The sequence below is a fragment of the Vigna unguiculata genome, chromosome 7 (assembly GCF_004118075.2).
Source record: "Vigna unguiculata cultivar IT97K-499-35 chromosome 7, ASM411807v1, whole genome shotgun sequence".
In the NCBI taxonomy this organism is placed as follows: Eukaryota; Viridiplantae; Streptophyta; class Magnoliopsida; order Fabales; family Fabaceae; genus Vigna; species Vigna unguiculata.
Genome location: NC_040285.1, coordinates 25,092,561 through 25,146,890, shown reverse-complemented (window position 1 = coordinate 25,146,890; position 54,330 = coordinate 25,092,561). Strand labels below are relative to the sequence as shown.

The 54,330-nt window shown below is 30.7% G+C and overlaps 5 protein-coding genes across 6 annotated transcripts; all 5 read left to right on the top strand.

Annotated features, from left to right (window-relative positions):
- Positions 1-4,430: 4,430 nt before the first annotated feature.
- LOC114189808 (exonuclease mut-7 homolog) lies at positions 4,431-10,374 on the top strand. Of its 2 annotated transcripts, XM_028078506.1 has the most exons (11): positions 4,431-4,547; positions 5,219-5,368; positions 6,027-6,708; positions 6,843-6,927; positions 8,086-8,173; positions 8,491-8,675; positions 8,844-8,976; positions 9,209-9,345; positions 9,490-9,564; positions 9,859-9,954; positions 10,150-10,374. In XM_028078506.1, the coding sequence occupies exons 2-11, from the start codon at positions 5,221-5,223 to the stop codon at positions 10,231-10,233; spliced, it is 1,713 nt and encodes a 570-aa protein (XP_027934307.1). In that variant the 5' UTR covers positions 4,431-4,547; positions 5,219-5,220; the 3' UTR covers positions 10,234-10,374. The 2 variants fall into 2 exon arrangements, with proteins under 2 accessions (XP_027934307.1, XP_027934308.1); XM_028078507.1 differs by lacking the exon at positions 5,219-5,368 and having other exon boundaries at positions 4,439-4,547.
- A 2,458-nt stretch (positions 10,375-12,832) lies between these two features.
- On the top strand, positions 12,833-13,539 carry LOC114189512. Its single transcript, XM_028078096.1, has one exon. The coding sequence runs from the start codon at positions 12,938-12,940 to the stop codon at positions 13,295-13,297; it is 360 nt and encodes a 119-aa protein (XP_027933897.1). The 5' UTR covers positions 12,833-12,937; the 3' UTR covers positions 13,298-13,539.
- Positions 13,540-17,831: 4,292 nt separating this feature from the next.
- Positions 17,832-24,029, top strand: LOC114190758 (ATP-dependent DNA helicase Q-like 1). Its single transcript, XM_028079764.1, has 10 exons — positions 17,832-18,083; positions 18,192-18,514; positions 19,368-19,628; positions 19,924-20,087; positions 20,247-20,343; positions 20,442-20,485; positions 22,050-22,164; positions 22,252-22,605; positions 23,196-23,420; positions 23,672-24,029. The coding sequence occupies exons 1-10, from the start codon at positions 17,951-17,953 to the stop codon at positions 23,780-23,782; spliced, it is 1,827 nt and encodes a 608-aa protein (XP_027935565.1). The 5' UTR covers positions 17,832-17,950; the 3' UTR covers positions 23,783-24,029.
- A 7,721-nt stretch (positions 24,030-31,750) lies between these two features.
- LOC114189970 lies at positions 31,751-35,890 on the top strand. Its single transcript, XM_028078701.1, has 5 exons — positions 31,751-32,220; positions 32,394-32,452; positions 32,569-34,281; positions 34,582-34,660; positions 35,081-35,890. Exons 1-5 carry the CDS (start codon positions 32,118-32,120, stop codon positions 35,758-35,760), a joined length of 2,634 nt encoding a protein of 877 aa, XP_027934502.1. The 5' UTR covers positions 31,751-32,117; the 3' UTR covers positions 35,761-35,890.
- A 14,770-nt stretch (positions 35,891-50,660) lies between these two features.
- Positions 50,661-52,310, top strand: LOC114189799. The gene has a single exon (XM_028078492.1). The coding sequence runs from the start codon at positions 50,769-50,771 to the stop codon at positions 51,954-51,956; it is 1,188 nt and encodes a 395-aa protein (XP_027934293.1). The 5' UTR covers positions 50,661-50,768; the 3' UTR covers positions 51,957-52,310.
- Positions 52,311-54,330: the final 2,020 nt, after the last annotated feature.

Here is a 54,330-nt window from a genome sequence, read left to right as displayed (position 1 = left end):
TCTTTGATATGAAATTTTTATTTACAATTAATTTTAAAAATTGATATTGGATGACTTTAAAGAATTTAGGCTTAAATGTATAATTTGTTATCTATTTTTCTGGTTTTATTTAATTTGGTTTTTATTTTTGTTTTGTCTTCAATTATGTCTTCATTTTTATCAATTTTTGGTCAATTTTAAATAGTAAACGTTTTTTATTATATATGTCACGTGTTAGTTCCTAATTTTTTTAATTATTTTAATTTTTTAAAACTTTTTTAATTTCAAGAAAATTATCCACATGTCACGTTATGATTGTGTCACATGTTAATGCTAATGTAACATGTCAGTTTGTGGTTGTATTATTTTTTTCGTTTAATTTAGTCTCGATATTTGTTATTTTTGTTCAATCCAGTTCCTCGTTATTTTTGTTTAATTTAGTCCCATTTTTTATTAAAATAGAACAATTTAATTTTTAAAATTGACATTATTATTAATTATTTTTAAAATTTAATTATAAATTATTATATTTATTTATAAATTAAATATAATTCTTAGATTCAATTGTTAATTACAATACAATTATTAAAATATTTTCAAAACATAATTATTACAATTTCAAAAATATATATTAACATTTGTAAAATTGACATTTAAATTTAAAATATTTAATATTTTTATTGCATTTTAGATATTAAAATTTACAATATTTTATATTTAAATGTTAATTTTACCAATATTAGTTTACTTTTATAAAATATTTTGAATATTTAAATTTTTTTTAAATATCAATTTTAAAAATATTTTAGAATATAAATATTAGAAAAAAATTTAATAATGATATTTTCGTAATATTTTAAATAATTATATTCTATTTAAAATTAAATATAAGAATTTTATTTAATTTATAATTAAATTTAATAATTTATTATTAAATTTAAAAAATTAATAATAAAAAGGTCAATTTTTGAAAAAATATTAATATGATCTATATAAAAGATATTAAATTTGGTGTCAATTTGAAAGGGACAAAATTGATTTATTTTAACAAAAATTAGACTAAATTAAATAAAAACAACGAATATAGAAACTAAATTGAAAAAAAAAATAACACAAACACAAACTGACACGTGATACTAACATTGACACGTGACACAATTGTAACTTGACATATGGACAATTTTTTTGAAATTAAAAAAATTGGAAAAAAAAATAAAATAAAAAAATCAGAAGCTGACACGTAACATATACAGTTCAAAAACGTTAACTATTCAAACATAATTAGTGAACAAGACTAAATTGACCAAAATTTGACAAAAATAAAAACCTAATTGAACACAACAAAAATTATATTAAATTAAATAAAAACAATGAAAATATTGACCAAATATATATTTAAGCTAACCATTGATTTTTGATATTCCAAAGTAAAATCAAACATGCACTTAATTTACTTCACAAAATTAATTTTGACTCCAATCAACAAGTCATATGTGTTAGTGGATCGCTGGTTGTTTCGTCCAACGTCCAATAAATTCAATGTTGTTAAAGAGAAAATAAATTCATTGTTTAAAAACTTAACAGAATCAAATTTATGAATATGAATAAATTTTAATTTTAGGTTACATTTGGGACCATTTTTAAAATATATTTACAGTTTCTATTTTAGCTTACCTAATTTATTCTTGGAATTAATTTAGAATAATGCTAAATTGGTTTAATTTTTTTAACTAAAACATAAATAATATCATAAGTTTTTCTAAAGAAATAACATGGACCAGCAATAATGTAAACTGATAACTTTTACTTTAAGAAAATAAATTAAAAATAAAAGTATATCAAAATATGGTATAATTTTTTGGTTTGTTTTAAACAAAACGGAACTGATTTTTCATCTAGTGTTTATTTGTGTTAAATATCAAACTAAATTTCATAAAAAAGTTAACATAAAATTAATTTTTATTGAACTTTTTTTGTGTATATGTACGTAGAATGCACCTGTATTTAAATAAACATGGGTTCTGAACTTTAATGTGAAATTTAAATCGGATCATATCTAAAATTTTACCGCATTTTGATTCTCAAACTTTAGAAATTAATTAATATAGTCTTTTTAACTTAAGTTCATTTAATTTTGTTGATGTGTCATACACATCTTTCATCTAACAGTAAAATTGTTAATGCTTTTGACACATAACAAATAACTTAATCTAATTGGGTTAAAAAAATTATTTTTATTCATTTTTAAAGTATGAAAACAAAAGTGTATTAAAGTTTGTGACAATAATGAACTTCAATTTCACATCAAAGTTGAAAGATTAAAAAAATATTTAACCCTTGAGTAAATTTTAACCTATTTTTTATAAAAAAAAATCATTTATTAATTACTTGTGCCAAAGAGACATACCTTGTCATTATTATGGATGGCAAATAAACTCGTTGTCATGGGTATTATCCGACCCATCCTCGTTTTGAAGAAAAATCCTCGCATTAACTGGATATAAGTACGAGTATGTGAAATCTCTGACTTATTGGGTATGGGGCATGGGGATGGGTATGAGAATTCACATACCCGTCTCGTTCCCATCCTCATACTAGCGATAATACCCAGCCCACCCATATCTCCTTCCGCGTTTTAATTATATATATTACTACATATTTTTTATTTTTTATTCATTCTAATTGTTGGTTTTTTCATGAAATTCATTTACATCTTCAATATATTTTTCATCTTATCATAACCTTTATGCAATTATGTTCAATTGATGTATATCAATTAAATATTTTTTATGTATTTGAGTATTTATATATTTTTTTAATATTTTTCTTTATTGTATATTTTTCTTTCACATTAAAATGTTTAACACTGTCAAATTAAGTGTTCAATAGTATAAACATTTCATTTACTATTTAATATAAAAAGTTTGTCTTCTTTACTCTATTATTATTATTATTATTATTTTTTGTTTCATTTGAATAACTCTTTTATTTTGTTAAAATGATTTTCGTTATTTCTCGACCTTTGACTGTGTTTATAGTTGAAAAGTTTTCTTAGATCTCTAAGGTATTTTCATCTTATGTTACCTTTAATTATATAATTATTTTTCTTTGTGCGATTTCATTAAGTAATCTCTCAAATTGTTTATAAGACACACATTTAATAATATTTTAATATTTTAATTTGTTGTTTATTTTTATCGTGTAGAATACTATTTGATATGTTTTATATAATTATTTTTTATTTGTCTAACTCGTTATCATGCTGTAATTTTATCACTATAATTGTATAAATAAATAAATTTTATTTACTGTGATAGAAAACTTTAATGCAACTGTCATGATTTTGTCATCACCATTCAACATATATTAAATTCTAAAGACACAATATCTATCTTAAAATTTTATTATTATTAGTTTAATCTTTGTTGTTTGCGTTATTTTAATGAAACGATGTATTATAACTGACTTTTAGTAGTGTATAAAAAAAAGATTCATTAGAATTTAATATAAATAATTAAATATACATTCAAAATATTCAAAATATATTTTAATTTGAATATTTATTTTCGTTTTATATATTTTTTAAAATATTTTTAAATTTTATCAACTAGGTTTCATTAATGTTTATAAAATTTAATCAATATTTTGGTTCTCATAAGATTTTATTTGATATTGTAATTTGAAATATATTAAATTATAATTTCTTTCTAAATATTTGATATCAAATAAACAACCTTCATCTTAATATTTAATAATATTATTTTTTTTACCGTAATTTTTTATTATTTTATAAAAATTAATTAATTAATATTGAAACATTAAAAAAAATAGAAGTGCATGTATGAATATATATCTGTTATCTAGTGGGATGAAGATAAGAAAAAAAATTTAATAACCGTTAAATTTAGGTACGAGAATAGAGATAAATTTTATCTATAAAAATGAATATGAGATAACAAAATTCATTCCATCACGCCCGTTCGGTTGTCATATTTGGTCATTATATTTTTTAAGAAAATATAACATATATTAGATATTTTAGTCGGATTAAGTATATTTTTAATTTTTAAATTTTTACGCGAAATTGAATTGTATAACTTTTCATTGATGAGAAATAAATTTCTTTATGAATATCGGAATTATTCTTTTAAGATGTTGATAAAGAAATAAGGTGCCGGCCGTTTTTTTTTAAGGTTAATTTACAGTTTGCCTTTTATGGAAAAAATCTCGTGGGTCCAATGAAATCATTTTTTTTTTATATTTTATCCCTTTACATTTTGAACAAAAAAAAGTTTCATGAACCCCAAGTTAAACCGACAAGGTATTACAATTTTTTTTATTATTAGAATCTGTCAAAGATTAATATTTTATTTAAAATAATCACCCCGTCTTCCTTCATTAATCTTTTTGTTCATATCATGATAAATTAATCATATATATGTGTGTGTGGGTATTTATTTATGAATGTATAGACAGAGTCACACATTCTGTGCTGCAGAAGGAATACAGAGCTTCATAACCCTACAGTCTGCAGTTTTTTCTTATCGAATTGGTTTCAATTGCAGTGGGTGAGTTTCTTCTCCTTCTTCTCTTATTCCACTGTTCTGTTTTTTTTTCTTCTTTCATTTATTGTTTCTTCAAAGCTTAGTCTCCTTTGTTTCCGCTGCATGTTCTTTTCCTTGTAATATTTAAAATAAAAGAAAGAAAAGCAACAGTAAAGAACTTTCTTTTTAATTTTTTTTTTTTTTATGTTTCTTCTCTGAACTCGTATCCGAAGACGATGAAACACGATGTGGGTTAAGAGTCTAAGATTTTCTGTAATCAAATCAATTCCGCATAATTATCAGAACCTCTGAATTTCGAAAAATAGAAGTGAACTGAGAGATAATTGGTACTCCTACTTTTTTTTGTTTCTCTTTTATATTTTCATGTTTTAAAGTATTGTAGCAAAAAATGACCTATTTGAGTCAGCCACATGCTATTGTGGAATCAATTGTACAATATCGTTGCATGTGTGTAAATATAGGAAGAATGCTGGTTTCAGTTTGGTTATGTATTCTAGTGTAGTTGTTGCTTAAGTGGAGTAGTCATTCATTTGAAAGCAAACTTTAGATTAGATATATGAGATGCTATATTCTATTTATGATATGGAGTTTAGAGTGTTGAGGTACATACCCTTAAATTTTGTTTTTCGGAGGGTTATCTAAGGCATTGATGCTCTAATTGTACCTTTTACCAGTTATGGGTTTGGAGGAGAACGTAGCAAAGACATGCAACACCAAGGACAATGCTAGTCAAACTTGGACCTTGTGTACACATGCTTTTTATGATTTAACGCATGTCTCTCCCGTGGTATTTATGTTTTTGCTGAAAGAATATTATTATTACGGTATGATTTCTTTTCCTTCCAAGGCTAGTAATTGTTGTCTGAAACGAGATAATAGGATGATGAATGCTAAGTGTTTGTTAAAATGGTTCAGTTAAACCTTTTTAGTAGTTTGTTTTTCTTTAAGTTAGCCTCGTGCCCAGACAGACTGGATATCAATGCTATTGTCAAGGTTTTAAATTACTGTTGTGGTGGTTGCTGTTTTTTGGCAATTTGCGGTGTTGTGAAAAAATTGTTGGCAAATGCAGCTGATGTGGTCACAATTGCAAATGTGGAAACAGCAAAGAGGAGTGCTAGGAAACACATTTTTTTAATAGATTGAAATTTATTAAAAACTTTAAAATCAGGGGAAAATTAATTAAATATGATGTGGAAGTCAAATATCATTGATTTTTCGTAAATTTCAACCAAAAAAAGAGAATGTGTTCAAACGAGTGTGTTATTAGCATTTCTCAACCCCAAAAGCCTTGACATCCCTGTATACCTTATTTATTGTGTTGTAAATGGTTCACCTTTATCTATTTTCATGGTCAGCATGTTTGCCAACACTAATTTTAATATATAATAAATGCTAAATGATCATTGAAGTTTGTGTAGGACTCAGTGTTGGTTTATCCTTCTTGCTATTCATTGTTGTTTCTTTTTAAATGCCATTGCATAGGTACGTGTAAGGCAACTGCAAAATTCAGAGCCCTTCAAAATCAAATACATCTTGTTCTCCATAATGATCCAAAACCTGGACCAGCAACTTTTATTGTTCATTGCATGTATGTGTCTCCATTATTTGAAGATCATAGTCAAGGATTTACTCATATGATTGTATCTGCTCTTCGCCGATTCCTAAAAAGATCAACCACTACAGAAAACTCATTGGAGGTGAAAGACTTGGTAGCCCATCTACTTGTAGATGTTATGAGGGGCCAGATCTTTCAAGATGAAAAGATAGTCATGAAGCTAGTCGAGATTTTTGATATAAAACTAACTAATATTGAGAAAGCAATGTGCCAACTTAAGGAAAAACATGATTTAAGTTGTGGCTCAGGAAAAGAACTGGTTGAAGAGTATATTGTCACTTTGGTAAAATCCCAGTGGTACATGACAGCTGTAACTTTAATAGAGCAATTCTCTATCTACCATTATGGCCAGTCTTTTCTCCTTGATATGATACAGAGTAATCAATTCAAAGCGGCAGAGAGGTGGGCAACATTTATGGGGAAACCAATGTTATCCATACTTGTAAATGAGTTCACCAAGAGGAACATGCTTAAGAATGCATATGAGATTATAAAGACAAATAATCTAAAGCAGGATTTTCCAGACGTATACAAAAGGTCTAAGGAAAGGTAAATGATTTGTACTGGTTTACATGGGGGTGATTTAGTGTTGTTTTTATTTGTACAAAGCATCTTGAATCCAATTTCGCAACCCCTTAAGTTTTTTTAATTTTTATTTAACAAAATAACTTGTTGATTTGCAGCTCACTAAAAAAATTAGCAGAAAAAGGATGTTGGGATGTTGCCGAGGCAAAAGTAAACAATGATATGCACCTTATGGAATATTTGGTTAGTTTTTATTCGCTCTTTGATACCGACCGCCATTCTATATGTACATAGATAGATATATACTTCTAGAACCTGTGTAAAATAGCTAATGTTTAATTTTTAAACTATTGATTAGTTTTGTCATTCTATTCATGCACTTGTGATCTTGAATTACTATTCCTTTGTTATGTTGATTGTGTTTCTTACCGAAGACACTTAGACAATTTGTTTCTTTTTCTGCTTTAGTTGCATGGTGTTTTCTGCAGTCCTTGTTGGACGACCTTTAGGTGTCTTTTTTACCATTAAGTTTTATATCTTCTTATTTGGATTTATTCCTCATGAAACCTTGAACAAGCATTTTATTATTGTGTAATGGGCCATTTAGGCCATGTGAGTTCTCAGTTCTGCAAACATACGTATAAGGATCATGTATATTTCCTAAATTATATATTTGATGACCTATATATTCTTTAAATATATTTTGCAAAGGTAAGATTATTTCTCAGTAGATTTGTGACTTTCTAAACCACTGCTAGCCTGTTGATATTTGAACTATGGAATCCACTAGTTAAGACAAGGGACTTTTCAGGTGGTGCACTCATATTTGTTTGTTACAAACTGATGGGTGGTTAAAGTAACATGACTAGGAGTCACCTCCCAGAATACGTGGTTGTTGTTTTTTTCTCAGCTCTCTAACCTGTTTATCAGATACATAGTGCACAAGCACCCTAAGCATAATTTTAGCTTGATTATTATGTATCATCTGACGCTTTGCTAGTAGAATTGGTTAGGGTGGATATACTAATTACAGGAAGGCTGTGAAGTTGTCAAATTCAAAATAGGGAGGTTTCATGAGCCGATCATGTCCAGTTTTGGGTGGGATTGTACAATCTGAAGTGTCTAGGATGTCTTATTAATACATCAGTTTCTCAATCGGAAATTGTGATAGTTTCATTTTTAAAATGGATACAGAACACAGGTATAGAAACAAAACAGTCATACGCTGGTTCTGCATTATATGGAAAAGATGTAATAAGTACTATAACTCTCTTATTTAACTTTTTTTGAAAAAATGGTACTCATTGAGTGTTAGTTTTTGTTGGCGGTTTTAGCCTTATAGCCCCAGCATAATTTTCAAATATGTATAGCAGTATAATATTTTAATTTTACTTTTTAAAGGTTTATTTGGCAATGGAAGCTGGTTACACAGAGAAAGTTGATGAACTATGTCATCGGTACTCCCTAGAGAGGTTTTTGGACACCGAAGGTAAGCCAAATTGATATGCGCAATGTAAATTAGTAAACGAAGAAAAATATGGCATTCTAAATAATACAAAAAATTCCGTAACCGTTAAGATAGTTGGTTGCTCATTCTTCTTCTGCCTCAATAGTTCCATTTTTAATTTATTCAGTCATTTTAAATTCTTTTTCTTGTATCCCTGAAATCATTTTTTTATAGTCTTTGTTATCAATATCCTTACTTTGATGTTCATACCATTTTACTTCATTAACTTTATTGTTATGAAAAGTGTCTATTTTCTTCTATTTATTCTCAAATGAACACAACTGTTTTATGTGCTCCAGTACCAGAAACAAGTAACCTGCAAGGGCGATATTTATGTCTTGATGAGTTATTGGTTGAAAACATCATTTGGGTTGATGAAGCGGAAACTTTGTTTGATGCAACAAGGCATATTGAGGGGTTTAAAGTTGTAGGTCTTGATTGTGAATGGAAACCAAATTATGTAAAAGGTAGCAAACCAAACAAGGTAAACGATCTTCCTGCTTTGAATGCTTTTCCATCTATCTTTGTTTATTTAAATTCTTTGAAAATTATTATATCTGGGTTTTAGTCTTCAGAGCTGTGACATTTTCTGATCAGAAACCGAACGCATGATTCTCCCCTTTCCTTTTCTTTTTGAATTTCCATGTTTCAGGTTTCTATCTTGCAAATTGCTTCTGAAAAGATGGTTTTTATCTTTGATCTGATAAAGTTACACAAAGAAGTACCTGACATTTTAGATGATTGCCTATCTCGCATTTTGCTGTCACCTAGAATTCTAAAACTTGGTATGAAAATTCTGAACATTAGTCTTTGAACTATTAGCAAATATTTTTGGTGGACAAGATTGATTCTTAACTTTGAATTATTACTACTTTAACCTGATTGAGAGTGCTACTGTTCTTGGGCTTTGATAAGTACTATATTATTTCAATTGTAAAGGAACATTCTCAAGACATTGGTTTTGTTTTGTAAATCTCAACTAGTAACCATTCATGCCCAACGGCTTGTATTTTTCAGGCTATAATTTCCAATGCGATGTAAGGCAACTTGCTCACTCATATGGAGAGTTGAGGTGTTTCAAGAACTATGAAATGTTGCTGGATATCCAGAATATTTTTAAAGAACTCCGGGGTGGTTTGGCTGGGCTTACGGAGGTAGTGTGTGTATGAATGTCTCTTTTAGTGTTTCGTGTCTCCTTTAAAGTACTTCTTATATTTGTAGAGGGATAGTTATAAAAATCCTTGGTTTTCTCCTGTTAGCTTATTTTGACGAAACTAGTGTTGTTAATGGTAAATCAGAAAATACTGGGAGCTAGTTTAAACAAGACAAGACGAAACAGCAATTGGGAGCAACGGCCATTAACTCCAAATCAAGTAATTGCTTCACTTTATTCATTGTTATCCATTAATGATCTCCATATTCTTAAAACTTATCAGAAGATGCATTTGTGACATTGGCTTTGAAAGTTTTTGTATAATTCCTAGTATGCAATCCACCTACATTTATTGAACAAAATTTTGTTTTTCCAATAGTGAATTGAATGATTCAAATTGTACTGTATATATGATTTATGGTTTCAAAAGAAATTTAGAAGTGTAGGATAACAATGAACGACTGCTATACATTTGAAGCCAGTTATTTCAGTTAATGCTGTTCTACATGTGCAGTTGGAATATGCTGCTCTGGACGCTGTTGTTCTTGTTCACATATTCCGCCATCTTCCTGGTCATGGACATGAGAAACCCGAGTGGAAGTCTTTCATCGTATGTTATCATACCTCTTTTCTGCCTATTTTCCTTTATTGCAAACTCTATTTTTGTTCTGTTCTCTCGCCTTTTCTTTGTCTTTAGTAGTTTCACAATTTTGATTTACCCAACTAAGCTTTTAGAACCATGCATAAGAAGAAAAAAAACGCATGCATAATTATTGATTTATACTGTTTTTTAACTGTCAAATAGGTATCCCGCACGGAAAACGGCAAGAAATCCAAGAAACATACACCGAAAGTTGTAGACACTGAAATGGAAGCCAGCAAGCATTAGTTCTGAACTTAGATCCATTGTGTATATATGGGAAACTTTCTGTAGAAAAATAAGAAACTTTCATTATGATCATTAATTTCATTGAATATTATCCTTCTTTTTTTTGTTGTTGTAAATATCAGTTTATAAACTTCATTTTTACCCAAGAAGATTAATCCGATCATTTTTACACTTCTAGATCTACATCTATTTAAAGGAATAGAAAAACCAAATAATAGATGTAATCACAAGTGATAACTGATAATGTAGTTACAATACAATCAAAATTGAAGACAAACCAAACTAATGCTTTATCCTTTGTGAGATTTTTGACTATGTAAATTGTAGAATTGTTATCACCATGGACGACAAAAGATTCAAAAATGTTAGAATGCAAATCTTGACATAAATATTGCAACCACTAAAGGTCACATACAAACGAAGCTAGTGCTCTGTATTTTGCCCAAAAAGAAGATCTAGACACTTGTAAACTGTTTTTTAGACTTCCACAAGATTAAAGAGTTTCGCATGAAGACACATTTACCAACAAATGGATTTTCTTGCATCAACACAAGTTCTCCCATTAGACCAATTAGAATCAGGATAAACTTTGATAATAATTTGATTATCACTCAGAAAGAATAGACAAAGATCGACCTCGAATTTTGATTCTCTAATGTACTTCTAAAATATACTGATAATTATTAATTTAAAAATTTAAAATATATTAAAATTATCTTTAAAATATAAAAATAGAATTTTGATTCTCTAATGTACTTTTAAAATATACTGATGATTATTAATTTTAAAATTTTAAAATATATTAAAATTATCTTTAAAATATAAAAATAGTATGTTTTTAATATCAGCATAGAACATCACAAAATATATTAAAATCATTTTAAAGTATTTGAACATCCATTCAAATATCATAATACATGAAGAGTTATTGTCATGAGGTTCTCGCGGATTGAAACAGAATGACTGGGTTTAATCAATCTTCTATATTCACCAGGATCCGAAAGCGACAACCCTTAATTGTAAGAGAGAAAACAAGATGGTCCCATTGGATAAATAGTAGAAACCACTATCATAAAGGAGATTAAAAAAAAAAAAATCTTTTGTTGATTGAGAACAATAATAGAAGATTAACGACTTATTTCAAAACCAAGAAATATTGAACAATACCAAGATCTTTGATACTAGATGAGTTATGAAGTTTTAACGAGCTCAATTTCTTGAAGATTATTGCCAACCAACATAATGTTATCAACATATATTAATGAAGTTGTGAAAGAATGACCATGCATGCGAACAAATAAATAAGATCAACGATACTTTGAACATGACCAAGTTGAATTACGGTCTGAGTCAGTTTCGAGTTCCATTGTCTACTAGTATGCTTTTAGTCCATGTAAAGATTTCATATCTTTACAAGCTTGTGCTAGATGAGAAAGAATAAGACTAAAAGGAGGATTCATGTAATTTTTTCGTCAAAATCGCCATGAAAAAAAACATTATTCACATCTAATTGATGAAGAATCCATCTCGTAACACGTGTTAAAGAGAAAATAAACCGAATGATAATAATTTTAATAACTGAAGAAAAAGTTTCAAAATACTCGATACTTTCAATTTGTAGTTTGAGAAGTAGCAAGTTTATGGTTCTTTGAGCCATGTTTTTGTTGAAGGATATAAATATTTTTTAACTCTTGTAGACGATGTTTCTCAATTTATATGGATTTACAAAATTTCATCATTATGATTGAAAATCAATTCAATACTCATTTAAAAGTATTAAGAAGTGACAACGACCTTGAGTTCCTTATAACTGATTTATTTAATATAAAAGTGATTGTTCGTCAAACTAATTGTGTGAAAACACCATAGCAAAATAATATTGTTGAACCCATATATCAACATATTTTGAATGTTACATGTGCACTGATTTTTCAATCTCAATTGTCTATTTGCTTTTTATCATATGCTATTAAGCACTCTGGTCATTTAATCAATAGAGCTCGTACTCCACTATTACGTGATAAATCACCATATCAAATATATTATAATGTCATACCACATTTCTCTCATATAAAAGTTTGTTTGTTGCATGGCCTTTCCTGCTTCCAATGGTGTTCAACGGACAAAACTTAAACTTAGTTCTAGAACTACAAAATGTTTTTTTTTTTGTTACAAGGATGAAGTAAAAGGTTCCACTCTTTTTTATATGAATCATAAGAATTTTGTGTCACAAAATGGTATTTTTTATGAAACTGTTTTCCTTTTTATAAAAATAAATTATATATATATATATATATATTATCTAAAATTAAATTATATAAAATTTAAGTTTTCATTTTTTACGGGTTATATTGGCTAAGCACAATTACGGGTTTTAAAGTGATGCCCAAAATAGGCTCGATGAAACCTATATTTTTAGTTTCTTATAAGATAACTTATATGTTGTGGTTGAGATGACGAACTTGGCTAAATTTAGAGTGCGTGGTCTTCCACTGTTATCGGAGCTAGGGATGACTTCCTCCATTCATCTCAATCCTTCTTTACCAAATTCAAATTAATATATACGAATTGCAAATCCCAACATTTCAAGTCTCTTGAATTCTACTATCCTCTCTCTCTCCATTTAACACTTCATGTAGAGAGGGGGAGATAGAGAGGCATAGCAATAGAATTCGGAGACTCACATCGTAGAATCAGATAATAGATGGCACTTATGAAGCACTCAATGGCTTCATCATTGAATGCGGTGAAGACAGATATCGAGCAACATACAAAGGAAGTGAGAAACATACATGAAAACCAAATGAGGATGGAAAGGAGCACAGAGAGAGCATCTCCTCGTGGTTCTCTTCATGGAGAATCTAATGTAAGGAAAGAACGAAAAAGTAGTTGGAGTAGATCACCTCCCCAGAAACCAGAGTGGGATGATCAAGAAGCTAAGAGAAAGCGCAGAGTGGCCAAATACAAGCATTATGAAGTTGAAGGCAAGGTCAAGTCCTCACTCAAGGAGGGATTTCACACCTTTAAGTTCACATGCAAGAAGGTTGTTGCTACTTTGGTCTAATAATGCATTCGTCTTTATCTTGCGTCACCTAGGTAGGTTTAATACTAAGGGACTACTCTTCGTCCTCCTTCCTTGTTGGGTATTGAGCTCCCTTTCTATGTGGAGAAAAGACCCAAATCTTGAAAAGCCCATGTCTCATTTAACCTAGTGGAGAGGGGACTATAAAATAAAGAGAGAGGCAGAACAATAGAGTCAGAACACACTGAAAGCCCTAACACATAGAGGGAGAGGTAGAGGGAAAATTCTGTTCACGTTTTTCACAGAGCTGTCACAGTAGAATCGGCGCTGCGGATTCGTTCACCGTTGGATCGGGCTGAAATTTTTACAGCAGGTTCGGAACTCATTGCTCTTCATTCTGACCGGTCGGATCTTTGATACAATGTCTGAGTTGGGAGATATTAATTTCGCACTGCAGCAGTGATATTATAGGTTTTCCTCTCTTGTTCTTCTCTATTTTGAAAGCTTTGTTGCTTTGTTAGTTGGTTGGGTGTTGGCACTAATTTGTGCTATTGATTGAGACTCTTTTGTACTCTTGTTGATCATAGTGAAGGTATTTCTTTGGTCTGGACGACTCGTGGTTTTTACCCTTGATTTGAGGGGTTTTACACGTTAAAAATCTTGGTGTCTTTATTTGTGCTTTTGGTGATTTATTATTGTTGCTCTTTGATTATTGTTCTTTATAGATTCTTGCAAGTTAGGAGAAATTATATCCGCTGCATTCTCTGATATATTGTTTGTTGTTGTTTTCCCCATCATTCCTATCATGAGAGATGTGTGACAAGTGGATGAGAACGACATCGATGAATCATAACCAAGCACAAATACATTTCTAACACTTATATTTGTTCGAATTAAATGAGAAACAAAACACAATTTGGAAGGGAGTGTGGATATCCATTATTGGGCAATATGAAATCATAGAAATAGGGTCATATTTAGACAGTGATTTGTAGATGCAGAAGAAATTTTCTGTCACATGGAAGAAACATAAATTAATAAATGTAACAATGTTATTCTCTTTCTATTATCTTTATCCAATCCAAAGCTTAAAAGTACCGTGACATGTATCACATAAAACAAGTTAATAAAAAATAATGTCTGCAAAACAATATAACAAAATGAGACAAGTAAGTACACGTGGGCTACTGAAAGTAGGGACATACTGTAATAATATATAAATTCTTTAGAAATAACCAACTAAGCAACGGAGAACATGTACTGGAATATATGTTACCCTAAAAAGAATGCAGAGATAATACTAGTGGAGAAAGTGACCACGACAAGAATAGAAGAATGCAGAAAAACCAAAAGATGAAGGAACTCCAACAACAACCAAAGAACAAAGAGACAAACTAAGACTAAGGGCAACAAACAAACCATTACAAAAGTCTTCAACAAGTCGGAAGGAGAAGAGCAATGAATCAATGATCATTTAGGTTGTTTTTGTCAAAGGTGATGCAAGGGTCAAGGAGTCACATGATAACATCCAAAATTAGGACAATATGTTCCAAAGTGATTAATACATAATAATCTTTGACGCATTTAATACTTATTTGTCCTATACAAAATTATATATAACGATTTGTTATAAGGACAATTATAGTTTCATTTATATACTAAGAGATTTGTAATGTAATATTAGAATTTCCCATTAATTTTTTTCACATATTTTATAATAATAAATACATTAGACTATGTTTTATAATTTAACAAAAAGTAATTTAGGATTATTAACTTTTTTTGGCGTGGTAGTGCACGGAAAACATATTTACAGTAGTTTAGATTTTATATATATGATACTGATCAGAAATCACGATTAGAACGATGCTTTTAAGATATATATTACAAAATTTAACAAATTCACCTTTCAAAGTCCTTTATAATTAAATAACAATACCACTATATTTAAAATAATTAAAATTTTAATATAGAGATGTTTTTTTAATCGACATTTGTAATTTTTCATTATTCAAATATTAATGGTATATCTTTTGTTAATCAACTTATTACGAGGTGAGAGCACTTTAAACAAATTGTTTGGTCTAACAACATTAAAAATATTACTATTGTCATGTTTTTTTTATTGTAAATATATAATTTAATTTAAAGAAAATAATTAAATTTAAATAAATAGTATTTAAAAGAATAAAAGAATAATAAAAAAATTTAATTTAAAAAATAATTATATTTTAATTAACTGTCATGTAAAAGATAAAAATAGAAATATAATTATTTTAATTTAAAATAACAATTATTTAAAAAATAAAATTGAAAAAAAAATGTGTAGACGAAATAGAAATAGATTTTACTAATTTGTTTTAATCTTCTCACAGTACTTTTCAGTTATAAATTCAATTTTTAATTAACATTAGTACAAGGATATAAAAAGTATATTTGTTTTTTATTTTATATTCGTTTTACACATTAATAGTAAAATAAGAGAAATATGTACATTTATATTTTGAAATAAATGAAAGAAGTGATAACGGTAACTATTATACCTTTATGTAAATAATTTGAAGGCTTAAATACCTTTTTGGTCGTCCTCATTTTCTTAGTAAATTATTAACGGAGCATTGTACAGGTGGCACGGTTTGTATTAGGGTGTGTTACATGTACTGTACTGTACAGGTGTGGTAATTAGATAGTTGGGGAATAAATAAGTGAGTTAGGGTTTTGGTAAGGAATGTTTGGACAGTTGGTGAGTTTTGACAATCTTGTTCCTTCATTCCCAATTGGTGTTGCTGCAATCTTCTTCTTCCTGCAATCCCATTATATAGGTATGTTACGGTCCCAATCTTCTTCCTTTACCTCTGGTTGTAATCATTGGAGGCAACCGTATTGTATCACTTCGTGCACTATTGGTGGTTCAACGAGAAATGGAATAACCCCGATTTGTAGCTGCAGAGAGATGTCATGTCAGCTTTGAGGATGACAAGAACTCCAAATAATATTGGTAGAAAATTTTAGGTACACTTTGTTTTTATTTGTGTGTTTATTGATTTACAGAGTGGTGGTTCCAATAATGTGGGCTACAATTTTTTCAAATGGTGGTGTTGATGAAAAGGATGTCATCATCATCATGACACAAATGAGGCAGATTAATGATTTGGAGAAGTCTTTGAAGGTTGCTGAGAAGAAGCTGCAATTATTAATAGGGTTCATTTGTTTTGTTATTGTATTATTCGTACTATTATTGTGTGTAATCTTTTAAAGTCCAATCTGTTTTGTACTATTGTTAAATGAATAAATGAATTAGTTTGATTATGTTAATATTAGTCCCAACATGTTCAAAATGACATCTTAATCTGAACATTAAAGTAAGTGATATTGATATAAGCTTGGGAGAAATTAAATTGATCTAAGTTTGGAAGAAGTTAAATTCATAACGTTAATTCATCCTCATCAAAATGCACTACATCAATGTTTGGCAAAAGTGAAATTGAACGAAGTTTAAGGAAAGTCAAAATGCAGTACATCAATAAAAAATTCTACATCAGAAATTCAAAAAAATAACTAAGACGTTTGTAGCTACTATCATGGCCTCGTCCTAATCTGTAATTTCATTCTAAACTGCTGAGATGGTTGTTCTTCTGGTGTTGGTAGTGGTGCTGCTTAACTCTCCACTTCATTTCTTGGTGGTTGAGTTGTTTGAGTTTCAGCAGTTGGTGCATTCTCAGCACTTTCAGCAGTTGGTGCATTCTCAATAGTTTGGGCATCTGGTGCAGTCTCAGCAGGTGTTGCAGTCTGTTCATCCACAGACTTATCTGGGCAATTGTTCCTGTTATGTCCAATCTGACAGCATATGCTACATTTTTTTCTATGACCTCCTTTGCTGATTTGTGTGTTATCCTTACCCAACTCCCACTCTTCCAACCTTCTTTTTTTCTTGGGTCTTCCTTCCAACCTTCTTTTTTTCTTGGGTCTTCTTGGTAAGATCCTCTAATGTGGTGGATGGACGTCAGGGTAGGGAGTTCTTTCCCATAAGACTTCACCATTGACTGGAAAGATGGATCTCCTGAAGCAGATTGGTGTGAAGTCCTCAGCATTGACATTGATGAAATTCATTGCTGCAATATCATGGCAGCAAGGGATATTCATCATTCCTTACCAAAACCCTAGGTCATTTATTTATCCCCAAATATCTAATTACCACACCTGTACAATACACGTAACACCCTAATACAAACCGTGCCACCTGTACAATGCTCCGTTAATGATTTAAACGGTGTTACAGAAAAGGACCAAATAAAACACAAATCGTGAAAATGAGGATCATTTTAAACATTCTGTAAACATGAGAATCATTTTAAACATTCTGTCAAAATGAAGACTATTTGCAACAAACACTACAAAAATGAGGACAAAAAAGTATTTAAACCTAATTTGAAATTATAAATAGAAGAAAAATAGTATTGATAATTAAAGAAGTAAAATAAGGGATAGAAAATACAAAGCAAAACAACTCCTTATGCATATCCAAGATCCTTAGGAAATTGCCTTAAGTATAACAACAATACGACTTCGTTTAACTGTCTAAGCCAGCAGCAAAGTGCGCGCTGCCAACCCAACCCTCTCTCTTAACCCTGGGAGCATAACAGAAGCGTCAGAGGGCTAATTTGAATTGAAAGACGAAAAAGCGCGGGAACCGAAATGGGTAGCTGTAGCAGGAAGAAGAACCAAGATCTGGAGTTAGAGAAAGCTCGCTTAATCAGTTTAGCACTCGATTTCGGTTTCGACGAATCCTCTGCTAACAAATGCCTCCACCGTCTCATCGATCTCTACGGTGCATACGACACATACACTTCAATTCGCTTGCCTTTCAAATCCCCTGCAATACAATTCAGTGCAATGCAACGCTATTAACTGAACTTGCTTCCTTTTTCTTTTTCAGGAGAAGACGGTTGCGATTTCATCACCGTCGAGCACTGCGGCGACGATTTTATCGCGACTCTAGCGGAGTCGATGCAGGCCACCGAAGATTGGGATGACCTTCAGGAAATGGAATCACAAGCGTGCGGAACCTTGACGCACGTGCTTGACAAAACCGTTGCTCCGGGTGCCGATGCGGATAACGACGACGCTTCGAGAAGCTTCATTAATGTTGTTGACGACTCGCCTCAACCGCAGAAACGCAGACGCCGCGCTAAGGTAGTGGAGTTGGATTCGAGTGACGATGAGGATATGCACTGTAGTGTTCCGAGGGGAAAATCTGTGGTAATACAATAATTATATTTTATCTTTAGTGTTTTTTATTTGCTCAAATATTTACAAATTGCAGAGTTTTATTTTCTTAATCCTACCGGTGATATCAATATTATTTACTATTTATTTTGTAATTGTAAGAGCCTTTCAGAAAATAAAAGAAAACAAATAATACACATTGTAAGTTTTGACGCACAGTTCAACAGAGTGTTGAATATGTGCGATTTGGATGTGGACAGGCATAACAGTGGATTAAAAAATATAGTGGACAGGGAATGAAGACTGACGCTTAAGAAATTAAAAAAAAAAAACTGGAAGAGGGATGACAAATGAGCTTTTCTAAAACTGTATCACAGTGATGTGTAGACGTGATACTGATTAATTCAAATCTTTACGAACAGATTAAAGCTATTCCATGCTTTTATAAGTGAGGAAAATGCATTGACATGGACCTGAAAATCATGGTTGATCTGCATATATACTCTAATGCTTAAATGTTTTTCTTCTTTAAAAGGCAAAACCAAGCACAAAGATTGTTAAACAGTCTGGGATAAAATGAAATGAGGTGAACAGGAAATGATGTAACTCAAACCCAATTTAACACTAATAAAAAATTGCTAGGAGAGTTTCTTTGATGGTTGTTCCCAAAACATATAAGTTTTTCACCTACCCTTCTTGCATAGTTGGTCTATTTAAAGTATTACATGGTTCTAAACTAGTTGATCATTTGGATGGCAATAATAGTTGGTAAAAGTTCTTATTATTCTTAGTTCTATTGTATTTTCTTTTTTGTTAGCTACATTTACTGGTATATAAGACTGATACCATGTTGAGATTATACCGAAATAATTAATATTTGTTGTAGGATTGCAGAAGTGGCATCACTCAAGGCTCTCTTTCATCAACTTCCAGCAAAATGCAATCCTCCTTTGCATCATGGGATAAAAGCGGTACTCTCACTTATGAAGAATTGCAAGCTCTAGATGATATTGAATTGGCCAATGTTGTTATCTTTGGTAATAGTACATTTCGACCATTGCAGCATCGGGCATGTAAAGTAGCTTTGGCAAAGCAAGATTCCTTTATTCTTATGCCTACTGGGGGTGGTAAATCTCTTTGCTATCAGGTCAGTTATTTCTTGTACCTCCCTTTCTGTAAGTTTATTATTTGGTGATATTCTTTAAATCACTTAATATGGATGATGGTTATTATTCTGAAGAACTATTTGCTAAAAAGTGCTAAAGATCTAGAATGTGTCAAATAATTGTGTATCTTGACTGTCCCTCTTTTATTCATTATTAAAGGGGTTTTCCAAACTATAATTTCTACCCAGAGACTCCATTATTGATTTATAAATACTATTATCTGTCACCATATAGTTTATGTGCTTCTGACATTTTTGCTGTATTTTGTACTTACAGCTTCCAGCAACTCTTCAACCAGGTGTCACGGTGGTTGTATCTCCATTACTCTCACTCATTCAGGATCAGATAATAACACTAAACCTCAAGTTTGGAATACCTGCTACTTTCTTAAATTCCCAACAAACTGCTTCCCAGGCCACAGCTGTGCTCCAAGAACTAAGGTGAAGTTCACTTCTTTGTCTATTCTTATCTCTCTGATAATTTAGCCATGAATAATGTATTATACAGTATTATAGTATACTTCCTTTCGAAAAAATTCTTGCATGTTACTGCTTATTTTAATGTTTAAAATTTTCTTACATTAGTCTTTTTGTATCCAGAAAAGACAAACCATCATGCAAACTTTTATATGTGACACCTGAGAGAATTGCTGGCAACCAATCGTTTCTGGAGATTTTGAAATGCATGCATCGGAAGGTAAAGTGTTCTTGATTTAAGTACATTTTTTTTGAAACCCTTGTGGCAGAGCAGTAGATTTTGAAGTTTATTTCTTGGTGTTCCCTCTTGAATCCCAGGGACAACTAGCAGGTTTTGTTATTGATGAGGCACACTGTGTTAGGTACGCCTTGTTCTTTTTTGTGTACAAGCCTAATAATTGTTTTTCATCAATAACTACTATATTAGTTTCTATCATAAAACCAATTGATATCAAATGAAATTGTCCGATAGATATTTAGTTGACCCCAATAAATGAGGCAGATGATATGTGATTTTCCAACACCTTCCTTTCACATGTCAGCCAATTGTATGGAACTTTAGATGGACTATAGACTTTAATACCATGTAAGATCTCAAAAACATTTGGTTTTATAATATAGAATCTATCACAATTGTATGGAACTTTGAGACATAACATTACCATTGATCACACATGCTTGAAGCTGTACTGCGCTATATGAGCTCATATATGACATAATGATCACACAATATGAACAAGCCCCAAAATTTAGCTATTAATGAAGTATTATTATTCAGGAAATGTCTTTTTAAGTTAAGCTATCATGGTGCCAATTAAGAAGACAAATCGAATGAAATATGAACAGATTGATACTGTAGGCAATAACAAACACACTTCGAAATAGAGAGATCACAAAATGTTTTGGTGAAAATGATATGAGGAGAGTGAATTGAAGAACTCAATTATTCTCTCCTTTTTAGGTTAGATCGTTCAATCTATTTGCGTGGGGGTTTGTACGATATACGCTCTAATGCAAATTTCTAATGTGTAATGACTAACTCTGTACAATGACCTGCTTACATGGAGTAAAATGAATGAAATGAGGCAATCTGTATGTTCACCGTGCAGCCAATATCACAAGAACAATGTCAATTTTATTCAATAATATCAAGATCCAGAGGTAATTCATAATTCAATCAATAAAAAAAGGTCAAGACAATGACACACACAATCAATTCTCACAATTAAATGCAAGAATTGGAAAAGATAGGGTTTACGGGAGAGATGACACAAGAGATTCTGTCCCCAATTAAAAAATTTTGATTTTTCACTATTTGTCACCTTTTCTATATTCACTGATCAAGAGATGACTGCACTTGATGAACTTTATCCCTCACCAATTCTTAAACCTCCAAAGGATGTATCACGCTTGGGATGCTTAAGAATCAGGCCTAAGCTAAAAAAAACCCATATAACGTGGTAAAAAAATGCAATAGCACAAACCCTAGTGCTTCAAGAGCATTCCATTCTCCAAAAATCACTGAGACCCTTTGAGTTCCAATTTGGCAGAGTTGGCACTGTGGGTCTTGGTTAACACAAAGGGTCAGGTTGTATGGAATTGGAATCTATGATGGTGGTAAGTTTATACCTGAAATTAGTTGGGAAACATTTATATATGTTTAAGCTAAGAAAACTATAAGCATACTAAACAGCTTTTACAATATCTTTTAAGGTTTTAATTATAACTCGTAGCTTTCAAGTAAGATGAGCAAAATGGGTCAAACTCTAGCTTTGGTGTGCAAGCAGAACTTAAAACTGCTAGCGTAACAAGGTATGCTAAAACAGGGGATGGACTTATTAGAGCTATGTAGTTTTGTTGTTATAAGAGATACCAAATTATCCACCATTCAGTCATTACTATCAAATTGAACATCATGCTTTTCAGCCAATGGGGACATGATTTCCGGCCTGATTATCGGGGATTGGGATCTCTAAAGCAAAAGTTTCCAGATGTACCCGTCATGGCATTGACTGCCACTGCAACCCATGCAGTTCGTGAGGTAATCAGAGTATCAAGTCACTATGATGAACATTTCTATTGAGTTTTTTCGCCCCTTTTTCACCTTTAAATAGTTTTTATTTTTCAGGACATATTAAATGCTCTAAGAATTCCTCATGCACTCGTTCTTGAAAGAAGCTTTGACAGACCAAATTTGAAGTATGAAGTGATTGGTAAAACAAAGGAACCACTAAAGCAGCTTGGTCAGCTACTAATTGATCGCTTCAGGAATCAGTGTGGAATTGTTTACTGCCTTTCAAAAAGTGAATGTGTTGAGGTCTCTAAATTTTTAAATGAGAAATGCAAGATCAAAACAGTGTATTACCATGCTGGCTTGGCTGCCCGGCAGAGAATAGCTGTTCAAAAGAAATGGCATGACGGGGAGGTCGATATTGTGTGTGCAACTATTGCTTTTGGAATGGGGATAGACAAACCTGATGTTGTAAGTTGAGCTACATTTTAAAATTATGATTATGCTGTGATAATTCAAAATTCTACGATCAACTTTGTTTAGGAATACTACACTTTTAAAAAATATAGTGCACCCTTCCCTGTACTTAATTCCGTTTCTTGATAATCGATATATAAATGAAATGATCTATCAATGATATGCTACTTATCACCAGTCAGATGACTAAGAAATGACTGGGACCAATCTTTTTGAAAATCCACAGCATTACCAAAAACTCCGTACTTTTGAAGTTTTTTTCAAGGCCTTTTTTGTTGATTGAGTTAACTAATAAAAGTGATACTCCAACAATTATTCAAATTCCTAGTGATCATAAGATAATTTTATCCATACTTTCCAAGTGCAAGTTGAAAGTATACCCCCAAAATCTACGGATCCATTTACGAACCTGCCTTATAAACTTAAATGTAACATACTTACGTTAGTGTAGCATTTGAATGCTTGGCCAGGGCAAATATATCCACTTGAAAATATAGGGATTAGTTCTAACTGAAAGACTACCTTACTGGTATCTTAGATTTACAGATTTTGTTACTCAAATTTTCATTTTGTCATGCTTTCAGCGCTTTGTCATCCACAATACAATGTCAAAATCAATTGAAAGCTATTATCAAGAATCTGGAAGGGCTGGAAGAGATAATCTTCCTTCAGTTTGCATTGCTCTTTACCAAAAGAAGGATTTTAGCAGAGTTGTATGCATGCTAAGAAATGGTCAGGGATATAAAAAGGAAAATTTTAAGACAGCAATGGTTCAAGCCAAAAAGATGCAAGATTACTGTGAAATAAAGGTAATCAAGCTCCTTTGCATGTCAACCTCTATTTTTTTTATTTTTATTTTTTTACTTTTCTCTTTCACATCTCTTGTCCATTTTTGAAAATGTGGTTTAAAATAGTAAGGTGTGAGTTTTGGGTATAAATTTTCATCTAAAAATCATCCATATATTGCTCACCGTGTTTTTAAGGGAAATAGCAAACGGGCCTGTAAAGAAAGGCGTTTATTCACAAGACTTTTATGTTTTGTATTTGTTTGGATGGTTAGGTTGAATGCCGGAGACAAACTTTACTCAAACACTTCGGGGAATCTTTTGATAGAAAATCCTGCAAGTATGGATCTAGCCCCTGTGATAACTGTCTCAAGACTGTATTATGAATTGCTGTACCATCAATGTCAAGTCTGGTACGCTCTAACAAACTCTATGGACTATCTGGAGCAGTTCCTATTGCATTTTTGTCCTTCAGAAAATTTTTCTTAGGGCTTACCAGTGGAAAAGTCGAAATATCTTTTTCATTATTTTTCAGATCAATAGAAAGAAAGATGTCGACCCAAGATGTACCAAAATTTTGAAGGAAAAAAAATTGATTAATTAGATTTGCACGTAAATCATAATTATGCAAAACTGGAAATGGCGTTCTATAGAACCTTTTTCGGTCATAATATTATTGGTCTAGAAGTAGTATTGGTTCTTTGAAGTACAAGAACTGGATACGGCTTTACCCAGCTGGTCCTCCTCTCCGTAATGATGCTTCAAATTAAATATTTTCTCAGTTAATATGGGATGCTTTTGGGAACCGTTATGCTAATAGACTGATAGAGTTATACATTTTTATAATTTTGATATCTGATTTTCATTAAACGCCGAAAAATAATGATTCTCAACAATACTGTTTGTTCATATCAATTGCGTTTAACTTCTGATCTCAAGAATCCACCATACAATCTTCTGGGTCCGGTTATGATGTTGATTGATAACTTGTAGACATCGAGTACATATTGAAGTCCCTTTCACTTTCTCGAATAAGTGCATGCATTCAATTTTAACTGTTGGGGCACCAATGATATAGAAGTTCATTGAGCGAAATGGATTTTATCGTGATGCACCATAAAAGATAAATTTAAGTCCTCGTATAAATGACTCTGCCAATTGTATAAATCATAACCACTGCATAACAAGTTTATGTAATAGCATAAATGATGGGAGAAACCATAATCCATCTTGTGATAGTTTGTAAACTGAGTTAGTATATAACTTTGGTGATTATAAGTCAACTAGTGTTTGTTTTGTTTGATCCTTGAAGATGCAAGTTTAGGTAATTGCTTTTCCGAGGTGATACTTGTTAAAGTACTACATGGATAAGGCCGAAACATCTCGGATAATAATGATACAAGTAACTGCTTATGAAAACTTTAATGATAAATCAAATTTGCAGTTAAGATGATTTATCTCCAGAGGAGTGGAAGAGGTTTAACCTTGATTGCATTGTCAAAATCAGTATGTTTCATTAAACATTCTAATATGATGCACATGCAATATTTTATCTGTGCAGTTACTTGTACACTGAGTTATATAATTAAGATAAAAGACTGAGATGTGTAATGAACAATATGATTTGAGATATAATAAACAATAACTATCTAAATATTTTGTGATTTTTTAATTAAAATATTATAAGTTATTTGGATAATACAAGTGCATTTATAGAAGTTTCTTCCACTAGTCACGTGGAAAGATTAGCTCATTCATATTATTCATATTGACTAGGATTGGGCTAATTTTTTACTACAAAATTTTATTGCACATCATCACATAGAAATATGTGCATCCTTTGAGTTCAACTGCATAACCTACCGTTTTTTACCGATTGACATGTGACCGTGGTGCATTTAGTATGGAGTCCACTTGTATCTAATAAAAGCACTCGACCAAATATTTTGATATCTTATTAACATGGTACGATGCAGAGTTTTAGTGAATGTAGGTTATGAAATATGAATCCGTGAATGTAGCGCAAAAATGATAAATCATAGTCTAAAGGTGAATTATAGGACTATATATTAAATTAAAGCACATGCAATGTATTCCTAATTAGTCCCGATATTGTACTCTTAGGTGTCTTTTTATATAACAAGAAACAAATTTTTAGAATGACGTCTTAACTACTTGCGTTTATTTTTTTACCAGTTTCACCCTCAAATAAACTCTCATCTATCGCTACATATAAGTATAGAAAGCTCCTTATAAGCATGAGATGACAAGACACTTGACATATTGGTCAATAATTTTAAGTTAAATTAATGTAGGATTTTTAATGCTAATGGACTTTGAATAATTCTGAAGTTATAAATAAAAAAAATCTAACTCAATAATACAAAACTAATTTATAAATTTACATTTATTTATATACTAACTTTATTTCGTGTAAGTTTTACATTTACCTAAGAAACTAATTGTCCTTACTATACTATTTTGTCTTCCCAAACCAACGTACCATAAGTTGTATGATATGTGAAATGTAAATATGCTCGTAATAGAATATTAAGGGCTTAGCACACCAACAACATAGTTCTTTTAAGAATTTATACACACTATATTGTGCAAACTTTTTAAAAATATGAAAGAAGTCTCAGATAAATATTTCGAAATTATATAACAAATAAGAGGAGAAAGTTACATCAAGAGAATAATTTCTTATTTTCCACTAGAGATCTCAACATTTTGGAAAGCAAGTCACAATTTTAACAAAACAAGATAAACCTAAAGTAGTAAAAAAGTGTGAAAAGCCCATTCGCATAGAGGTTAAAAAATTAACAGATCTTATACTAAAACGTAAGTACGAGACTCAATCTCATACTTCAAATTCATATATATGTAAACCTTACATTTTTATTAACTAATTTGTAAAATTTAACTTCTTATTAACTGTTTTGTTAACTTTAAAAGGATATTAATTCAGTTCACCTTGATTATTTTGAAAATTAAAACTAAAAGAGTGAAAAAGTGATCAGAATATTTTTTTTTAATTATTTCTAGTGAAAAAAGTATATAAAAAGGCTAAAGAGAAAAATATGATAAAAAAATAATTTAAATTATTTAATATAAGAAAAATATAAAAGAATTTGAAGTAAAAGTAAAACTTTGTCTTCGCATTGCAAAAGTGACGAAGGAAAATTACAAATATACAAATCTTTCGTCATCTTATTTTTGCTTGGTAAATAATTCGGAAACGGAGCTGGTAAAACAAATAATACTGTTAAGCAAAAATAATAAAAGGGTGACTCTTAATAATCACTGATTATTATCTATGATATTAAGAAATTTACTTTATTATTATTTTATTCAGTGACAAGTGTAAAAGTTAGATTTAAAGTTATTTCATATTTTAATTTTTTTTATTTGTATTTATTTTTCTGTCATATGGAAGTTATTTTTCTATTCATTTATTTTCTTAAAATTAATTTTTCTATATTATTTCTTTGTTCTTACTTTTATCTTTTTATAAATTTTAATTAATTGATATTTAATAAATTATTAAAGATTAACTTATATTTAAATTATAAACTAAATTTTAATATTACAAATTTTTATATACCAAAATATTAATTTATTCATACAACTAACACAATTTAAAAAATGACCTATATTTAAAGTATCAATTTTTTTATATACTATTTTTTTTTCTTTTTATGATTTTCAATTACTTAGTCATTTAATAAAATTATATTTAGAAAAATTATATTTTAGGCTAGAAACACGCACTAGATTAGTATTAAAAAAATTAGACGAGTTTAAGATAATTTGTCCATACACTGATCACATGAATATAGAAAAAATGTAGACAAGTCTAGCAATATACATTAAACGAGTTATCCACATATTAATTAGAGAGTATAGAAAAGAAATTTAAACAAGTCATTCTAGTTCATTAATTAAATGAATACAACAAAAATTATTAAACGACATTAGACTAATCCCTCCACACATGACTAGAGTAGTATAACAAAAAACATTAGACAAGTCTAGCAATATACATTAGATGAGTATCTTCGTATACTAATTAGACGAGTATAGCAAAAATTAGACGAGTCATTCCATCTATTTGTTAAACAAATATATTAAAAAAAGTAAACGAGTCTATTGATGCACGGATTAAACAAGTCTAACAATACACATTAAACAAGTTTTTCTATACAATCAGTAGACAATTATAGCAAAAATCATTAACCAATAAATTTCATACATTGATTACATGAGTATAGAAATATTCATTAGATGAGTATGCCAAAACACTGATTAGACGAGTCTACCAACAACACCAATAAAATGACCTTATCAATATACATTAGACAAGTCTATTAATACAACGAGTTTGTCTATTAACTAATTTGACGAGTCTTGCAATACACTTTAGAAAAGTCTAAACAAACACTGATTAGACAACTTTGTCCACACCCTAATTAAACGAGTTTAGAAAAAAATCATTAGATGAGTCATTCAATACATTGATTAGATGAGTCTAAGAATACTCATTAGACAAGTTTGTTCATACACTGATTATACGAGTCTATCAACAAACACCAGACCAGTTTGTCCATACATTGATAAGACGAGTTTAGAAAAATACAATAAAGACAAGTCTTTTCATACACAGATTAAACAAGTCTATTAATACATGTTAGAGGAGTTTGTCCATTCATTGATTAAACGAGTCTTGCAATATACATTACACAAGTTTGAACAACACTAGTTAGTCGAGTCTAATAGTACACATTATACAAGTGTGTCCATATAATTATGAGACAAGTCTAGCAGTACATATTACAAGAGTTTGTTGATGCATTGATTAAACGAGTCTAGGAATACACATTGGACAAGTATTTCCATACACTTATTCGACAAGTATAGCAAAAAATATTACATGTATCTAATAATACACATTAGACAAGCTTTTTCATACACATATTATATGAGTCTATTACACATTAGACGAGTATGTACATTCACTGGTTAGATAAATTTTGCAATATACATTAGACGAGTATGCTCATACACTAATTATACGAGATTAGCAATACACATTAAATTGTTTATTCATGCACTAATCATACAAGTATTTTGTGCATACAACATAAAACAAGTCATTCTATGCATTAACTAAACGAGTCTAAGAATGCACATTAGATGAGTTTGTCAAAATGAGTATTGCAACACACATTAGATGAATTTGTACATATATTAATTAAATGAGTATAGTAACATATATTAGACGAGTTTGTTTATACACATATTGTTAAGTTTATTAATAAACATTAGACAACTTTATCCATTTTCTTATTAGACGTGTCGTGCAATACCCATCAGACAAGTTTGTCCAAACATATTAGACAAGTCTAGTATTAGATACTGATTAAACGAGTCTAGCATTAGATATTAGACAAATATGTCGATACACTAATTATATGAATCTAACAATAAATGTTATACCAAAATTTTTATACACTAATTTGTATTTATAATGAATATACTTTACATATTTTTGCATAGTATATCGTTTATTTTAGAAAATTTACTCTATAGTTTTTTTCACATGTTATATCTTTTATATTTTTAATAAATCTACTCTATATTTTTTATTTCACATGCTATATTCTTTATATTTTTAATAAATCTACTCTTTACATTCTTACATATATGTTGACTTTTTAAGCTCATGAATATTTTTTCACGTTGGTTTTATTCACAATTTAATTATAAACTTAAAAATTGTTATTATTTTTTTTCCTCAACCCCTAAATATATTTTAATATAATGTATACTTAAATATATTTTAATATAATATATATTTAAAAATACAAAAAAATCCACAAATAAACATCAATTCATACGTAGAATTCATATGTAGGGACGATTTAAAATTAGTTAATTTATCCAAATATGCAACAGATAAAGAAGAGTGGTTTATCCAAATATTTGATTTATAAATGTTTTGACAAAGTTAGAGTATTTTCGATAAAAAAATGCCTAAGAGTTATTTTTATTTTTTTTAGAAATATTTCATAGTCGATATGTTTTCAAATAAATCAACCGTAAAAATAAAAAATATTATTATACTTGATAAAATAATAAGAATATTTTAAATATATATATATATATATATATATATATATATATATATATATTCGCGGAAACGAATTTCTTTTACATCCCTACCCTTACTTCGACCTCTGAATTTACCTCTCACTGCTGCCTAGTAATATACTCGACCTCTCATCTGTTTTGGCTTTGACCAAGTTACTTCCACAAGCAGCCACCGTCGCCTTAACATTTTTAGACATATATAATTATTTTTACATTAATATTATATATGAGTATTATATTCTTTTATCGAAATATTTTCATCATAATCTGTTATAATCTGTTATAGTTTCTGTTATAACTTTATAAAAAAAATTTGGATCGCCGTTACGTTATCCGCTGTAGATAACATTGAATTGAACCTATTTTGTAATTCTAATGAAGAATACTCATAAAATCTTGGAACTTAAATTTAACTAGGTTGATTAAACATGACAAAATTGAAAATAATGGTTTCATGTTAGTTGAATGTTGATAAAAGGGAACTATCCTATCCGATAACATTTTTATTAAATTAAATTAAATGCTATTCTTACTCTTAAATAGTTTTTTTACTAAATTTGTTTTAATATGAAGTGGAAGTTTTATAAAGTTAATGGAGACACTATCAAACTTGAACAATCTCATTTTCTTTATGAAATGAAAAGGTGTAAATCTGCTTACAAGATCAAAATTTTATAAGCATGAAATATATTACCTAATCCAACACTCCTTTTTAAAATTCATAATAAGCAATAAAAGTTATTCGAAGTAATATTAGAGAAATAGTTAAATATTTGTAGTGGAAATTAAAGTGACTACAAACAATTATACACATTCACCTGATAGTATTTATACAGATTAGGTAGAAATTAAATTGGTTTCTGAATCTCGCTGAGTTTTAGAAACTTGCAACTCACCTTGAGGTTCCAGGATCATAGTTGATCAATAAATTATATTCTGGTGTCACTCACGTGCATTATTAATACATGGCATTTTCACCCACAAATTTTATCAGTATTAATAATAATTATAATAATATATACTCGTGAATGTGAGATTGGTGGGACTCACAGGAGATTTGAGAATTTCATTATTAAATACAAGGAATAATCATGAATAAATAAATACTTACTGTATCTAAATAAATTATTAAAGTTCAGGAGTTTAAGTTCAGAAATATTCAAATAAAGTCAACTGTACAGCTATATTATCTTTTGGTATCTCTTAAAAATAGTTTACACTTTCTATTAGAGATTCAGTTTTTTTATTTTTATTTTTATTTTTTTACACAAGTATTGCTAGGAATCTTTAGTTTCTCAATACATCTTTAGCTATCAGCATAAATTTTCTAAGATTGAAAAATTCAGTTTTAAAAGTTAGGTAGCATATTTTTTTCTCTCAACTTAGACATCATTAGTTAATTAAAAAAGTTCATTAATGTTGATTAATGTTGTTTATAGTTTGTTATATAGATTGTCTAGTGATTAGCGTCTATCGCACTTTGTGCATATGGAAAACTTCTATTAACGTATAGTTCACTGACCAGTTTAGTTAAGTATATAAATGGCATGAATTTATTGGAGTGATTTACTTAATTAATTACAGGCTCAAATATGTTTTTAGTTTTCGATACATTCTTATCATAAACTTTAAAAATAAATGAATGAATATAATTTTTTTAACTCATGTTAATATTGAAGTTGTTGATATTGTTTAACACATTTTTCGTTCGATATCAGTTAAAAAATATGTTTTAACACTTCCAAAAAAAAATCAGTTAAATTAAAAGAACTATATTTATTCATTTTTAAAGATTAAGATAATAATATATCAAAGTTTTAGATAAAACAAATTTTAATTTTAGATCAAAGTTCAAAGATTAAAACCATACTTAACCCTCGATTATAACATGTATAAAGAAATTTTTGTTTCGATATTAAAGTTTGTTAACATTTTCTAATTGAACCAAGTTGCATATTCTATTTCTTATTTAAGAGTTCATGTGGTATTTATTTACACGTAAATGTTGAATTAGTTTGTTAGAGTGATCTGTAAGGCGTTAATTAAGAAATGAGTGAATAAAAAATATTTAAAAAGGAGTGATTTATGGGTAGAGGAAAAGAAAAGATAATAATAAAATATTTATAGTTCAGTCCATGTCTTTGACTTAGCTTTTATTTATTTTAGCCCCACGAGACACCCGTTTTATGAGTCTGGGCCTTTCTTTCTGTCTGGTCTTTGCAAATTAATACCACACGCAAACTAGTAACTGTTTCTTTTCAGAGACAGAGACAATAGTGATAGCTCATAGTGTTGAGACCGATGGAAAATAGAGCCTAAGCATTGTTCTGTGAGTGGTTTCTTTGTTGGGAGAGATTGGTGATAATGACCCATAACTTCTGTTTTCAAGGGCCCCTTTTCAAAAAGACTCCAGCTTTAGGACACACGATGTGTTTTCTGGTTGCAAGAACGACACTTTGAAATGGGGTTCTTCTTCAGATGATGGACTTTGTTTTTTCTTCAGATTTGGGTTCTTGAGAGAAAGTAACTGTCAATAGGAGGATCTCATTGTTTCATACAGCAAACATTGTAATGGAGATTCACAGAAGACGTTTCAAGGGAAGCTTTCTTAGCTTCTTTGACTGGAATGGTAAATATCAAAAGAAGCAGCTTTCTGACGATCCTATGTTGCCTGGTAATTATCGACGACGGTCTCTTGTATATATGTATTTATTGTTCTTATTTGTTGCACTTCTGTCTTGCTTGCTTTGTGCAAAATGTTGTGTACCTTTTTCAATCATTAGTATTCTATGGAGTGAAGTGAGTCTGATGGGCCTGTTCTTAACATTTATGCTACATGTACTGTAGAAATTTCAAAGCAACGAAAGGAAAACGTGGACAACTTGCCAAAGTCAGAGGTCAATAAGGTGTGAATTTGTTCAGCCTTTCACAGTCCAAGAGTTTTTCGTAACTTCTGTTTTTGTTTTTTCTGCCCTTATTTCATGATACGGTTTATCTTTTTTGGTTGTTGCAATTGTATCAGATGAAAGTGAATGAGAATGGAGCAAATCCTAGTGATAATGCAAGTTCTGATTTTGATTGTGCCATATCAATTAGTAGTGATGAAGGGTGTCACACTAAAGCTCCAGGGTTACTAGCCAGACTCATGGGTTTGGATTCACTGCCAGTTTCAAATGTTTCTGAAAACTCTTCATTATCCACTTCCTTATATGGCTCCAACTCTCTTGGATCTTCTCATACTCCTGATGAGGATGACGCTCTTCACTCAACGGTTGAGGATTGTTGTAATGTGGATTCCATAAACATGGGACTTAAGTCGGTGAAGTCTTCTTGGAGTGTCATGGAATCAAAAGAGAGAAATCCAGCCATGAAAAGATTTCAGACTGAAATGTTGCCTCCAAGGTCTGCCAAAACCATTCCAGTTACTCACAACAAACATTTGTCTCCTATCAAGAGCCCTGGTTATATGCAACCTAAGCATGCAGCTCAAGTTATGGAGGCAGCTGCCAAAATAATTGAGGTTAGTCCCCAGCCATGTAAGAGGAACAGAATGTCTTCAGCTGGAGCTTCATCTGTACCCTTAAGAATTCTTGAGCTGAAAGAGAAATTGGAAGCTTCCCAACATGAGTCCAAGTTCACAGGTAAACACACTGCTAACCCTCTGAATGGCAAGCCTAGTGAGAGGAGAAATAGTTTATGTAAATCTACTCCAAGTTTAACAGGTTCAAGAGATTCAGAAAAAAACAGTTCTTGCCGGTTGCCAAGCAAAAGAAAATCTGCTTCACTTGCAGTTCCATCTAGAACCAATGTTCAGAACTGTGATGAATTGACTTTGAATGGTAATAGGGGATGTGTGAAGCAGAAGGAACATATTGATATAAAATCAAACCAGTTGTCTCGGAGCCAGAAGAAACGAAGTATAGACCGAGCCAGAGTCATTCAGCAGAAAGCTTGTATAGACCAGAAAAGTAATGTGCTTGGGAAGAATAACCAAAAACTGTGTAGTGAAATCACCAAAGGTAACCCGGCTTCCAAGGCATATTCTCATAAGCCAACACAAATTTTTTCTTCGGAGAGTTCAACTAGAGCAAAGAAGACCACAAAAAGGGGTGTTGCAAAAGCCAACACTGAGCCCAAACGGTCAGACACAAGGGTAACAGGTGCTCCCAAATCAGTTTCCAAAAGAAAGAGCATTTCCCAAAAGAAAAACTATAGGAATAGAGATGTTGACAATGATGCAAGAGGCACTGATACTGCGGCTAATAATTATAAAAACAAGTCCATAAAATGCAATATTACAACTGACGGAAGTATTAACCAGGATGCATTTAGTATGAAAGGAAGCAATGGTGTGATTTCATTTACATTTACATCTCCTTTGAGAAGAAAAAGGCCTGAGTTACAGTCCTCCATTGAGAAAATGGTGGGAACAAGGAACAAAACTGATGTCAATTCTTGTAGCAATAATGATATGCTCAATCCCGGAAAATCATCATTATCTCCTCCCAGGTTACATGTAATAGATGGTGAGGCTTTAAGTGTCCTTTTGGAGAGAAAGCTGCAAGAATTGACATCTAGAATTAACCCAACTCAATGCTCTCTGATCACAGAATGGTCTTCTGCTGGTTTGGGAGACAGAAGTTTTCATCCCAACCTGGGTAGTAATAAATTGGACAGGCATGACATTTGTTTGTCAAGTGATAACATGGTGCTTAGTATGAATCAGCAACCACAGGTCTCTTTCATTTCTTTTATACTGTCAGTTTCATCCATTATGGATTTTTTGTTTTCCATTTTTGAATTGTGAAATATTAGTATGTTATCCTCGGTAACTACCTGCCATCAATTGTCAAAGGGAATGTATTTTAGGGTTTTGGTAGGGAAGGAGGATGATATGGGGGTTTGTCTGATACGATCTGCACACTATTAAGTTATTCCTATATTCAAGTTTAATTAAATATTTGATATTTTTTGAAGTATGAACTGAAAAGAACCGTATACTAATATACCAATCAATTACTCTTCCCTTGTGCAGACATCAGAATCAATAGAAGGGCCTAGCTGCAGCAGCAACAGCGAAAGCAGAAATGAAAGTTACTTAGATAGTGCATATGGTAAGGCCTTAGTATTTTTTATTTTTTGCACTTCCTTGAACATATTTTTATCCAAATCTAAAAGAAAAACCAGTAGCCTTCACTTTCTTATAGATTTATAATTGAATACTGCATTAAGTTTATGAATCTTCAAGCAGGGAGAGGAGTTATTAGAACTGTCACTAAGCTAGATGTGGCAATGAAACTATGCAGATATTGCAGAAAATTCTAAATTACAGGCCAAATTTTCTTTACAATGGAATCTTTATTACAGTTTCAATTGAATGTCTAACATCCAGCTTGCCATGCATGTATTATGAAGATAATTCATCAAGTTTAGGTCCTGAAAAAATAACTGTTAGAAACTTTTTGGGTTCCTCAGCACAATTGCACAGGCTCATAAAATATTAACATATCCATTCGTATTTACTCTCTTTTTAGGCAGCACAGTTTATTCTTCCATGCAAGATGAAGAGGTATCTGATTTTTCTCCAATGAACGAATCTCTGCCATTTGAAAACGAGGCCGAATGGTCTGAGCAAAGCTCTTCCATAGTGATGGGAGATGACATGGTTGCCATTGAACAATCAAGTATAATGTCAAATTCAGTCCAGTTTACAAGATCATCATGGAACGTGGAATTTGAATACGTAAAGTATATACTCAACAGTGCAGAGCTGATGACAGAAAAATTTGTAATGGGTGAGACAGATAAGATCATAATGCCAAATCTCTTTGATCTGTTGGAGACTAAGAGCACTGTGGCAGAAAACTATGAAAAGTACTCTAAGATCGAAAGAAAGGCTATATTTGACACTGTGAGTGAATGCTTAGAGTTAAGATGTAGACAAGTTTTTGTTGGAAGCTGCAAAGCAATGCCTAAATGGGTGGCTTCAGTTCAGAAGAAGAGCTCTTTAGCTGAAGATTTGTACAAGGAAATGTTGAACCTTAGGAACATGGAAGAATTAGTGGTTGAGGAACTAGTTTGCAAGGACATGAGTACACCATGGGGTAGATGGCTTGACTTTGACACTGAAGCATCTGAAGAGGGTTCAGAACTTGAGTTTGATATTGTGACATGTTTGATTAACGAATTGGTTTCTGATTTCTTGCAGTTTTAATTCCTCAACGGCTTACATTAACCTTTTTCACAATGTATGTATACATAATCACATGGTAGGCTTTGTAATAGTTTTCTATCATTGTAAACAATCATACCATCAAAATTTCCATGTAGGATCTTTCATTGGATACTCATTATTTTTCTACTTATTGACTGGTAGAATTTATCTTAATAGTTAAAAGGTCTAATAGTGTATTATTCTACCTTGTCTCAAATTTTTGTCCTTTAAAAAAAACACAATGCTTGACGTTAAAATAAATCTTCAAGTTAGCAATATTACATGAAAACTTGATACTTTTTCATTTTCTTTAGCACTTGTTTGTTCTCTACTGCAAACAAAATATCGTTAGAAAGGAAAATCTAAAAAACTCTCATCACTTTGAGACAAATTTCTTTGTAAGCACAACAAATTATAAGAGTTATTTCTTGAATTAAGAATTTAGATTGACTAATGTCACTTTTACAACAAATTTTACACCAATGTTAAAAGAGAGAGGAAGTAAATAATGTTCTGTGCCAGAAAGTGAAAGAGAAAAAACATTCTGCTATATATGAATAACAAAAAGTAATGTAGACTATATTGGTCTTTTAGAAAAGGATACACATTGGTTTCAAATTGCATTGTTTTTAACTTATTTATGATTAACGCATAAACCCTGAATAAATAATTTGAGCAAGTTTACACATATTATATATGTATATGTATAAATGTCGATTATCTCAAATACACAAAAACTAACAGGAAAGTGTCTTGAAGTATAAATTATTTTTTGACAAAGTAATTTTGATAAACTTTTGACAATGTCAACATTAAAACACCTCGTCAGATGAAATTAAAAGTTTGATATAACTTGAAAAGTAAAGATAAATGTTTTATAGGACTTGAAAAAAAAAAAAACTTGGTCAAATTATATTGTCATGAACGTAAACAAAATATATGATGAGCTTGAAATTCAAAACAGACACAATAATCTCAATTATAAATGCATTGAATTGAACAGCTTCCGTGGAAATGTTTGCATAGACTTGAGACAGTAGGGTTGCAGCCATGACACATCAAGCTCAAATGATTGTCCCCTTGTGTTTACCGTTATGCTTGCCCATTACCACTGTTTTCACATACTTAGAATGATCTATCTCTATATATATGCTTTGATACTCCTGATAAGAGGGTCGCCAACCATGGTTCAATTTATTTTAGTACTGTCTGTAGTAGTGTTTCTGCATTTTTTTTTTGGGTGTTCTCTTACCTCTGATATGCTCCTGGTTATTCAGCAAATATCTACAACACAAGAGAAAATTAAACTAAAATGATAATATGTCGTTGGAAGTCTCACATTTATCAGAGATCAGGTGAGTTTATAAGTAGGTGTAAACTTCATCTTATAAATCAATGTTGTGAAATTGAGTTAGACTTAAATTTACTTCTTAACATGGCATAAGAGTTATGAATTAAAATTTATTTTAACAAGATTTGTTGTTTCTTATGTCTATTGAGAATTTCTTATTTGTTGGACTTATTCTTACATCTGTTGTTAGATTATTATTGAATTATTCATTAATTTCTAGTTTATATCTTGAGGTGAGGAGAGTACGTGCATGTTAAAAATCCAAAAGGACCAGGTTGAGTAGTTTTGTTTTTCTTTGTGATGTACACAAGCAATGTACAGTAATGAGGTCATAAACGATAACTGAAACGAGTTAACCCATCATAGACCTGAAGCATGAATGCGTTGAACAGTGGGCCATGGAGGAAAAGAAAGACGGGTGAATTCAAAGAAAATTGAAGGCATTAAAGAGAGAAAATAATAGTTTTTGGATTGTAATGAAAATGGAGGAGGTTGTTATTGGTGCGCACATGGGTCCTCTCTGAGTGAGGTGGTGAGAGAGAAAAAGTGGTCTTGACTTTTTGAAGTCGATGCAGTTGTTGAGAAGAGAATGGGATTCCACACTGTTTCGTGAATTTTATTGTGTGATTTTTGCCTGCATTGTCAACGCACTACACATGTCATAACACAACAATCAATCTATTTGTAACCTCAAACCATTTATTACAACAAAACATGGCATGTGGTTTCTTTCTTATTTCCTTGTCTTTCTGTTACCTTTCTCCTTCCTTCCATCTTCTCAGATCTGCCATCAACATATCCTTCTCACATCAAACCCACTTACATTCATCAACTCTGATATTAATCTGTCCCTATTGCCATTAATCACAATGCATAGTTCGTTCATGACCACAGTCCAAAACTATTGAAACTGAAAACTACTTGCATGTCCAATTCCATCACATACTCTACTACTTACAACAAATCTACTGATATTATTATATTAGGGTTGTCAAAAGAAAAAGAAGTTGAAGTCAATCAATTTGGAATTCAAATAATCTTGATTTTAATAACTAGACTTTAAATCCAATTAAAATCAATTTATAACATGAAGAACTTACTTATAAATTATAATGTCTTTTTATTTTTAGTGGATGAGAGATTTTCAATACACCATTTACATTTTATATATATATAGAGAGAGAGTAAAACAATAAATGTAATATGTCATTAATAGTAATTTAATAGTGACTCAATAGTTGTGACACAATAGATGTAACAAGTAACAAGTAACAAGGTAATCAAAATTGATATTTAAATTGTAAAATTGTAAGATCTTAGGATTTTACATAATATTGAGAATCTCTCCAGTTCTTCAATTTTGTTTCGAAGAGTAACTATGACCAGTTTAATCACGTTTTCATACTCCAATTGAACACTTTCCTTTTTATTATTCTCAAAGAAAAAGATTTTTTCTTTCTTTTTACCAAACATATGTGGATCCAATCATGATTTTCTAATAAGAACAAGAAATCTTTCGCGATCAATCCTTTTGCCCCATCCTTCTATAATCAGAAATATCCTTTTCAATCAAGTTTTATTTTTTTCGTTTGGAATCAAAACTCTTCTACTACATTTTTATTTAATTTCTTTTTTTCTTTTCTTTCATCATTCCTTAACTCTCACAAAGTTTGGTCGGTTGATAATGTTAATTTTTACCATTATCCAAGCTATATTTCATTAGCAAAATCATCTCTTCCAAAGCTTTTAACCTACTTAATCCTCAATTTTACCTTATTTTTGTAAATAAATACATTTTGGGTTACATTGATCTAAATATACCACTAATCCCCATTTTTTGTGTCTGTTTATAGATTGGAAGCTTTGTTCCAAGAGTCCAGACAAATGAGTAATCCATAACAGCAAGGAGAAGAGCAAAAATGTCAACAGGAAGCGCCTAGCGACACAAAGGCAGCGCCAGGGGGCAGACACCGTCAGCGCCAGGCGCCAGACTAGCGCCAACCAGGCGCCACTGTTGGTCATCGCCTGGCTGCACTTGGACACCGCCAGGCGGTAGCGGGAAGATTTGGCCCCTGTTTGATGGCTAGCGCCTGGCGGTGAGAGGCTTCCGTCAGGCGCCAATTTTTTTTAATGTGTCAAGTGGCCATTTTTCTTCTGTTTTTGCGAGGGGAAACTCATCTTGGACACTTTGGAGCTCGAGCAACACGATTTGGAGAGCTTGGAGGAGTGCTAGGGCTTGTGGGAACAGCTCCATCTTCCTCTTTGTATCTCTTTCTCTTCCATTTTCATTTTGTAAGCTTGAGCTCTCCATGACAATGGAGAGCTAAACCCATTTTTGTTGGGGTTAGATGTAGCCACTAAACTTTCATGTATTTTCGAATGGTTTGAATATATATATATATATGCTTCTTCCATTGATTTCTAGTATCTTTGTTTATGTATTTAAAGCTTGCTTTGTTTTACCCATTCATTGCATGAATTTTGGTCATTAGGTATTGGAAAATATCTCTTGAAACCTTGAATTGGAACAAGATACCTAATGGAACTTGTATTTAGGAATGGAACTTGACCCATTAGTTGTCTTAAACCCTAATTTGTAAAGCGGGTTTGTTTATTTAGGATTTCAAGGAATTGACTCTAAATAAGGAAACCTAAGCTCATTCAACTAAGGGATTAGAGTTTGAGTAGACTTGTGGGTTGACATTAGTAATTAATGGAGAAGAGTTTTATTGCTTAATATACATGAGAGTGAAGTAGGTGAAGTCTAACTCCAATAATATCAATCCATTGCATTTCTAGTCTTTACCATTTTCTAGAGTCTTCAAATATCCAAGTTCAATTTTACTTGTTTATGAAATATTTACTTTCTTGCATACAAAAACCCAAATTATGAATTTATTCATTAGTTTAAATTAGTCACTAATTACACAATTATTTAGTATACACGAGTCTCTTGGGAAACGATATTTCGGTCTTACCTGTTACTACTTGCGCGACTTGGTACACTTGCCAAAGTCTTAACATTAGTCTTGTAGAATCATACCCATTTCATCATTGAGCGAAAAGTACGAAAAAAATTAGATCAATTTTTTGATCAAAAGTATTATGTGAAAGCCTCGATTTTTTCCTTTTTCTTTATCCCTATCTCGTAGGTAGAGTGTTTGAATCAATAGAGAACCATTTCTTCTATATTTGGATGAATCGATATTATTACATTCCAAACCCTCCTGATATCTCGGAACCGAATTGAATCCCAACCGGGTTAGTATCAACAATTATCCATGCGGTTATCCACCCTTCGAATAGGAATCTATTTTCTGAAAGATCCCAACTTTCGTGCGTTTGTAAGTCTTTGAGATCCTTTCGATGACCTATGTTGTGTTGAAGGGATATTTATATGTTGGGAAAAGAATCCCCGAGAATCACCATGTTAATAGAGAAATAAGATCAAAACATGAAACATAAGAATATAACGTGGAAACCCCAAAATCGAAGAAAAATCACAACCACCAAAGAATAATCATTGTGTGCAAATTTATACAACACACAGAAAGCATTCTCAACCCTTTGACCACAAGTTTAAGACACTTTGAGTTAGTGCTTGACTTTTCTTATCCTCTCTTGTAGTACAGTGTGGTATCATAACCATGGTCATGGTTCGATTCCTAGTGGGCAATTGTTAAGGAGGAGATTGTTGCAGGTTGCACAATTGCCTCGTGGCGAAGGCCAAGTGGGCCAAGTCAAATCCAAGTGGGATTCCTAGTAGGACAATTGTTGAGGGGAGATTGTTGCATGTGACATCAATTGTCTCGTGGTAGAGGCCAAATGGGCCAGGTCATAATCGAATGGTGGCGCTTGGACTTGTGTTACACTCTTAAGTAAAAAAAGTTGTGCCCTGACTAATAGATATAGCTTTTGGCCTAGTGGTAAGCATTTGATCCTAATGTTAGTATATTTTGTAATAAGTCGAGCATAGATATGTTAAAACTGTCAGTTATGACAATTGTGAATGAGTTTGTTTACTTTTCAGTTTTATAACTGTAACTCTCATGTATTAATACTCTCTTTGCATCAATACAAATATACACAGTGCCCAAATATATTGTCTATATTCACACAGTTGTTCCAATACCTAACACTATATGAAAAGACAATTCTATTTCTATTTGATTAGTATTTTCTATTACTATTAAATTCGTTTGAGTTAGTGATCTTGGTTCAGCTAGTCCTTTCTTTTGTGATGAACGGTTGGTGTCAATCTTACATTTTGTCTCTGTCGACCAAGGAAAAAGGGAGTTTGACAGCTAGAAGACCGTAACATGAGATAATCAGAGTTAGATTGCACAACATAACCATAATATAGAATCATTAAGATTCTCGTACAAAATTGTAAAATTGCATAAATTTACGTTTTTTTTAATTTTATGTTGCACCCCTCTTCACCTACTTGAATAGATAAATTTAAACTTAAACTTAACAAAGTTAATGAAATTAAAATTTTGCATTGTTACGTGTGTTGTTGCCCTATTTTATCTAATTAAAAATTAATAGAATTATTATTAAAATTCATTTCTCAATTAAAAATTAATACAAAACTATCGCTTAGTTAAAATTTAATATATTAAATTTTCTTTTTCATAAATGTTCTTGTTATCCAACCCTATAAGAGAGAATATTTGTATTAATTTGTTTTATGAAAGAGATAAAATCAACAAAGATCCTTCTAGTTTTTGTTTTAATTTGAATAATGTATTTTAAAAAATTAAGTTTAATAAAGAATTAAGAAAATAATGAATATTGTAAACTTAAAATTTGATTAAGTATTTACAAGTGTTTGGTGATATATATTATATTTATATAACGAGTAAAATTTACTATTTGCATTATCATCCCACCATTTATATATATAAAAGGTAATAAATAACAAATCTTATTAAAATAAATTTTAAATAATTTGAATATCATTTTAGAAATGATCTTATAAAATATAATTTACACCACTTATGTACATTAAATCCATCTTATTTATAGTTAATATAAAATCTCTAACACATAATGCATCGTAATACTACTACTTATTTTTATAACAACTATTTTAGAGAAAAATACATTTAAAATTAGTCACATTTTTTTAAATAGAAAACTTGTAGAAATATAAAGGAATGAGCATCTTCCTCAGAGTTTCATTCACTTTTTCTAATGAAGTTCAATTATTAACAGGAATTGAATCGGATAAGAACAGCTACATTTCTTAATCTAGATTAGATTTCCGTACTCCAAATTATTTGCTTCTGACGTTGAGATGGGGAAATAATAAGTGAACGAATTAAAAGAACAAATTGTATAATTATTTTTTAAGTCCGAACAGGTTTTAAATTTTCAATTAAGAAACTAAGAAAGACGATAAGAATTTAGAAGAATATATTCCCTTCAAGAAATTACCAGTACTTCACTTGTTTTACTGGTTTTTATTTTAGTTTGTTTAAAAGTTCTGTAGCAAGAAAAAACAGATGCAGGTAATGTTATTTGGTAACAGTGATTCCATGTGCGTGATGAAGAAGACCTAGATGTTCCATCCCAAGTAAGCCACTGATATTCTTTCGTTGATTTCTTGGGTTTGGAGAAAACTGAAAAGTGTCTCTGCTTTCTATGATGTTCAGTTTTTCACAGATTAATATGCTATGTATCTTCTTTCTAAATCATTAATTTAATCCATCTTTTAATTGCGGAATGATGCCTATTATTAGAAAATGCTGAACACACCCACCGGAACTCCGGGAGCATCCTATGCTTTCTCTAATCTTCTCAATTATTACATTAATTTCACAATTATCACAATTTATTTAACTCCAAATTTTTTATATGTTTTATATATAATGTAGAGTTGTCAAAATGGATTTGAATTTGTCAGTCAACCCGGTTTTTCATGGGTTTAAGTCGGGTTGGATTGAAATTTTTTTACAAATTTCAATGCGGATTGACTTTTAATCTGGTTCATTTAAAACTAGGCTCATCCAGGTTGAATCCGTAGTGAGCCAGATTGAACCCGTGATGAGTCGGATTGGCTCACCAACCCACAGATAAAAGGGCCACACAAGTATTTTTAATTTTTTTATTAAGTTTGACTTTACATTTAGATCATGTTAGTTATTTTTTTATTCAACACATAAATAATTTGTATTTTTTTTATTTTAATTTATATTTGGATTGTATTAAAATTTATTTAAATTTTAATTAAAATTACAAATTTAAATTGACTCACTAAATCATCAATCCATGATAAATTAAATTGAATCGACCGAATTATCCGTTTTAACGATCTTTAATATAATCAATGATATTTATATTTTTTACTCAACTACTATGTTTTTCTCTCTGCTAAATACCTAATATAATTTCTCGATGTGACCCAAACTGAACACTGCATTAATTTGCATGTTTTGAACGCGTGGGTTCTGAATCTTAAAAAGTAGAACAGAGAAAATTAGGCGATGCTCTAAATGGAAAAAAAAATTTCAAAATTAAGTTCTGATATTTTAAATTTGAGAATACATAATATAAATGTTAAAAAGTAGTTACGTGTAATAATACAAGGGAATAATAAAACCGGTAAACATCTTATTGTCGTGTTTGCTTATGCTAAAGTAAACTAAAGTACAACACGTTTATATTTCTTTTAAGGAAATGACAAGTAAATTTCTAAAAAGAATGTGATGGAGTAGTATAAGATTGGGTATCACCGGTAAGAAAGAAGATACTTTTACGGTATTTTTTTCACTTTAACTTTTTGTTCTTTTTCTAAAAAAATAAACCGGAGCAATTACAAATTTAGAAAAAAGATTTAGAAGGAAATCATATAATGATATTATACACAAAAGTAAATTCTTTAGTCTAACAATTTTATTCCTATGATTTAAAATTGTTTCTAAACAAAAAAAAAATTATCCAAATTTTAAATTTCATCTTTTTGAAATGATAAATTTTAAATTAGTATATGAATTTATAGACTAATCTTGACTAAAATTTTAGTAGTTAATTTTAGAGATTAATTCAGAAACTAATTAAAATTTTTTATTTATAATAAAAATGATTTTAAATACTGTAAATTTGTATATAAATTAATTACTAATTACTTTTAGTCTTTAAACTTCTTGTTATTTAGTGATCTTTTTGTCTCAATAACATAAAATAACTAATTTAACTTAAATAAGAATGTAAATAAATTGTGTAAAATAAATTCAAAAAAACAGTATTTGTTGAAGTTTATCTTGCTTTCTTTTTTAATTTTTTTATGAACATTAGATGAGCTTGTTTGTACTCGACTTTTTAAATAATTATCTTTCTCCTACATTTAATTATTTTAAAATAATTTTTGCTTTTCAATAAATAAATATTTTAAATAAACAATTATTTTAAGCATTCTTTCCGTAATATCTCATTCTAATAACATAAAACTAATAAAATAAGATATTTTATAATAATATTTAAAGACATATTAATCGAATAAAAGGTATGTTAATACAGTCATTTAAGAGTTTTGACTATAAAAATATATCATTTATTAAAACAACAACCAACCTACAAGAAAGTATCCTATACCAACATACTTTCCCCTTGTACATTGGCTGCAATCTCACAATTCTAATTACGAACTTTTCATCTTTCAAAGGTGTCTCTAAACTTGCATCTTCATCTGCTCCCACCATAACGATGGTCATCGCAAAAGAAGAAAACAACACAATACCACAAAGTGCAAGAGTAAGCTAGTATACAAACAAGTTATCCTAAGACCATTAAAAATATCAATTATAAGCCATATGTGGACAAACTATAATAATTCACATAATTACACACAAACAAGTGACACTGAACTCAATTATTCGGGTACATGCATTTGGAATTGGAATCATTAGAGACCTGCACTTTTGGTGACCTCTATTGTTCTACAGAGTCATTGTCAATGGGTTTCACCCTACCACACACAAGATTAATGCATGATCATCTAAGGTCATTATCCTACCTTAGACTATGACCTTCTACTACTCTCATCACATGAACCATTCTACTTTATTTGAGTATGAATGATCATTAGAGTTTCATTATGTCATCTTACTTTAATCCATAGTCCAATGCATACACTAAAATAACACCACCATAAAATCTCCCCAGAGACCCATGGAATTACATTAACAAGCCCATCATCATTGCAGTTTCACAACAATACTTTAACAACAATTAATTACTTTCACCATCATATACATCCTTAATCACAATTTCATTTTCACATATCAATAATTCCATCTCAATCAATTACAATCTTAAACATATACATACATGAAGTACATCAAAACAGTGAAAATATTTTCTCTAACCACAAACTTTGAAACAAAGATTCAACCAATCAAAGTGAAGAATCACATGTCTAAGATCAGTTGTCAAAATTTCAGCTCGATCCGATAGTTAACAAAGCGAGAATCTTCATTTCAACAAGAGGAACACATATCAGAAAAATAGGGTTACGCTCAACGCTGGAAAAGTGGTGTTCGACCATCAGCCTGTGGACCCCACTAACTTGCTAGCACTTGGCGATCCAGAAGTGATGTCCGACACTCATGCCTTGGAACCTATTGACTTGCTAGCGCTCAACGGTTCAAAAGTGGCGCTTGGCGACACCGAGTCAATGGTTATTGTCACAATGACGCCCAACAGTGCTACAACGATGCCTGGTAGTGTATCAGAACAACAATTTGGGGAAAAAATTGAACCTAAGCACTTAACTAATTGGGTACCTTTTCTTTTGTGTTTTTGATTACAAATGGTTTAGGGAATTCAAGATGATACCCAATTGCTCAAAAACACAAATTTAAGTTTTTCCGAAAATCAAGACCAACCACAATCAAATAACAGGCAACTCAACATAACTTTCATTAAATCAACATACAACATCATACTCACTACCAAGATGATCAATGCACACTAAAATTAAACAAAAAACATAGCTTCCCTTATTTGAAAAGACAATCCAAACAATTCTAAAAGCACCAAAATGCCTCTAACTTCATAAAATGTTCTATCTACACATAGAAACATCACACAACCGATCATGACATATCATCATGATCACTGATCAATAAAGACTCGTATAGATGTTTAAAAAGACACATGCAAGTGTAGAAATGAGAAAAATGACTGAAACTCAACTTATGCGAAATGAGAAACTGATCGGTACTAATTGAAAAATTTGTCATAAGATCACTCTTACAGTTTCAGATCATCAATAAGATAAATAGAGAGTGAGAACTCGTACAAAGAAATCAGAAAACTGTAGAAATATTATTTCTAAAAATATGATATCTTTTAAAATAATGAAACTTATTTATAACAAAATTATTTATATTAAAATATTTTAATATCAAAATAATCATATTTCATTATTTTTAAACCATTACCAGTTTTAAAATATAATTTTCTGGGACTTTACTTACTTGTTTTAAATGCAACGATGTAGTTTAACATCACCATTTTTATCATGTTTATTTATTAGTAGGCTCAAAAGTCAAAAGCGTGTGTTTCTACATTTTTTTTAATATGGGAAACACGCAAAACCATCTGAAAGGTTTTGAAAGGAACTCAAATCATGAAAAAATCTTGAGCAACAACATATGAGACTTAAATAGTGTGATATAAAAATGGGTGTTAACAAATTTTTGTTTTATTTGAGTGGATGTATATACTTTTATTCAAATTTCCTAGGAAAGTAACTTTTTAAATACTATATATCTATATTAGAGACAAAATTAGATAAATTTCGAGCACGTGTACATTTTTTTGTTATTTTTAGGTCTGATAATTTAGTTTAATTTAATATTTGTTCAACAATTAGATATGATAAATTTATTCAATAAATTTTTCTTATCTTATTTATCAAGGTAACTTTTATTTGAAAAAGTGGTTTATAGTAAAATTTCATCTCCATTTAATTTGTCAATATTTAAAATCTAATAAACAAAAATAATATAATAAATAATGATCAATTTTAATGATAAAAATTAATTAATTATTGTAGTAACTAATTTAGATTTCAATTTATAAACTAAAAATCATTAAGAAATTAAATAGTTTCAAAAAATTATAATTGATCTCTAAATTGGTAACTAAAATAGTTTCTATTATAAATTGGTCACTAACATTAATTATCAAATTATTTATCATTAAAGGAATTGATTTCTAATTAAAAAATTAATCTCTAAATTAGTCTCAAAATTACTAAAATTAGTTATTATTTAAGAGTTTTTTTATAATGAATGTCATAAATGTGTACATTAATATTAAGTATTTAAAGTGAATTATAAATATATTTTATTTAACTTTTTTATTTATATTATTTATAAGTTATTTTTAACCTTATTTATATTATTTATATTATATATGAAAATGTATGTACGCACGAATACTGAGATAAATATTTATTTCTGGCGTATGTGTCAAATAATGATATATTTAATATTAGACAAATATTTATAAAGATGGTTAAACTTTGTGTTTTCTATTCTCATGACAGTAAGTTATGTTGCATTATGGTATTAAGAAAATTATAATGCTAGGCAAAAATCAATGAATCATGAATGTTTTAAATGGAATATTGGAGAACAAAATTTATGGATGTGTTAATAGGTTAAACCACACATTGAATTTAAAAGGAAGAGAGTAAAGATAATTCATTTAACATTTTAAGATGTACTAAATCAAAATGATTTTTATTAGAACCATAAGAAAAAATATAAAATGGATAATGATACTATTTGTTGTCTTAGACGAATTATATATTCACTTTTATTTGTGATTAATCAAATATGTTTTTCATTTTTTTTATTGCTATGCAAAGTCACTCCAGTATAAAGGATTATAGGTATACACTAGTATCACTTTTTTAGAAGTTTATTCTTGTTTTTGGAAAATGGCATGTTATATTGGTTGATGTGTTGTCAACTCCTTTGGTGTTGAAAAGTTAGACAAAGAGTAAAAAAACAAAAGGACAATGCTATTGAAATCAATTTGACTCAATGAGCATATATATATATATATATATATATATATATATATATATATATATATATATATATATATATATATATATATATATATATGAATCAATCACTACATAACAAAAGATCACTACATAGAATTTTAGTTAAAAATAAATAAATATAGAGGTACACATTTTATTATATATGAACTATGATCAAATTTTGGTATGTGGTTTGATATTAGCTCAATTAGACTAATTGAAGTTGCAAACCATCTTGGAGTTTAGAAGAATATGTTTGATAATTTAATAAACGTTATGAATGAATAGAATAATTTTTTTTATCTGTTTGAGTGTTTGGGTCTGGGAGGGCAGATAGTAAGAGTTTTTTATTTGTTACATGTTGAACTTATGAATTAGTTAATATAGTTATTGAATATGATTATTTAAAATAAGTTTAGTTTGTTTATAGAGAGAGTTAAAAAATATTATAATTTTAATATATATTAATCATATTAAATGTAAGACAAGATAACACAATGTTGTTTGGTGCATATCAAACATTTGATATGATTAAAATTCATCTTCATCATATTTTATTACATCCTAACCACCAAAAGTCTCATAAATATGTTTTAAATAGATAATAAATCACTCTTAATGTGTTGTGAATGAAAATACTCATTGAATGACATAAACTTCCTTTAGCTAATAATATGATTGAAGTAATATCCTTTTGTTTTGGTTTTTAAGTGTGTATTATTGAGTGGTGTTTATTTAGTTAAATAATTTCATAATGTTTATTGTTTTTATTGGCTCAAATTTGACCTAATTCAATTTCACTTGATTGTGTGATAAGTTTTGAAATTGAACTCAGTTTTACCAAAATTGTTAGGTGACATTAATATTATTTAATTTTCTCTATTGTTCTATTATTAAAGTATATATTTTTGAAATATTAAATTATTTATTTTTTAAATGCTAAATAATATAATTTACTTCTTAAAAAGTATATAACAAGAATGTTTTTGAATTAAAAATATTAAAAAATATGATTCAATTATCTTTATTGAAGTAATACAACATATTTTTTATAATTTTTAAACAATTAGGTTGAAACGCTAAATTTTTATTTGAGAGATGATGTAACACATGCAATAATATATTGGTTCCTCTAGTAAGCAAGGTCTTTGTCAAACAATACATATATATATAGAGAGAGAATATTAAAAACAAGTTTGCCTAGCTTTCATATACTATATAACAAGTTAAAAATTAAAAGTACATTAACTAATTTTATTTTTAATAAAAAAGTTAAAATATAAATTTTGAGAAAGCATTTTTTAATTTTTTTATCAAATTGTGATAAATTATGTAACAAAATACCTTCTAATAGTTCATTTGTAAAATATATATTCAAATTTAAAATGACATTCTAATCTACTTGGTTGGAAGATATGAGTATATAATATTTTAATAAAATTAGAGTCCTATATAACTAAAAAAAATATTAAATATTTCTTTACCAGTTGAATGAGATAGTTTTTCAAGTCTTTTAAAATTCTGAATAGTATAAATACAAGAAAAAAAAAACCCACAACACGGTCACCCATCAAACAAAACCAAAAGAGAAACTATAATCTTATTTAATGAATGTGAGAAATACAATCTAATCAAAGTCTAATTCATGTTCACAAAGAACAGTTAAATTCTTAGTTTCTTAAATTATTGATTTAAATTGTAAAATTGAAAATATTGATTGTTTTATTTTATTTTGATATATTTTTCCTATTAGCAGAATAATAACTATAAACTTTTTTATATCTATTATTAAGATAATTTTTCAAATAAATAAACTAAATAAAAAATATATTTTCAATTATTTTTAACTATAGTTATGTACAAACTTTTCAGTTTCTGAAAAGAATATTTGATCAGATTAGGAGAAACTTTTCAATTTGAAATATATATACTCTATAACTAATTTTTAAGTGATAAACGACTAGCCTAATGTTATTTACGCAGAATACTTGAAATCATTTAAATTATATTAAAAGACAACCATCTTATGAGGCAGAAAATTGAATATACTGTATTATTTATTAAGAGATAAATTTTCATATATATTCTTTTGTGTACATATTTGTGCATTATAAATTTTTATTAAAAAGAATAGTATAAAGATGAATAAATTTGATCATAAATTGTACATTTTAATCAAACTTGTCACTTAAATACAGAACTTTTAATTTTACTTTTACAGTTAAAATTACATAATTAACAACTTGTATATCTGAATCAACCAAATATTAAACACAGTAGAATGTAGGAATTTAGTATATAATTCATGTACCTCCCTATTTCTTTTGCAACAAGTAAGATTTTAATTTCCCATAAAAACAGGAAAAAAAAAATAATGAATGGCAGTTAAGGATATAAAATGAAAGAGAAAGGGCAAATAGGTGCAATAATAGAATGCATAGAATATATAAGAAGTAAAACATTTATTTATTCATTGTTGGTTTTGTGTGTGCACTGAGCCAGGTGAGGTATTAGGGAGTCCCACACAAACATATCCACACCCACTCTCTTCTATTTCTTCATCTTTCTCTTCCTCAAAGAACAATAATAATGGAATCAGCCACCACCTGTAATGTCCAAAAGCCTAACCCTCAACCTTCCAACTCCAGTAATGGCGAACCGCTCTATGAAGACTTCGACAGCACCTGTTCCACGCCTTACGTCAGTGCCCCTTCAAGTCCCGGCCGAGGACCGCACCCAGGCTTCTTCTACAGCGCACCCGCCAGTCCAATGCACTTCGCCATAACTGCCGCATCCTCCTACGACAAGAGTCCTTCTTCTGCGCCAATGGGTTACGAGTTCGAATTCTCCGCCCGGTTCGGTTCAACCGGTTCGGCCGGTTCAGGTTCCATGAGCTCTGCCGACGAGTTGTTCTTGAATGGTCAGATCCGTCCCATGAAGCTCTCAAGCCACCTTGAACGTCCCCAGGTCCTCGCTCCTTTGTTGGATCTGGAAGGAGAAGAGGAGGAAGAAGAAGCTGAAGCGGTTAGCGTTAGCGTCGTCCGAGGCAGAGATCTGAGGCTGCGGGACAAGTCTGTTAGGAGGAGAACCAGATCCATGTCCCCTCTCCGAAGCAACACGCCTTTGGAGTGGGCAGAGAACGAGGATGATCATATTGTTGGCGGGGATCACGACAATAACGCCAGCTCCGGCAAGCAAATCGAAGTTAGTTCATCGGAAGCTGAGAAGCGAAGGGAGAACGCAGAGGATGGTTTGAGTTTAGGTTTGGAGACAACTCCTTCGGTATCAGGTTCGGCTTCGTCCTCTCGGTCTTCCTCGGCCGGGAGAAGCTCAAAGAGGTGGGTTTTCTTAAAGGACTTTCTCAGAAGCAAAAGTGAAGGAAGGAGTAACAACAAGTTCTGGTCCAGCATTTCCTTCTCCCCAACCACCAAAGACAAGAAACCCACCACTTCCACTGCTCAAACTCTCAATGTCCCAACAAACACCAAGAGCGGGTCCTCTTCTTCAGAAGCCACACACAAGTCCAAAGGAAGTAGCACTCAGGCTTGGGCCCGGAGAATGAGCGGAAAGCCCACCAACGGTGTTGGGAAGAGGCGCGTGCCACCTTCACCGCATGAGTTGCACTATAAAGCTAACAGGGCCCAAGCTGAAGAGTTGAGGAAAAAGACCTTTCTGCCCTACAGGCAAGGTCTGCTTGGGTGCTTGGGGTTTAGTTCTAAGGGTTACGGCGCCATGAATGGCTTCGCCAGAGCCCTAAACCCTGTTTCCTCCAGGTAAATTCAATTTCCTCTTTCGATTGAGGTTGGTTTACCTGAAATTGTACAGCTCACTATTAATTACTATCACCACTATCATCATTATTATTTGTTTCTTCATTTTGGAATGGTTTAGCTTAGTCTTAGCTTGGAAGAATTAAGATAGCCTCATCCCATCTTAGTGTGAATGAGGATGGTGAGAAGTGAAGTAAAATACTAAGAGGGTTCTTGTGACGACATGCTCTGAGAAATCTATCATGTACAATATACTAAGAAGAAGCCATGTACTGGTACTCGCAGCATTTCACTATTTACACAGTTGCTGTGCAGTGACTGGAGTTTATTAATATATTTTTCAACACTGACCTTTTCTTAATCTTTTTACTTAACTGTCATTAAAATTATGACATTATTGTGGCGATACTTAGTGCTGGTTATCCATCTCTCGTACACTATGGATTTGCATCGGTTACAGAAACCACGTGGTGTGGGAGCCTGTTAGTTGGTTCAGGCCCCATAGTAACTGTGCGAACACACCTCGGCGCCTTCCACACCACGCCACACCACACCACAATTGAAAGATGCCCGTGTTTTTGTTTGCATCTTCTGCGTCTTCAGTTTTTGGTTTGGTGTGCAAATTGCATGTGACGGGAGTGAGTGTTGCGGTTTCCTTTGGGGTCTAAATGGTCTTTTTAGATGTAGCCTTATAATTATTATGGTGTGGTGAGATTATTTGAGCTTTGAGTTGTGGAAAGAGATGTTTGGATATCTATATGCGACAAGATGTGGACATAAAGTAGATCGAGATTATTTGACATTGACCTGTTTATAAGTTAGTAAAATATTAAAAAGTAGGAATGTAACCCATGGAAACCCCTCCCAAGAGATGTTCCATTTTCTTTTTGGTTGCTTCTATATAAGTCTCTTTTTCGATTAGTCCTTTCTACCATCCGCTTGTTCGGTGCACCCGAGTTTTCTTACTCAATGCCCCACTCTCACCATTGAGATCTCAATAGCTTTTATATGTTGCTAATGGATTAGGTAGAACACTTTCAAAAAGGAGCCAATAAATAATCCACGAGACATGAATCCACCTGGGGGGCCCGGGTCCTTCAATATGCTCAGCGGCATTTAAATTTGTTTAGCCTACTCAGAAGATGTGTGTGCCATAATGAATTAATCATGCCTCACCCTCCAAACTTTGCCATGGCCTTCCAAAATCCCCTTTTAACATGAATCTAGTAATCAATAGTGGTAAAGTAAGATTATAATTATATTTGGTTGGTGGTTCCTCAAGAAACTGTTCATACTGTCCACTCTTCCCTTCAATCACATGCTAGCTACCTGTGCGGGGATTCTGCTAGACTAAGCAGCTAACTTGTACTTGCCATATTTGGCCCCGGAATATTTTTCTCCAACTTTTTGCCATAATATTTGTCCCTCACCTTTAGTGGATCACGATCCCACTGTAGAAGATACTACTCCTAAAAATATTACATGTTGCTGAAGGAACTGTTTTCAATATAGTTTATATGAATTTGGATTTGTGGATCACACTTGCACTGTGGTTCAGTTCTTTCATAACTGCGACAACATGATTACCACACAAGATATAGCATCTCACGACTTGGTCGGTCAATGAAATGTTTATGTAACTACGCCACAATAATTTTCAAATAGGACGAATTCAATTTCTGTACAAGTTCGTGTAGGTTTAAAATAAGATAATATTTTTTATCAGATGAGAATAATGTTTGGTGAAAAAGACGAGTATGAGAGTAGTAAGACCTTGGAACTGAGGAATTAGAACCCATATCTCCCGGAACAGAACTTTTTAATGCAACCAAGAATCTTCCATGATGATTTGGATGAAGGCAAGGAAGGGAAAATATGGAGCTGAACTGAGCGTCAATTCATCTGACTCTACAAGACTGATTGACTGCATCTACAGACGCAAAATTCAAACATGTTCAGAACAGTCCTCCACACTAATGTCAAATAGTAAGAGCTTGTTTCTGATGCCCAAAATTTATAGTAAAATCATTTCAATTATTTTACTTGGACTGTTAAACATGTCACTACCCACCCTCCTCCTTTTAGGTGAATACAACAACAATATGGGATATTTAATTGCTGATACATGACCTAATTTAACACCATCTTCACTGTAGTATTTCGTAATATATATATATATATATATATATATATATATATATATATATATATGAATAAAAATATTTATTTGAGTCATGTTGTATACCTATATGTACACACATATATGTATATATATATGTGTGTTAAAGTGTAGATGTTCTTCTATGTTATATTTAACTTTTTAATATAATATTTTCTTTACCATATCTATGTTTTTTTTCTCTGTATACATGTCAAAGGTT

Coding starts and splice junctions, on each gene's coding strand:
- LOC114189970 (XM_028078701.1), top strand. CDS start 32,118: ATGGAGATTCACAGAAGACGTTTCAAGGGAAGCTTTCTTAGCTTCTTT. Junction 32,221..32,393: donor TGACGATCCTATGTTGCCTG/GTAATTATCGAC, acceptor CATGTACTGTAG/AAATTTCAAAGCAACGAAAG. Junction 32,453..32,568: donor CAAAGTCAGAGGTCAATAAG/GTGTGAATTTGT, acceptor CAATTGTATCAG/ATGAAAGTGAATGAGAATGG.
- LOC114189808 (XM_028078506.1), top strand. CDS start 5,221: ATGGGTTTGGAGGAGAACGTAGCAAAGACATGCAACACCAAGGACAAT. Junction 9,346..9,489: donor GTTTGGCTGGGCTTACGGAG/GTAGTGTGTGTA, acceptor ATGGTAAATCAG/AAAATACTGGGAGCTAGTTT. Junction 9,955..10,149: donor CCGAGTGGAAGTCTTTCATC/GTATGTTATCAT, acceptor ACTGTCAAATAG/GTATCCCGCACGGAAAACGG.
- LOC114190758 (XM_028079764.1), top strand. CDS start 17,951: ATGGGTAGCTGTAGCAGGAAGAAGAACCAAGATCTGGAGTTAGAGAAA. Junction 18,515..19,367: donor TTCCGAGGGGAAAATCTGTG/GTAATACAATAA, acceptor TATTTGTTGTAG/GATTGCAGAAGTGGCATCAC. Junction 23,421..23,671: donor AAGATTACTGTGAAATAAAG/GTAATCAAGCTC, acceptor TTGGATGGTTAG/GTTGAATGCCGGAGACAAAC.
- LOC114189512 (XM_028078096.1), top strand. CDS start 12,938: ATGGCACTTATGAAGCACTCAATGGCTTCATCATTGAATGCGGTGAAG.
- LOC114189799 (XM_028078492.1), top strand. CDS start 50,769: ATGGAATCAGCCACCACCTGTAATGTCCAAAAGCCTAACCCTCAACCT.